Below are 71856 nucleotides of genomic sequence, written 5' to 3' on the forward strand. Positions count from 1 at the left end.
TATTTACCTGTTATAGCATATTTCCATTAGGGAACGCCTACTCTGTGAAGTTCACGCTTGCACTCCTAAACAATGCGATTTAAAAAAATAAAAATAATAATAACTTTCAAAACAGATTCTAGTTTTGGCAACAGAAAATTGTAATGAGATCAAATGTTTAATTGACGAGGAAATGTGCAGAATGTCGACCCAAAATCCATCTCCTTCCATATTCTCCCCACTGCCGGGCCACTGGGCTTCCTACTCACTACCATATTTGTTCATGAGTGGAAACGCCAAGCGGATGCTTCACATGTATAACATCCGGGGAAATATCTGTCTCGTTGTTCTATCTGTTATGTTCTTCCAATGTCCCATGATTCCGTGTTGCGGCTGTCCACGTCAAGCTCTGTCTGTGACAACACAGCACCGAGCTGAGATGGCAGACCTAGTACGTTATCTGAACCGGTATATACATACACGATAAAGACAACTGATATAATAGACCGGATAATCTTCTCATTAATGTTACGCGGATGATCTATTATCGAAGTTTGTTTAGATTCGTAAATCCACGGGATCAATTTGACTGCAAGTGAGTGACACATTCAGCTAGCAAGTCTACGTTAGCATACCAGCTAACTAGCTATCCGGCCAACTACTGTAGCTAGCTTGACAACCAGTTTCACTCTACCAAATTGACAACTTCACAAAGGTGACAAAGCTAGTTTTAAGAAGTGCAAGAATTCAAGAAAAAACAACATTTCTATGAGTTTTGACAGAGAGCTGAATTGTATGAAGGTAGGGTCGAAGTTGATCGCCACCTTACCAGCTAACTAGCTAGCCTAGCCAGTGTTGGGCCTTTTTGTTATTGTTTAGCTAGCTTACTAGCTAACGTTAGTTATTCTCAAAGATGTCATCGTGGCTGGGTGGACTGGGCTCCGGCCTGGGCCAGTCTCTCGGCCAGGTCGGGGGAAGCCTCTCCTCATTCACCGGACAAATATCAACCTTCACCAAAGATATGCTTCTGGAAGGAGTTGAAGAAGTTGGAGGTGAGTAAAACCAGAAGCTATCAACTGTGATATCAACTGTACAGGAGGTACCTCACAGCCAGCAGGGCACTCAGGTCAGCAGGAAACTAATAGCTAGAAGCTATTTAACTGAGCTGTTTCAGTTCTTAGGTGAGCAAGTTCAGGGCTACTACACAATTGTGAAACGTCTGGGAGAGGTTTGAGAACCACTGCGCTACAGGACATGTTGCTGGTTGGTTATTCTATAACCGGACTACAGTAAACCGGATCAGGGTAGCTTTCTATTTGAGCGATGATCAGATTCCAAGATTGCAATATGACCATAACATATCAGCATCAATGTAAAAGTTTAATGGAGAAAATGCATCCTGTTAGAGTTCTACATTATACCATGCGAATAGCATTTGATTTCTTATGTATGTGTGTATGTATGCATGTATGTATTTATGTATGTATACACTTACGGTCAAAAGTTTTAGAACACCTACATATTCAAGGGTTTTTCTTTATTTTTACTATTTTCTACATTGTAGAATAATAGTTAAGGCATCACCACTATGAAGTAACACATATGGAATCATGTAGTAACCAAAAAAGTGTTAAACAAATCCAAATATATTTTATGTTTTAGATTCTTCAAAGTAGCCAGCCTTTGCCTTGATGACAGCTTTGCACACTCTTGGCATTCTCTCAACCAGCTTCACCTGGAATGCTTTCCAACAGTCTTGAAGGAGTTCCCACATATGCTGAGCACTTGTTGGCTGCTTTTCCTTCACTCTGTGGTCCAACTCATCCCAAACCATCTTATTTGGGTTGAGGTCTGGTGATTGTGTTGGCCAGGTCATCTGATGCAGCACTCCACCGCTCTCCTTCTTCAAATAGCCCTTGCACATCCTGGAGGTGTGTTGGGTCATTGTCCTGTTGAAAAACAAATGATTGTCCCACTAAGGCCAAACCAGATGGGATGCCCAGAATAGATGGGATGCTGCAGAATACTGTGGTAGCCATGCTTGTTAAGTGTGCCATGAATTCTAAATAAATCACAGACAGTATTACCAGCAAAGCACCATCACACCATTTTTATTTATTTTATTTAACCTTTATTGAACTAGGCAAGTCAGTTAAGAACAAATTATTATTTACAGTGACGACCGAACCATAACACCTCCTCCTCCATGCTTCACGGTGGGAAATACAAATGCGAAGATCATCCGTTCACCCACACGGCGTCTCACAAAGACACAGCGGTTGGAACCAAAAATCGTAAATTTGGACTCCATCAGACCAAAAGACAAATTTCCACCGGTCTAATGTCCATTGCTCGTGTTTCTTCACCCAAGCAAGTCTCTTCTTCTTATTGGTGGCATTTAGTAGTGGTTTCTTTGCAGCAATTCGACCATGAAGGCCTGATTCACACAGTCTCCTCTGAACAGTTGATGTTGAGATGTGTCTGTTACATGAACTCTGTGAAGCATTCATTTGGGTTGCAATTTCTGAGGCTGGTGACTCTAATGAACTTATCCTCTGCAGCAGAGGTAACTCTGGGTCTTCCATTTCTGGGGCGGTCCTCATGAGAGACAGTTTCATCGTAGCGCTCAATGGTTTTTGCGACCGCACTTGAAGAAACTTTTTAAAAGTTCTTGAAATTTCCTGTATTGACTGTCCTTCATGTCTTAAAGTAATGATGGACTGTCGTTTCTCTTTGCTTATTTGAGCTGTTCTTGTCATAATATGGACTTGGTCTTTAACCAAATAGGGCTGTCTTCTGTATACCACCCCTACCTTGTCATAACACAACTGATTGGCTCAAACGCATTGAGAAGGAAAGAAATTCCATAAATTAACTTTTAACAAGGCACACCTGTTAATTGAAATGCATTCCAGGTGACTACCTCATGATGCTGGTTGAGAGAATGCCAAAATTGTGCAAAGCTGTCATCAAGGCAAAGGGTGGCTATTTGAAGAATCTCAAATATAAAATATATTTTGATTTGTTTTTACACTTTTTTTTGGTTACTACATGATTCCATATGTGTTATTTCATAGTTTTGATGTCTTCACTATTATTCTACAATGTAGAAAATAGTAAAAAATAAAGACAAACTCTTGAATGAGTAGGTGTGTCCCTAATTTTGACTCGTACTGTATATATAATTATTTTGTAATACATTTCCGTCTCCATACTTTAGTGTGTGGGGGCTTTCACTAATCCACTTACTTTGACCAGAAGGACTACTGTTGTCATAAGTAAACAATGTTTGACTGATGAACTTGTGACAGACAGACAGACGGACAGGAACCACAGAGAACTTTGATCACTACGTTCCAACCGACACATACTGTACGCAAAGCAAGATTACGCATGACTCATATCAGTAACTCTTGGAGGGCTGTTTCAGTTCTGAAATTAACACACAGCCTACAGTACTTTTTTGTTGTTGTTGTATTAAATAAACATATTAACTATTGAGAACTAGGCTAACTGGACTGAAAATATGTTTGAATTGTAGGATTTAGTTAGAAAATCTATTTTGTTTGTGGGATCGTGTAGAAGGTGAAGGCATGTTTGCCTTTAGAATGTTGTTTTGTCGTGTTTTCTATTTATTTTACCTTTATTTAACCAGGCAAGTCAGTTAAGAACAAATTCTTATTTTCAATGCCGGCCTAGGAACAGTGGGTTCAGGGTCCGATTTGAACTTGCAACCTTCCGATTACTAGTCCAACGCTCTAACCACTAGGCTACCCTGCCGCCCCATGCGAAACACTTTAAGCAGATCTCTTCATATGTGTCACATGTAGTTGCCAACCCTGGTAGTGCCTCATAGCTGCCGGATAGATAAAATACCTCATCACCAGATTCCCTCAGAATGACAGTAGCCTATTTTTTTTAAAAGCACAGAAATCAATATTATATCAGGATTTCCCGCCCATAACGTCCGTAAATGAAGATAGTTGCTCAGTGAAAATCCATATTTGTTGAGTAATTAACATATTTTCACATTTTATAACCCTTGCAGAGCTGTCTAATGGGAGTTTAATCTAGGTGCAGGACTGTTGCTGCTACCATGGACTCTAATCTAGGTTCAGGACTGTTGCAACAGGATGAGGTTAGGAGTTCTGGCTTGTAGTAAGGCCTCTAGGTAGCCAGGAAGGATGTGTTAAGATGAGGGGGTCTAGAAGAGAGAGATAGATATAGATATAGATGGAAAACAATAGGAACATGTCACATAAAGGTGTAGACTTGACAGGGTAGAGACAGGTGACTATGGGGATCAGATGGGTCTATGATCAATATTTACAGTAATATACACATACAATATTGCTGTGTTTTCCTACATCTCCAGCACCTGAGGGAATGACCTGGACGTGCGTGTGTTTTTTTTTTTCTTCAGCTTTTGTAGTTGATAACGTACCGTAACTACAAACATAGAAGACTGCCAGGAGAAACTCATTTCTGAGTTTTATCATCATTACCAACCGAAGGCATGGATATACAACGTAGAGCAACAACTGAATATTATTTAGGACTTACATTTGTCCAAACAATATCATAACAAAAGGGCACTTGTATCATCATATCACGCACAGTGGAAGGAGGAAGGATAGGGCCGCCCATCACACAGAGGAAGGAGGAAGGATAGGGCCGCCCATCACACAGAGGAAGGAGGAAGGATAGGGCCGCCCATCACACAGAGGAAGGAGGAAGGATAGGGCCGCCCATCACACAGAGGAAGGAGGAAGGATAGGGCCGCCCATCACACAGAGGAAGGAGGAAGGATAGGGCCGCCCATCACACAGAGGAAGGAGGAAGGATAGGGCCGCCCATCACACAGAGGAAGGATAGGGCCGCCCATCACACAGAGGAAGGATAGGGCCGCCCATCACACAGAGGAAGGATAGGGCCGCCCATCACACAGAGGAAGGAGGAAGGATAGGGCCGCCCATCACACAGTGGAAGGAGGAAGGATAGGGCCGCCCATCACACAGAGGAAGGAGGAAGGATAGGGCCGCCCATCACACAGAGGAAGGAGGAAGGATAGGGCCGCCCATCACACAGAGGAAGGAGGAAGGATAGGGCCGCCCATCACACAGAGGAAGGAGGAAGGATAGGGCCGCCCATCACACAGAGGAAGGAGGAAGGATAGGGCCGCCCATCACACAGAGGAAGGATAGGGCCGCCCATCACACAGAGGAAGGATAGGGCCGCCCATCACACAGAGGAAGGATAGGGCCGCCCATCACACAGAGGAAGGAGGAAGGATAGGGCCGCCCATCACACAGAGGAAGGAGGAAGGATAGGGCCGCCCATCACACAGAGGAAGGAGGAAGGATAGGGCCGCCCATCACACAGAGGAAGGATAGGGCCGCCCATCACACAGAGGAAGGATAGGGCCGCCCATCACACAGAGGAAGGATAGGGCCGCCCATCACACAGAGGAAGGAGGAAGGATAGGGCCGCCCATCACACAGTGGAAGGAGGAAGGATAGGGCCGCCCATCACACAGTGGAAGGAGGAAGGATAGGGCCGCCCATCACACAGTGGAAGGATAGGGCCGCCCATCACACAGTGGAAGGATAGGGCCGCCCATCACACAGTGGAAGGAGGAAGGATAGGGCCGCCCATCACACAGAGGAAGGAGGAAGGATAGGGCCGCCCATCACACAGTGGAAGGAGGAAGGATAGGGCCGCCCATCACACAGAGGAAGGAGGAAGGATAGGGCCGCCCATCACACAGTGGAAGGATAGGGCCGCCCATCACACAGAGGAAGGAGGAAGGATAGGGCCGCCCATCACACAGTGGAAGGAGGAAGGATAGGGCCGCCCATCACACAGAGGAAGGATAGGGCCGCCCATCACACAGTGGAAGGAGGAAGGATAGGGCCGCCCATCACACAGTGGAAGGAGGAAGGATAGGGCCGCCCATCACACAGTGGAAGGAGGAAGGATAGGGCCGCCCATCACACAGTGGAAGGAGGAAGGATAGGGCCGCCCATCACACAGTGGAAGGAGGAAGGATAGGGCCGCCCGTCACACAGTGGAAGGAGGAAGGATAGGGCCGCCCGTCACACAGTGGAAGGAGGAAGGATAGGGCCGCCCATCACACAGAGGAAGGATAGGGCCGCCCATCACACAGTGGAAGGAGGAAGGATAGGGCCGCCCATCACACAGTGGAAGGAGGAAGGATAGGGCCGCCCATCACACAGTGGAAGGAGGAAGGATAGGGCCGCCCGTCACACAGTGGAAGGAGGAAGGATAGGGCCGCCCATCACACAGTGGAAGGAGGAAGGATAGGGCCGCCCATCACACAGAGGAAGGATAGGGCCGCCCATCACACAGTGGAAGGAGGAAGGATAGGGCCGCCCGTCACACAGTGGAAGGAGGAAGGATAGGGCCGCCCATCACACAGTGGAAGGAGGAAGGATAGGGCCGCCCATCACACAGAGGAAGGAGGAAGGATAGGGCCGCCCATCACACAGTGGAAGGAGGAAGGATAGGGCCGCCCATCACACAGAGGAAGGAGGAAGGATAGGGCCGCCCGTCACACAGTGGAAGGAGGAAGGATAGGGCCGCCCATCACACAGAGGAAGGATAGGGCCGCCCATCACACAGTGGAAGGAGGAAGGATAGGGCCGCCCATCACACAGTGGAAGGATAGGGCCGCCCATCACACAGTGGAAGGAGGAAGGATAGGGCCGCCCATCACACAGAGGAAGGATAGGGCCGCCCATCACACAGAGGAAGGAGGAAGGATAGGGCCGCCCATCACACAGTGGAAGGAGGAAGGATAGGGCCGCCCATCACACAGAGGAAGGAGGAAGGATAGGGCCGCCCATCACACAGTGGAAGGAGGAAGGATAGGGCCGCCCATTACACAGTGGAAGGAGGAAGGATAGGGCCGCCCATCACACAGAGGAAGGAGGAAGGATAGGGCCGCCCATCACACAGTGGAAGGAGGAAGGATAGGGCCGCCCATCACACAGTGGAAGGATAGGGCCGCCCATCACACAGAGGAAGGAGGAAGGATAGGGCCGCCCATCACACAGTGGAAGGAGGAAGGATAGGGCCGCCCATCACACAGTGGAAGGAGGAAGGATAGGGCCGCCCATCACACAGTGGAAGGAGGAAGGATAGGGCCGCCCATCACACAGTGGAAGGAGGAAGGATAGGGCCGCCCATCACACAGTGGAAGGAGGAAGGATAGGGCCGCCCATCACACAGAGGAAGGAGGAAGGATAGGGCCGCCCATCACACAGTGGAAGGATAGGGCCGCCCATCACACAGTGGAAGGAGGAAGGATAGGGCCGCCCATCACACAGAGGAAGGAGGAAGGATAGGGCCGCCCATCACACAGAGGAAGGAGGAAGGATAGGGCCGCCCATCACACAGTGGAAGGAGGAAGGATAGGGCCGCCCGTCACAACGAATAAACTGAACCGGGCCCCGTTTTCCCTAAAGCATTTTAAGACCATGGTTAATCGTTAGAACCTTTTTGTAGGAGCAATTGTTAAATCTCCGAGCTGTTTCCCAAAACCATTGTTATTAAAGTTGCACTTGAAAAAAGCTTGTAATCTAACGCCTGCCTCAGACCACTTGTAGAACAGCGAAGTGCGTCGTTGGAGGCCCCCCCCCCCCCCCGTGTCATTTTATACACACAAGATCTCCCCTTAACACAGAATCACATGGTCTATCCATCTCTCTGTGACGCCGATAACTTCAGGACACAAAGTTGACTACAAAATACAAAGTTGCCAAATGTCTTTTTTTGCAATTGTTACAAACAAGCGACCATGTAAAAATGATGCTTCAAATGAAAACCCGAAATGACTGAATTAAAATAAACAGTAGTCTATAGGCTTATTTCAATCCATATTCAAATACATTTCTTGTTTGGGTTCTGTTTTTGCTGCTTGTCGGCTACTGTCTGTCTGTAGGCTACTGTCTGTCTGTCGGCTACTGTCTGTCTGTAATTTGTCTCAATACATTTCCTGTTCAATCATTTGGGGTTAGAGTGTAGGGGCGGCAGGGTGGCCTAGTGGTTAGAGTGTAGGGGCGGCAGGGTGGCCTAGTGGTTAGAGTGGAGGGGCGGCAGGGTGGCCTAGTGGTTAGAGTGTAGGGGCGGCAGGGTGGCCTAGTGGTTAGAGTGGAGGGGCGGCAGGGTAGCCTAGTGGTTAGAGTGTAGAGGCGGCAGGGTAGCCTAGTGGTTAGAGTGGAGGGGCGGCAGGGTAGCCTAGTGGTTAGAGTGTAGGGGCGGCAGGGTGGCCTAGTGGTTAGAGTGGAGGGGCGGCAGGGTGGCCTAGTGGTTAGAGTGGAGGGGCGGCAGGGTGGCCTAGTGGTTAGAGTGGAGGGGCGGCAGGGTAGCCTAGTGGTTAGAGTGGAGGGCCGGCAGGGTAGCCTAGTGGTTAGAGTGTAGGGCCGGCAGGGTAGCCTAGTGGTTAGAGTGTAGAGGCGGCAGGGTGGCCTAGTGGTTAGAGTGGAGGGGCGGCAGGGTGGCCTAGTGGTTAGAGTGGAGGGGCGGCAGGGTAGCCTAGTGGTTAGAGTGTAGAGGCGGCAGGGTAGCCTAGTGGTTAGAGTGTAGAGGCGGCAGGGTAGCCTAGTGGTTAGAGTGTAGAGGCGGCAGGGTAGCCTAGTGGTTAGAGTGTAGAGGCGGCAGGGTGGCCTAGTGGTTAGAGTGTAGAGGCGGCAGGGTGGCCTAGTGGTTAGAGTGTAGAGGCGGCAGGGTGGCCTAGTGGTTAGAGTGTAGGGGTGGCAGGGTAGCCTAGTGGTTAGAGTGTAGAGGAGGCAGGGTGGCCTAGTGGTTAGAGTGTAGAGGCGGCAGGGTGGCCTAGTGGTTAGAGTGTAGAGGCGGCAGGGTGGCCTAGTGGTTAGAGTGTAGGGGTGGCAGGGTAGCCTAGTGGTTCGAGAGTAGAGGCGGCAGGGTAGCCTAGTGGTTAGAGAGTAGAGGCGGCAGGGTAGCCTAGTGGTTAGAGAGTAGAGGCGGCAGGGTGGCCTAGTGGTTAGAGTGTAGGGGCGGCAGGGTAGCCTAGTGGTTAGAGAGTAGAGGCGGCAGGGTAGCCTAGTGGTTAGAGTGTAGGGGTGGCAGGGTAGCCTAGTGGTTAGAGTGTAGGGGCGGCAGGGTAGCCTAGTGGTTAGAGAGTAGAGGCGGCAGGGTAGCCTAGTGGTTAGAGAGTAGAGGCGGCAGGGTGGCCTAGTGGTTAGAGAGTAGAGGCGGCAGGGTGGCCTAGTGGTTAGAGAGTAGAGGCGGCAGGGTAGCCTAGTGGTTAGAGAGTAGAGGCGGCAGGGTGGCCTAGTGGTTAGAGTGGAGGGGCGGCAGGGTGGCCTAGTGGTTAGAGTGGAGGGGCGGCAGGGTAGCCTAGTGGTTAGAGTGGAGGGGCGGCAGGGTAGCCTAGTGGTTAGAGTGTAGAGGCGGCAGGGTGGCCTAGTGGTTAGAGTGTAGGGGAGGCAGGTAGACTAGTGGTTAGAGTGGAGGGGCGGCAGGGTAGCCTAGTGGTTAGAGTGGAGGGGCGGCAGGGTAGCCTAGTGGTTAGAGTGTAGAGGCGGCAGGGTGGCCTAGTGGTTAGAGTGTAGGGGAGGCAGGTAGACTAGTGGTTAGAGTGGAGTGGCGGCAGGGTAGCCTAGTGGTTAGAGTGGAGGGGCGGCAGGGTAGCCTAGTGGTTAGAGTGTAGAGGCGGCAGGGTGGCCTAGTGGTTAGAGTGTAGAGGCGGCAGGGTAGCCTAGTGGTTAGAGTGGAGGGGCGGCAGGGTAGCCTAGTGGTTAGAGTGTAGAGGCGGCAGGGTGGCCTAGTGGTTAGAGTGGAGGGGCGGCAGGGTAGCCTAGTGGTTAGAGTGGAGTGGCGGCAGGGTAGCCTAGTGGTTAGAGTGTAGGGGCGGCAGGGTGGCCTAGTGGTTAGAGTGGAGGGGCGGCAGGGTGGCCTAGTGGTTAGAGTGGAGGGGCGGCAGGGTAGCCTAGTGGTTAGAGTGGAGGGGCGGCAGGGTGGCCTAGTGGTTAGAGTGGAGGGGCGGCAGCGTAGCCTAGTGGTTAGAGTGGAGGGGCGGCAGGGTGGCCTAGTGGTTAGAGTGGAGGGCCGGCAGCGTAGCCTAGTGGTTAGAGTGGAGGGGCGGCAGGGTGGCCTAGTGGTTAGAGTGGAGGGGCGGCAGGGTAGCCTAGTGGTTAGAGTGGAGGGCCGGCAGCGTAGCCTAGTGGTTAGAGTGGAGGGGCGGCAGGGTAGCCTAGTGGTTAGAGTGTAGAGGCGGCAGGGTGGCCTAGTGGTTAGAGTGTAGAGGCGGCAGGGTAGCCTAGTGGTTAGAGTGTAGAGGCGGCAGGGTAGCCTAGTGGTTAGAGTGGAGGGGCGGCAGGGTAGCCTAGTGGTTAGAGTGTAGAGGCGGCAGGGTAGCCTAGTGGTTAGAGTGTAGAGGCGGCAGGGTAGCCTAGTGGTTAGAGTGGAGGGGCGGCAGGGTAGCCTAGTGGTTAGAGTGTAGGGGCGGCAGGGTAGCCTAGTGGTTAGAGTGTAGAGGCGGCAGGGTGGCCTAGTGGTTAGAGTGTAGAGGTGGCAGGTAGCCTAGTGGTTAGAGTGTAGAGGCGGCAGGTAGCCTAGTGGTTAGAGTGTAGAGGCGGCAGGTAGCCTAGTGGTTAGAGTGTAGAGGCGGCAGGGTAGCCTAGTGGTTAGAGTGTAGGGGCGGCAGGGTAGCCTAGTGGTTAGAGTGTAGAGGCGGCAGGGTGGCCTAGTGGTTAGAGTGTAGGGGCGGCAGGGTGGCCTAGTGGTTAGAGTGTAGGGGCGGCAGGGTAGCCTAGTGGTTAGAGTGTAGAGGCGGCAGGGTGGCCTAGTGGTTAGAGTGGAGGGGCGGCAGGGTAGCCTAGTGGTTAGAGTGTAGGGGCGGCAGGGTAGCCTAGTGGTTAGAGTGTAGAGGCGGCAGGGTGGCCTAGTGGTTAGAGTGTAGGGGCGGCAGGGTGGCCTAGTGGTTAGAGTGTAGGGGCGGCAGGGTAGCCTAGTGGTTAGAGTGTAGAGGCGGCAGGGTGGCCTAGTGGTTAGAGTGGAGGGGCGGCAGGGTAGCCTAGTGGTTAGAGTGTAGGGGCGGCAGGGTGGCCTAGTGGTTAGAGTGGAGGGGTGGCAGGGTAGCCTAGTGGTTAGAGTGTAGGGGCGGCAGGGTGGCCTAGTGGTTAGAGTGGAGGGGCGGCAGGGTGGCCTAGTGGTTAGAGTGGAGGGGCGGCAGGGTAGCCTAGTGGTTAGAGTGTAGGGGCGGCAGGGTGGCCTAGTGGTTAGAGTGGAGGGGTGGCAGGGTGGCCTAGTGGTTAGAGTGTTGGACTAGTAACCAGCAGGTAGCCTAGTGGTTAGAGCGTTGGACTAGTAACCAGCAGGTAGCCTAGTGGTTAGAGCGTTGGACTAGTAACCAGCAGGTAGCCTAGTGGTTAGAGCGTTGGACTAGTAACCAGCAGGTAGCCTAGTGGTTAGAGCGTTGGACTAGTAACCAGCAGGTAGCCTAGTGGTTAGAGCGTTGGACTAGTAACCAGCAGGTAGCCTAGTGGTTATAGCGTTGGACTAGTAACCAGCAGGTAGCCTAGTGGTTATAGCGTTGGACTAGTAACCAGCAGGTAGCCTAGTGGTTATAGCGTTGGACTAGTAACCAGCAGGTAGCCTAGTGGTTATAGCGTTGGACTAGTAACCAGCAGGTAGCCTAGTGGTTATAGCGTTGGACTAGTAACCAGCAGGTAGCCTAGTGGTTATAGCGTTGGACTAGTAACCAGCAGGTAGCCTAGTGGTTATAGCGTTGGACTAGTAACCAGCAGGTAGCCTAGTGGTTATAGCGTTGGACTAGTAACCAGCAGGTAGCCTAGTGGTTAGAGCGTTGGACTAGTAACCAGCAGGTAGCCTAGTGGTTAGAGCGTTGGACTAGTAACCAGCAGGTAGCCTAGTGGTTATAGCGTTGGACTAGTAACCAGCAGGTAGCCTAGTGGTTAGAGCGTTGGACTAGTAACCAGCAGGTAGCCTAGTGGTTATAGCGTTGGACTAGTAACCAGCAGGTAGCCTAGTGGTTAGAGCGTTGGACTAGTAACCAGCAGGTAGCCTAGTGGTTATAGCGTTGGACTAGTAACCAGCAGGTAGCCTAGTGGTTATAGCGTTGGACTAGTAACCAGCAGGTAGCCTAGTGGTTATAGCGTTGGACTAGTAACCAGCAGGTAGCCTAGTGGTTATAGCGTTGGACTAGTAACCAGCAGGTAGCCTAGTGGTTATAGCGTTGGACTAGTAACCAGCAGGTAGCCTAGTGGTTAGAGCGTTGGACTAGTAACCAGCAGGTAGCCTAGTGGTTATAGCGTTGGACTAGTAACCAGCAGGTAGCCTAGTGGTTATAGCGTTGGACTAGTAACCAGCAGGTAGCCTAGTGGTTATAGCGTTGGACTAGTAACCAGCAGGTAGCCTAGTGGTTATAGCGTTGGACTAGTAACCAGCAGGTAGCCTAGTGGTTAGAGCGTTGGACTAGTAACCGGAAGGTTGCAAGTTCAAACCCCCGAGCCGACAAGGTACAAATCTGTAGTTCTGCCCCTGTTCCTAGACTGTCATTGAAAATAAGAATTTGTTCTTAACTGCCTGGTTAAATAAATGTAAAATAAAAAAATAAAAAAAGCGTTCCCTTTTTTTCCATCGAGCCTATCAGGATCGACACACGTGCTCCAACAACGCACTTAGCGACCGTTCAGGAACGGGAGTGGGGGGAAGGGGTGGGGCCTAGGGTAGAGGAACGGGAGTGGGGGGAAGGGGCGGGGCCTCGGGTAGATGAACGGGAGTGGGGGGAAGGGGCGGGGCGAGGCCTAGGGTAGAGGAAAGGGAGTGAGGGAAGGGGCGGGGCCTAGGGTAGAGGAACGGGAGTGGGGGGAAGGGGCGGGGCCTCGGGTAGAGGAACGGGAGTGGGGGGAAGGGGCGGGGCGAGGCCTAGGGTAGAGGAACGGGAGTGGGGGAAGGGGCGGGGCCTAGGGTAGAGGAACGGGAGTGGGGGGAAGGGGCGGGGCCTCGGGTAGAGGAACGGGAGTGAGGGGAAGGGGCGGGGCCTAGGGTAGAGGACGGGAGTGGGGGGAAGGGGCGGGGCCTAGGGTAGAGGACGGGAGTGGGGGGAAGGGGCGGGGCCTAGGGTAGAGGAACAGGTGTGGGGGGGGAAGGGGCGGGGCTCCAAGACACTGGAGTCCCATGGCCCTAAAGAACAGTCGGCGTCTCTAAAGTACAGATACTGGGGCACATGCCGACTAACGGAAATACACGCCACAATTGAATTCCAAACTGTTTTGCTAATTAACCTATAGACCGATAACCATGACTGTGTTTACATCGACTGATATTTCTGTCATTGAAAAAAAAAATGTTATTTTGCAATGGGATTGTTTTTTTCTCCCGGACAATTTTGCTGGCAACTACTTTATTTATCGGCTATTCATTTTTTTTAATCGGCCAAAAACCGACAATTACTGGTTAACAGCAACCCTGTATATTAGGACAGAAGGTACAATTACTGGCTAACAGCAACCCTGTATATTAGGACAGAAGGTACAATTACGGGCTAACAGTAACTCTGTATATTAAGAAAGTAGGTACAATTACTGGCTAACAGCAACCCTATATATTAGGACAGAAGGTACAATTACCGGCTAACAGGCACACTGTATATTAGGACAGAAGATACAATTACCGGCTAACAGCAACCCTGTATATTAGGACAGAAGGTACAATTACTGGCTAACAGTAACTCTGTATATTAAGAAAGTAGGTACAATTACTGGCTAACAGCAACCCTGTATATTAGGACAGTAGGTACAATTACTGGCTAACAGCAACCCTGTATATTAGGACAGTAGGTACAATTACTGGCTAACAGCAACCCTGTATATTAGAACAGTAGGTACAATTACTGGCTAACAGCAACCCTGTATATTAGAACAGTAGGTACAATTACTGGCTAACAGCAACCCTCTATATTAGAACAGTAGGTACAATTACTGGCTAACAGCAACCCTGTATATTAGAACAGTAGGTACAATTACTGGCTAACAGCAACCCTGTATATTAGGACAGTAGGTACAATTACTGGCTAACAGCAACCCTGTATATTAGGACAGAAGGTACAATTACTGGCTAACAGTAACTCTGTATATTAAGAAAGTAGGTACAATTACTGGCTAACAGCAACCCTGTATATTAGGACAGTAGGTACAATTACTGGCTAACAGCAACCCTGTATATTAGGACAGTAGGTACAATTACTGGCTAACAGCAACCCTGTATATTAGGACAGTAGGTACAATTACTGGCTAACAGCAACCCTGTATATTAGGACAGTAGGTACAATTACTGGCTAACAGCAACCCTGTATATTAGGACAAGACACACCCAGTACAAATAAAGTGTTGAACTAAAACTTGATTGGTTTAGCAAATCTTATTTTTGGAGGATGCATGGCTGTGATTGGTAGTCCAATTGTTATTCCACAGTATCTCATTTCTTTCAGATGCTTCCACTGAGCTGCTGGTGTCCAGTTCTAAGCTGGAGCAAGTGGAGGCTGAGGTACGAGGATTCTTACCATGATAGGAGACGCGTTTCCAACACACAACATTTTAAAGCCTAATCCTGGACTAAAATGTTATTTTAATTAAGATTCTCCGTTGAGTTATGCTTTGAAATCCACCATTTAATAGTGTTTGTGACAGCAGTCCCAAAAGTATATATTTGTAACAGATTCCATGTGTGTTCATTGTTTATCGGCGTCTGATAGTTGTTTATGTACTCTCTCCTGTTTCTCTGTGTTGCAGTATGAGGGTTTTTAAGGATAAAAAATTTAAAAAAAATTAAAAAAAAATTGGGCAAAAGTTTTTAGTTTGTTTTTTGTTGACAACTTCAAAGAGTAGGTCTGATGGTAATTTGTGATGTCATCAGCCTCCCCCCTCGCTTGGGGAACAAAATAGGACCCCCCCCACTATGTCATGTTATACCCGGACCACCTATTTATTAGATAATTAAATCAATATTTAAATGAGGTGAAAAGGGAGACTTGGAGGAGGACTTAGATTATTTTTCTTTTCATCTTGTTTCAGTACGTGCGTTTAAAGAGGATCCATGCCGAGCTGGAGGAGAAGCTGGAGGCCTCAGAGATCCAGAATAAACAGCAGTCAGCTGAGTACAGGACCCTGATGCAACAGAAAGATGTACGGTCTGATACATAGAAACTATATTATTTGTATTTATTTATTTATTTCACCTTTATTTAACCAGGTAGGCAAGTTGAGAACAAGTTCTCATTTACAACTGCGACCTGGCCAAGATAAAGCAAAGCAGTTCGACACATACAACGACACAGAGTTACACATGGAGTAAAACAAACATACAGTCAATAATACAGTATAGTATTATACACTCAATGAAATGTGAAAATGTCATCCTCTTGGAATATGGATGGATAGCTACAGTTTTTCAGAGGGATCGTTTCACAACGTGCTGGTATCTATCTGACATGACTATTTTTTTTGTACCTTTAAACCTGCAAGTTACTGCATGTGTCCGCACTACTTCTAAACTGTGTCGTCGTGTCACCTGTCCAGGTGGAGATCAGTCACCTGAAAGCCCGTCAGAGTGGACTACAGGAAGAGGTTCAGAAACTACAGCACTCTGCTCAATCAGCTACTTCTGACCCTGCCGTACTTCCTGTCACCACCGCCTCCTCCTCCACCACCACCACCTCTTCCTCTTACATGTCCCGCCCCCTGGGGGCCCCCCACCACCAGGGTTTCCATGGCAGCGACGAGATGGACTTCGGTGACGTGATCTGGTCCCAGCAGGAGATTAACCGTCTGTCTACGGAGGTGATGAGGCTGGAGGCTGAGGTGTCCCATTGGAGACGCGTGTCTCAGGTAGGGTGTTTTATTTATTTGCAACATCGTTCATTACGTCGACTATAACACATTTGGGGCCTCCCGGGTGGCGCAGTGGTTAAGGGCGCTGTACTGCAGCACCAGCTGTGCCGTCAGAGTCCCTGGGTTCGCGCCCAGGCTCTGTCGTAACCGGCCGCGACCGGGAGGTCCGTGGGGCGACGCACAATTGGCCTAGCGTCGTCCGGGTTAGGGAGGGCTTGGTCGGTAGGGATGTCCTTGTCTCATCGCGCACCAGCGACTCCTGTGGCGGGCTGGGCGCAGTGTACGCTAGCCAAGGTGGCCAGGTGCACGGTGTTTCCTCCGACACATTGGTGCCAGGCTGGCTTCCGGGTTGGAGGCGCGCTGTGTTAAGAAGCAGTACGGCTGGCTGGGTTGTGTATCGGAGAACGCATGACTTTCAACCTTCGTCTCTCCCGAGCCCGTACGGGAGTTGTAGCGATGAGACAAGATAGTAGCTACTACAACAATTGGATACCACGAAATTGGGGAGAGAAAGGGCTATTTAAAAAAAAAATACAATTAAATAAATTAAATTAAATTAAAAAAAGACTAACACATTTGATATATTACTGTTTTACTGTACGGATTCTTAAGGTTTGTGTAAAATTCCTATTAAAAAAAATCCTTGGTATGAAATTGAGGTTTCTTCTCTAGTAATACATACACGTAAAAACCCACATTTTTTAATTGAGGGATGGAATCATATCTTAATTCTGATATTTCTATTTTTTTTTCAGGCATCCGTAGCCCCAGGGGCAGGAAACGGTGACCAGGGAGAGGTCCTGAAGCTTCAGAGGATCATCAAGGTGGGAGTTTGCATGTGCTTTCTCCTTGGGAGTCTAGGCTGGGTTACTGTAAAACAGGGCTCTCCAACCCTGTTCCTGGAGTGAAACCATCCTGTAGGTTTTCACTCCAACCTTGTTCCCGGAGAGATACCCTCCTGTAGATTTTCACTCCAACCCTGTTCCTGGAGAGAAACCCTCGGATCAGGTACCGCTAGATTAGGGTTTGAGTGAAAATGAACAAGATGGGTTTCTCTCCAGGAACAGGGTTGGAGTTAAAACCAACTGGGGGGTTTCTCTCCAGGAACAGGGTTGGAGTTAAAACCTACAGGAGGGTATCTCGCCAGGAACAGGGTTGGAGAGCCTTGCTGTAGACCTATTTTGCCAACTGTTTATGTAAAAAGGGCTTTATGAATCAAACGTCAAAAAATATTGTTTTAAATCCTGCTTGGACTAAGAGAGACTGATCGTCTCTATTCCTCTTTCTGTGGAACATTCTATATGATTCTATTCTACTGGAACAGGAGCTGCGTGAGGAGATGGGTCGTGAGGTAGATGAGCACCAGCATGAGTTAGCAGCGCTGCAGGACGCTCAGAGACAGAAGATGGCCGACGTCATCCGGCGCCACCGGGACGAGCTGGCAGAGTACGAGGAGAGGATAGAGGAGCTGGAGGAACAGAAACAGACTGGAGGAGAGGAGGAGGAACAGACTGGAGGTGAGGAGGAGGAACAGACTGGGAGGGAGGAACAGGGACAGACTGGGAGGGAGGAACAGGGACAGACTGGGAGGGAGGAACAGGGACAGACTGGGAGGGAGGAACAGGGACAGACTGGGAGGGAGGAACAGGAACAGACTGGGAGGGAGGAACAGGGACAGACTGGGAGGGAGGAACAGACTGGGAGGGAGGAACAGACTGGGAGGGAGGAACAACAGGAACAGACTGGAGGTGAGGAGGAACAGGAGCAGACTGGAGGAGAGGAGGAACAGGAACAGACTGGGAGGGAGGAACAGGAACAGACTGGGAGGGAGGAACAGGAACAGACTGGAGGTGAGGAACAGGAACAGACTGGGAGGGAGGAACAGGAACAGACTGGGAGGGAGGGACAGGGACAGACTGGGAGGGAGGAACAGGGACAGACTGGGAGGGAGGAACAGGGACAGACTGGGAGGGAGGAACAGGGACAGACTGGGAGGGAGGAACAGGGACAGACTGGGAGGGAGGAACAGGGACAAACTGGGAGGGAGGAACAGGGACAGACTGGGAGGGAGGAACAGGGACAGACTGGGAGGGAGGGACAGACTGGGAGGGAGGAACAGGGACAGACTGGGAGGGAGGAACAGGAAACAGGGACAGACTGGGAGGGAGGAACAGGAAACAGGGACAGACTGGGAGGGAGGAACAGGGACAGACTGGGAGGGAGGAACAGGGACAGACGGAGGGAGGAACAGACTGAAATATCACATAAGTATTCAGACCCTTTACTCAGTACTTTGTTGAAGCACCTTTGACAGCGATTACAGTCTCAAGTCTTCTTGGGTATGATGCTACAAGCTTGGCTCACCTGTATTTGGGGAGTTTCCCCCATTCTTCTCTGCAGATCCTCTCAAGCTCTGTCAGGTTGGATGGGGCACGTCGCTGCACAGCTATTTTCAGGTCTTTAGAGATGTTCGATCTGGCTCTGCCACTCAAGGACATTCAGAGACTGACATTCAGAGACTTGTCCCGAAGCAACTCTTGCGTTATCTTGGCTGTGTGCTTAGGGTCGTTGTCCTATTTGAAGGTGAACCTTCCCCCCAGTCTGAGGTCCTGAGTGCTCTGGAGCAGGTTTTCATCAAGGATCTCTCTGTAGTTTTCTCCGTTCATCTTTCCCTTGATCCTGACTAGTCTCCCAGTCCCTGCCTCTGAAAAACATCCCCACAGCATGATGCTACCACCACCAGGCTTCACCGTAGGGATGGTGCCAGGTTTCCTCCAGACTTGACGCTTGGCATTCAGGCCAAAGAGTTCAATTTTTGTTTCATCAGGCCAGAGAATCTTGTTTCTCATGGTCTGAGAGTCCTTTAGGTGCCTTTTGACAAACTCCAAGTGGGCCGTCATGTGCCTTTTTACTTAGAAGTGGCTTCCATCTGGCCACTCTACCATAAAGACCTGATTGGTGGAGTGCTGCAGAGATGGTTGTCCTTCTGGAAGGTTCTCCCATCGCCACAGATGAACTCTGGAGCTCTGTCAGAGTGACCATCGCCACCTCCCTGACCAAGGCCCTTCTCCTCAGATTGCTCAGTTTGGCCGGGCATCCAGCTCTAGGAAGAATCAGTGGTTCCAAACTTCTTCCATTTAAGAACGATGGAGGCCAGTGTGTTCTTGGTGACCTTCTATGCTACAGAAATGTTTTGGTGCCCTTCCCCAGATCTGTGCCTCGACACAATCCTGTCTCGGAGCTCTACGGACAATTACTTTTACAATTACAATTAAACCTCATGGCTCGGTTTTTGCTCTGACATGTACTGTCAATTGTGGGACCTTATATAGACAGGTGTGTGCCTTTCCAAATCATGTCCAATCAATTGAATTTACCACAGCTGGCCTCCAATCAAGTTGTAGAAACATCTCAAGGATGATCAATGGAATCAGGATGGACCTTTGCTATGCTCTCATAGCAAAGGATCTGAATACATTTATGTAAATAATATTTCTAAAAACCTGTTTTTACTTTGTCATTATGGGGTATTGTGATGTCGCTATGGGGTATTGTGATGTCACTATGGGGTATTGTGATGTCACTATGGGGTATTGTGATGTCACTATGGGGTATTGTGATGTCACTATGGGGTATTGTGATGTCACTATGGGGTATTGTGATGTCACTATGGGGTATTGTGATGTCATTATGGGGTATTGTGATGTCATTATGGGGTATTGTGATGTCATTATGGGGTATTGTGATGTCACTATGGGGTATTGTGATGTCATTATGGGGTATTGTGTGTAGATTGATAAAAACATGTATTTAATACATTTTAGAATAAGGCTGTAACGTAACAAAATGTTGACAAAGGGAAGAGTCTCAATACTCTCCCAATGCACTGTACCTGTGACTGATTTCTCCACCCTGACCTAAGACTCTCACACATTTCCCTTACGTGTTACCCTCTGTATCCAAACCCTTCCAGCTACTAGTTCAGCCACAGCCAACGCTCTTCAGGAGTCCTCCATGCTCTCAGACCTCCAGAACACTATCCAGTCCCTACAGGAGGCAGCGGAGGAGCGGCTGAAGGAGGAGCAGGATGAGCAGCTGAAGGAGCTGACGGCTAATCTGGAGGAGGCAGGGAAGAGACAGGCCACGCTGCAGCAGGAGAAAGAGGAGGCGCAGGCAGAGAACGCTGAGCTGCTGCAGAACTACACTCGGCTGCAGACGTCTGTCACAGAGCTCCAGTCACGTGTCCAGGAACAGGAGGGGAAAGCCCGGAACAAGGCTCAGCTAGACCAGGAGATACAGGGGCTGAGGAATGCTCTCGCAGGTACAGTCTCAGTATTTATTCCCCCCAAAAATGATTGAACATTTATTTACAACAGGTAAGATATATTGTGAGACTTAGGTCTCATTTACAAATGTATAATACAATATAAATATACACAAGGTAGAGTGAGGGTAAACTGAAATTCAGATTTTCCGTTCAGGTTACTGATTGAATTGAAAGGAAAGGGAATTGATTCTATCCCTTGAGTGGGTTTTAGTTATTTGTCAAAAGCTCAAGTTAACTCCAACTTCTTTTTTTTGGTCCTCTTTTTCAAGGTGCAGAGAAGGAGATCTCAAGGCTGAAGAGTCTTCAGGTATCTATCACATAATGTATTTACAATGTGGTTGAAATCTGTAGTTTATTCTGTGATCGTTCCTGCTTTAAATGTATGTGTTGATTGTTTGGATCAGAGTGAAACAAAGATGGAGGTGGAACACGCTGACATTCTAGAACTCAACACTGTCATCGGGACGTTGAGGAAGGAGAAGGTGGGCGTTTGTTTACTCTCTAGTTATCTAATACTGAGTAATGATAACTAGGCTCTATACACAGAGTACCAGTACTGAGTAATGATAACTAGGCTCTATACACAGAGTACCAGTACTGAGTAATGATAACTAGGCTATATACACAGAGTACCAGTACTGAGTAATGATAACTAGGCTCTATACACAGAGTACCAGTACTGAGTAATGATAACTAGGCTCTATACACAGAGTACCAGTACTGAGTAATGATAACTAGGCTCTATACACAGAGTACCAGTACTGAGTAATGATAACTAGGCTCTATACACAGAGTACCAGTACTGAGTAATGATAACTAGGTTATATACACAGGGTACCAGTACTGAGTAATGATAACTAGGCTCTATACACAGAGTATCAGTACTGAGTAATGATAACTAGGTTATATACACAGGGTACCAGTACTGAGTAATGATAACTAGGCTATATACACAGGGTACCAGTACTGAGTCAATGATAACTAGGCTATATACACAGGGTACCAGTACTGAGTAATGATAACTAGGCTCTATACACAGAGTACCAGTACTGAGTAATGATAACTAGGCTATATCCACAGAGTACCAGTACTGAGTAATGATAACTAGGCTCTATACACAGAGTACCAGTACTGAGTAATGATAACTAGGTTATATACACAGAGTACCAGTACTGAGTAATGATAACTAGGCTATATACACAGAGTACCAGTACTGAGTAATGATAACTAGGTTATATACACAGAGTACCAGTACTGAGTAATGATAACTAGGCTATATACACAGGGTACCAGTACTGAGTAATGATAACTAGGTTATATACACAGAGTACCAGTACTGAGTAATGATAACTAGGCTATATACACAGAGTACCAGTACTGAGTAATGATAACTAGGCTCTATACACAGAGTACCAGTACTGAGTAATGATAACTAGGCTCTATACACAGAGTACCAGTACTGAGTAATGATAACTAGGCTCTATACACAGAGTACCAGTACTGAGTAATGATAACTAGGCTCTATACACAGAGTACCAGTACTGAGTAATGATAACTAGGTTATATACACAGGGTACCAGTACTGAGTAATGATAACTAGGCTCTATACACAGAGTATCAGTACTGAGTAATGATAACTAGGTTATATACACAGGGTACCAGTACTGAGTAATGATAACTAGGCTATATACACAGGGTACCAGTACTGAGTCAATGATAACTAGGCTATATACACAGGGTACCAGTACTGAGTAATGATAACTAGGCTCTATACACAGAGTACCAGTACTGAGTAATGATAACTAGGCTATATCCACAGAGTACCAGTACTGAGTAATGATAACTAGGCTCTATACACAGAGTACCAGTACTGAGTAATGATAACTAGGTTATATACACAGGGTACCAGTACTGAGTAATGATAACTAGGCTATATACACAGGGTACCAGTACTGAGTAATGATAACTAGGCTCTATACACAGGGTACCAGTACTGAGTAATGATAACTAGGCTCTATACACAGAGTACCAGTACTGAGTAATGATAACTAGGCTATATACACAGGGTACCAGTACTGAGTAATGATAACTAGGCTCTATACACAGAGTACCAGTACTGAGTCAATGAGTAATGATAACTAGGCTATATACACAGGGTACCAGTACTGAGTAATGATAACTAGGCTCTATACACAGAGTACCAGTACTGAGTCAATGAGTAATGATAACTAGGCTCTATACACAGAGTACCAGTACTGAGTAATGATAACTAGGCTATATACACAGGGTACCAGTACTGAGTAATGATAACTAGGCTATATACACAGGGTACCAGTACTGAGTAATGATAACTAGGCTCTATACACAGAGTACCAGTACTGAGTAATGATAACTAGGCTATATACACAGGGTACCAGTACTGAGTAATGATAACTAGGCTATATACACAGAGTACCAGTACTGAGTAATGATAACTAGGCTATATACACAGAGTACCAGTACTGAGTCAATGAGTAATGATAACTAGGCTATATACACAGGGTACCAGTACTGAGTAATGATAACTAGGCTCTATACACAGGGTACCAGTACTGAGTAATGATAACTAGGCTATATACACAGGGTACCAGTACTGAGTAATGATAACTAGGCTATATACACAGGGTACCAGTAATGATAACTAGGCTATATACACAGGGTACCAGTACTGAGTAATGATAACTAGGCTATATACACAGGGTACCAGTACTGAGTCAATGATAACTAGGCTCTATACACAGAGTACCAGTACTGAGTAATGATAACTAGGCTATATACACAGAGTACCAGTACTGAGTAATGATAACTAGGTTATATACACAGGATACCAGTACTGAGTAATGATAACTAGGCTATATACACAGGGTACCAGTACTGAGTAATGAAAACTAGGCTATATACACAGGGTACCAGTAATGATAACTAGGCTATATACACAGGATACCAGTACTGAGTCAATGTACAGGAGTATGCAATAATTGAGGTAGATAGGTACATATAACTAGGAATAAAGTGTTAGATTGTAATCAGTTGCCTCAGAGAGGGTGAGGGCCCTGAGAAGGGTTTTCTACATTGCCGTTTGCTGTTCGATGAGAGTTATTTTCAGTTGAAATATTTAATTATTGTTGACAATTTTTATTTTATTTTTATATATTTATTTTTTCTTCCTCAGCGGAATCTACAGGAGAGGCTTGCCAGGGCCGAGGAGAGAGTGGAGTCAGACAGCCTTGATGGAGGGGAGTCCTCCCCATCCGCCACAGAGCAGCTATCAGGGCTGAGGGCAGAGCTAGAGAAGAGCGAGCAGTCGTTGATCGAGATCCAGGAGGAACGAGATACCCTCCTCAACGAGCTGGAAGAACTGGACCGACAGAACCAACAGGCTACACAGGTCTGGTTGGCATTTGTGCAGACTACACTGTGGGGTTTGCTTGTTTGTTTTTTTAACAGGGAAATGGGTCATTTCATTGTGAATTTATTTAAAGACGAGGTTTACGTGATCAGATTATGGTTTGTCACTCACATTTGTGTTATGCCGTACAAACAAGTCTCCAAAGTTTATATTAGTCAGACGCGCGGCAAAGTAACACGACTGAGACAAGGTTATGCTGTTTCATTGTGTTGCGTCTCCACGTTACAGCATGTCATCTCGGTGAAGGAGCAGCTCTCCGTTCAGCTGAAGGAATCTGAAGCTGTTGTGGCTCGGCTCCAATCAGAGCTCAGTACCACCGCCGACCAGAGGGCGGCGCTGCAGCAAGAGCTAAAGGCCCAGCAGGAGAAACTGAGCCACAGTGCCTTCACTCTCAACGACCTACACATGGGCAAGCAGCAGCTGGAGGACACCGTTAAGGAGCTGAGAGACAAACTTGGACGGGCAACAGAGATGGGCAAAGAGGCACGCAGGGAGACCCAGGAGTTCCAGAGAACCATACAGGAGAGGGAGGAGCAGCTGTCGGCTGCCCGGGCAGAGCTGTGTGAGGCTGGGGAGAGAGGGAGAGAATCCGGGGCGTCCATAGAGCAGCTGGAAGTGCTCAGGAGAGAACTGGCAGAGATGAGGAGCTCCCAGGAGAAGATGATGTCAGAAGACTACGAGATGAAGATGGAGAAGCAGAGGCTGAAGACTGAGGCTGAGCAGGCCCAGGGGAGGATAGAGGAGCTGGCCAGGCAGGTCAGGGAGGTCCAGGCTGCTCTCACCAGGACCGTCCTGGAGAAGGACACTCGTATCAAGGCTCTGAAGCTGGAGAAGAGCCAGCTGGAAGGGGAACTGGGCCAGGCAGAGAAGGGGCTACAGGAACAGACCAGGCAGTACCAGCAGACCATCGAGGAGCTGACCGCTGCCCGCTCCATGGACGCCTCGGCACTACAGGTCCACTGTTGTTTTAATACATTTATCTATCTTCATTTAATTTTTCTAGATATATTCAAACTATTTTCTGATGTTATTGAACAGAGAGAGATGGATGTTAGTGGGCAGGTACAGAGAGAGGTTATGTCAAAGTCCCGTAGGCTGGATTTGAACATATGCAGACTTTCTATGCCAGGGGTGTCGAACTCATTTCGTAGAGGGACTAGTGTCCGCAGGTTTTTTTTTTTTGGGGGGGGGGGGGGGTCCTTTCAATTAGGACCTAGACAACCAAGTGAGTGGAGTTCCTAACTCATTTGTGACCTTATTTCATCAATCAAGAACAAGGGCGGGGCAATAATCCGCTGACGCTCGGCCGTCCGTGGAAGGAGTTTGACCCATGTGTGCCGGAGACTGCTGCATTAGGATGCTGTTAGACCAGCCAGGACACTTAGTATCTTCATTTATCATTAGGATGCTGTTAGACCAGCCAGGACACTTAGTATCTTCATTTATCATTAGGATGCTGTTAGACCAGCCAGGACACTTAGTATCTTCATTTATCATTAGGATGCTGTTAGACCAGCCAGGACACTTAGTATCTTCATTTATCATTAGGATACTGTTACCCCAGCCAGGACACTTAGTATCTTCATTTATCATTAGGATGCTGTTAGACCAGCCAGGACACTTAGTATCTTCATTTATCATTAGGATGCTGTTAGACCAGCCAGGACACTTAGTATCTTCATTTATCATTAGGATACTGTTAGACCAGCCAGGACACTTAGTATCTTCATTTATCATTAGGATACTGTTACCCTAGCCAGGACACTTAGTATCTTCATTTATCATTAGGATGCTGTTAGACCAGCCAGGACACTTAGTATCTTCATTTATCATTAGGATACTATTACCCCAGCCAGGACACTTAGTATCTTCATTCATCATTTGGGGTGGCAAGGTAGCTAGCTAGTGGTTAGAGCGTTGGGACAGTAACCGAAAGGTTGCTGAATCGAATCCCCGAACTGACAAGGTAAAAATCTGTCGTTCTGACCCTGAACAAGAAAGTTAACCCTCTGTTCCCCGGTAGGCCGTCATTGTAAATACGAATTTGTTCTTAACTGACTTGCGATGTTAAATAACATTTTTTTTAAATTATTATAATTTTAAAAAATCATTAGGATACTGTTAGACCAGCCAGGACACTTAATATCTTGTATCTATCTTCATAGTCATATTTATGTCTTCATAGTCATATCTGTCTTCATTTCATATGAATCTGTCTTCATTTCATATTAATCTGTCTTCATTTCATATTAATCTGTCTTCATTTCATATTAATCTGTCTTCATTTCATATTTATCTGTCTTCATTTCATATTTATCTCTCTTAATTATCATATTTATCTGTCTACATTATCATATTTATCTCTTCATTATCATATTTATCTCTCTTAATTATCATATTTATCTGTCTACATTATCATATTTCTCTCTTAATTATCATATTTATCTGTCTACATTATCGTATTTATCTCTCTTAATTATCATATTTATCTGTCTACATTATCATATTTATCTGTCTACATTATCATATTTATCTCCATTATCATATTTATCTCCATTATCATATTTATCTCTCTTAATTATCATATTTATCTGTCTACATTATCGTATTTATCTGTCTACATTATCATATTTATCTCTCCATTATCATATTTATCTCTCTTCATTATCATATTTATCTCTCTTCATTATCATATTTATCTCTCTTCATTATCATATTTATCGCTCCATTATCATATTTATCTGTCTACATTATCATATTTATCTGTCTACATTATCATATATATCTCTTAATTATCATATTTATCCGTCTTCATTATAATATTTATCTGTCTTCATTATCATATTTATCTGTCTAAATTATCATATTTATCTCTCTTCATTATCATATTTATCTCTCTTCATTATCATATTTATCTCTCTTAATTATCATATTTATCTGTCTTCATTATCATATTTATGTCTACATTATCATATTTATCTGTCTTCATAATCATATTTATCTGTCTTCATTATCATATTTATCTGTCTTCATAATCATATTTTTCTAGAAAGTTGTTTTTATCTTTCTCACTTTGTTTATTATTTTAATTTAATTTGTTAAGCGTTGACTTTGAACCAAATGTTTTGTTTTAAAGTGCTATATAAATAAAGTTTGATTTAATTGCTTGCAGACGGAGCATGAGCGGACAGTGAGGCTGAACCAGGAGAAGGATCTGGAGATATCCCAGCTTAAAAGAGACGTGGAGCAGATGTCCTCCGACCACAGAGACACCAACGAGATGCTGTCCATCACCGTGGCCGGACAGAAACAGCTGTCCGACCTCCTCCAGGTCAGCTGACATACCATAGAGTTTGATAGAGGACTCATCTTTTGTCTTATAACGGGTATATATATCCATGAGTCCTTTTATCTAACTCTGTGACAGACCTTTCTGACATTTTAAAGGGGCAATCTGCAGTTAAAAACAACAACTACAAAGCGGTCACGCCCGCCACCTTTCGGGGTATTAAGGATAGATATGGCTGCCGAAATGTAATGACTCTCATAATTCGTAGACAAAGCTATGGATACGAGGACTTTGTTGACAAGATCAACATGATAACTGTAACCATGTGTTGGAGCTATACAGCGTTTGTTTACAATTACCTTGTTTACAAACAATGGAGTGAAACGTTTGCCGTTCCGATGGGGTTAGACAGTTGAACGAAGCTCATGAGACATTTATAAGTTATATATATATATATATATATATATATATATATATATATATATATATATATATATATATATATATATATATATATATATATAGTTTTTTATAATCAATGCCTATGTATCATTAAATTATAAGTCCAAAAAATGCATGTAGGAATTGCAGATTGCACCTTTTAATTTTTTTTTATTTTTATGATTCTAAATGTGAATCTCCAGGAGAAGGACTCCTTCACGGAGAGTCTGAGAGCCAACATGGCCGCCACCCAGAGGGAGCTGGAGGCCGGGGTCCAGGCAGCCACCCAGGAGGCTGAGACCCTGAGAGGAGCTCTGGAGGAGAAGGACAAGCAGCTGGGAGGCATGAAGGAAGACAACAGCCACCTGAAGGTAGGTCTACAATATGTATGCCATGGGTAACGTGCAATATATCTGTTATGCTATTCATTATGGTTTATTTGGATAGTGACAAGTACACGTTGAGACACATGTTGAGTGTGTAATGTACAGTGTCTATTTTGTATACAGCAGTACTGTGTGCCTAAGTTACTTTTCCCCCTTGGGGAAATTAAAGTTCATCCTCACCTCCGCTCTTACCCTTCTCACTGAACTACCCGGCCTGTCGTGACTGAACTACCCGGCCTGTCGTGACTGAACTACCCGGCCTGTTGTGACTGATCCACCTACCCGGCCTGTCGTGACTGATCCACCTACCCGGCCTGTCATGACTGATCCACCTACCCGGCCTGTCATGACTGATCCACCTACCCGGCCTGTCATGACTGATCTACCCGGCCTGTCGTGACTGATCCACCTACCCGGCCTGTCGTGACTGATCCACCTACCCGGCCTGTCGTGACTGATCCACCTACCCGGCCTGTCGTGACTGATCCACCTACCCGGCCTGTCGTGACTGATCCACCTACCCGGCCTGTCGTGACTGATCCACCTACCCGGCCTGTCGTGACTGATCCACCTACCCGGCCTGTCGTGACTGATCCACCTACCCGGCCTGTCGTGACTGATCCACCTACCCGGCCTGTCGTGACTGATCCACCTACCCGGCCTGTCGTGACTGATCCACCTACCCGGCCTGTCGTGACTGATCTACCCGGCCTGTCGTGACTGATCCACCTACCCGGCCTGTCCTGACTGATCTACCCGGCCTGTCGTGACTGATCCACCTACCCGGCCTGTCGTGACTGATCCACCTACCCGGCCTGTCCTGACTGATCTACCCGGCCTGTCGTGACTGATCCACCTACCCGGCCTGTCCTGACTGATCTACCCGGCCTGTCGTGACTGATCCACCTACCCGGCCTGTCCTGACTGATCTACCCGGCCTGTCGTGACTGATCCACCTACCCGGCCTGTCCTGACTGATCTACCCGGCCTGTCGTGACTGATCCACCTACCCGGCCTGTCATGACTGATCTACCCGGCCTGTCCTGACTGATCCACCTACCCGGCCTGTCGTGACTGATCCACCTACCCGGCCTGTCGTGACTGATCCACCTACCCGGCCTGTCATGACTGATCCACCTAACCGGCCTGTCCTGACTGATCTACCCGGCCTGTCGTGACTGATCCACCTACCCGGCCTGTCATGACTGATCTACCCGGCCTGTCCTGACTGATCCACCTACCCGGCCTGTCGTGACTGATCCACCTACCCGGCCTGTCATGACTGATCCACCTACCCGGCCTGTCATGACTGATCCACCTACCCGGCCTGTCATGACTGATCTACCCGGCCTGTCCTGACTGATCTACCCGGCCTGTCCTGACTGATCTACCCGGCCTGTCCTGACTGATCTACCCGGCCTGTCCTGACTGATCTACCCGGCCTGTCATGACTGATCTACCCGGCCTGTCATGACTGATCTACCCGGCCTGTCATGACTGATCTACCCGGCCTGTCATGACTGATCTACCTACCCGGCCTGTCATGACTGATCTACCTACCCGGCCTGCCATGACTGATCTACCCGGCCTGTCCTGACTGATCTACCTACCCGGCCTGCCATGACTGATCTACCCGGCCTGTCATGACTGATCTACCTACCCGGCCTGCCATGACTGATCTACCCGGCCTGTCCTGACTGATCTACCTACCCGGCCTGCCATGACTGATCTACCCGGCCTGCCATGACTGATCTACCTACCCGGCCTGCCATGACTGATCTACCCGGCCTTCCATGACTGATCTACCTACCCGGCCTGTCATGACTGATCTACCTACCCGGCCTGTCGTGACTGATCTACCCGGCCTGCCGTGACTGATCTACCTACCCGGCCTGCCATGACTGATCTACCCGGCCTTCCATGACTGATCTACCTACCCGGCCTGTCATGACTGATCTACCTACCCGGCCTGTCGTGACTGATCTACCCGGCCTGCCGTGACTGATCTACCTACCCGGCCTGTCATGACTGATCTACCTACCCGGCCTGTCATGACTGATCTACTTACCCGGCCTGCCATGACTGATCTACCCGGCCTGCCATGACTGATCTACCTACCCGGCCTGTCATGACTGATCTACCTACCCGGCCTGTCATGACTGATCTACCTACCCGGCCTGTCATGACTGATCTACCTACCCGGCCTGCCATGACTGATCTACCCGGCCTGCCATGACTGATCTACCCGGCCTGCCATGACTGATCTACCTACCCAGCCTGCCATGACTGAACTACCTACCCGGCCTGCCATGACTGAACTACCCGGCCTGTCCTGACTGATCTACCCGGCCTGTCCTGACTGATCTACCCGGCCTGTCCTGACTGATCTACCCGGCCTGTCCTGACTGATCTACCCGGCCTGTCCTGACTTATCTACCCGGCCTGTCCTGACTGATCTACCCGGCCTGTCCTGACTGATCTACCCGGCCTGTCCTGACTGATCTACCCGGTCTGTCCTGACTGATCTACCCAGCCTGTCCTGACTGATCTACCCGGCCTGTCATGACTGATCTACCCGGCCTGTCATGACTGATCTACCCGGCCTGCCATGACTGATCTACCTACCCGGCCTGCCATGACTGATCTACCCGGCCTGTCCTGACTGATCTACCTACCCGGCCTGCCATGACTGATCTACCCGGCCTGTCATGACTGAACTACCTACCCGGCCTGCCATGACTGATCTACCCGGCCTGTCATGACTGAACTACCTACCCGGCCTGCCATGACTGATCTACCCGGCCTGCCATGACTGATCTACCCGGCCTGTCATGACTGAACTACCTACCCGGCCTGTCGTGACTGATCTACCTACCCGGCCTGTCGTGACTGATCTACCCGGCCATCTAATCATCACCCCCCCTCCCACCACACCGCTTTAAAATCACTTTTAGATGATTAATTAATGTAATGAAAAGTGCAATAAAAGAGTAATAACTGATGATCACCCTATCAGGAGGAGATCGATCGCCTCAGGGACCAGCAGAACAGACCCCAGCCCTCCGGCCTGTCCGAGCCACGCACCCTGGACATCATCACAGGTAAATAGAATGACCTGTTCTGCTGTTGTTTAGAATGTGATGTGATTTCGTCTGTGTGTATTGTTATGGCTCCAGGCTTTCCCTTGGTGGCACCAGCCCATGATTTGGGGTCACCCCACAAATGTTTTGCAGCCGGCACATAATAAATACATTTCGAATCAAACTTTATTCGTCACGTGCGCCGAATACAACATGTGAAATGCAGTGAAATGCTTACAGGCCCTAACCAACAGTGTAGACCTTACAGTGAAATGCTTACAGGCCCTAACCAACAGTGTAGACCTTACAGTGAAATGCTGACTTACAAGCCCTAACCAACAGTTTAGACCTTACAGTGAAATGCTTACAGGCCCTAACCAACAGTGTAGACCTTACAGTGAAATGCTTACTTACAGGCCCTAACCAACAGTGTAGACCTTACAGTGAAATGCTTACAGGCCCTAATCAACAGTGTAGACCTTACAGTGAAATGCTTACAGGCCCTAACCAACAGTGTAGACCTTACAGTGAAATGCTTACAGGCCCTAATCAACAGTGTAGACCTTACAGTGAAATGCTTACAGGCCCTAACCAACAGTGTAGACCTTACAGTGAAATGCTTACAGGCCCTAACCAACAGTGTAGACCTGACAGTGAAATGCTTACAGGCCCTAACCAACAGTGCAATTTGTAAGTAAAAAATAGGTATTAGGTGAAAAATAGATAAGTAAAGAAATAAAAAAAAACTACAATAAATGACAGTGAAAAATAACAGTAGAGAGGCTATATACAGTAGAGGGGCTATATACAGTAGAGGGGCTATATACAGTAGAGGGGCTATATACAGTAGAGGGGCTATATACAGTAGAGGGGCTATATACAGTAGAGGGGCTATATACAGTAGAGGGGCTATATACAGTAGAGGGGCTATATACAGTAGAGGGGCTATATACAGTAGAGGGGCTATATACAGTAGAGGGGCTATATACAGTAGAGGGGCTATATACAGTAGAGGGGCTATATACAGTAGAGGGGCTATATACAGTAGAGGGGCTATATACAGTAGAGGGGCTATATACAGTAGAGGGGCTATATACAGTAGAGGGGCTATATACAGTAGAGGGGCTATATACAGTAGAGGGGCTATATACAGTAGAGGGGCTATATACAGTAGAGGGGCTATATACAGTAGAGGGGCTATATACAGTAGAGGGGCTATATACAGTAGAGAGGCTGTATACAGTAGAGGCTGTATACAGTAGAGGCTGTATACAGTAGAGGCTGTATACAGTAGAGGCTGTGTACAGTAGAGGCTGTGTACAGTAGAGGCTGTATACAGTAGAGGGGCTATATACAGTAGAGGCTGTATACAGTAGAGGCTGTATACAGTAGAGGCTGTATACAGTAGAGGCTATATACAGTAGAGGCTATATACGGTAGAGGGGCTATATACGGTAGAGGGGCTATATACGGTAGAGGGGCTATATACGGTAGAGGGGCTATATACGGTAGAGGGGCTATATACGGTAGAGGGGCTCTATACGGTAGAGGGGCTCTATACGGTAGAGGGGCTGTATACGGTAGAGGGGCTGTATACGGTAGAGGGGCTGTATACGGTAGAGGGGCTGTATACGGTAGAGGGGCTGTATACGGTAGAGGGGCTGTATACGGTAGAGGGGCTGTATACAGTAGAGGGGCTATATACAGTAGAGGGGCTATACACAGACACCGGTTGGTCGGGCTAATTGAGGTAGTATGTACATGAATGTATAGTTAAAGTGACTATGCATATATGATAAACAGAGTAGCAGCAGCGTGAAAGAGGGGTTGGTTGGGGGGGGGGGCATACAATGTAAATAGTCCGGGTAGCCATTTTGATGACCTGTTCAGGAGTCTTATGGCTTTGGGGTTAAAAACTGTTGAGAAGCCTTTTGGCCCTAGACTTGGCACTGACTTTATATGAGTCATCTTATAAAATAATGATGAAGTCGTTCACAATACTATATTAGGAAGGGTAATAGACTAGTGAAATCGTATTCAATAAATACGTTGTTACTTCTAACAGGCCAAACAGGAATGCACGATTAAAAAATATATAATCCAATGATTGTTATGAGTTTTGGGTTGAACATTATGCAAATGTTTTGTTATATCTTACTGTCAAAATAGCGCTCCAGAATTTAGTTTTTTTGGGGGGGGGGGGTTCAATTGAGATTCATTTTCCTTCATCTTTTATGTACGATGCACTAACATTTTTTATATAGGCCTAATTCGATCGGTTCTAATTTACCACCTGAGGAAGTAGAAAGCCAAAACACATTAGCTAGATCGCTAACGTTTAAATATAACACCATGTATTAATCTAACGGTAAATGTAAATCCTAATTTTTTAAAAAACACGTTGCAATGTGGCCGAGTTCACTTGTGATGGCCGGCGTGCTACGTATTTCAAAGCCCTATCAGATCAGATGTCTTGATTTGTTTAATTAGGTGTGCTTTGCGCTCGGTAAAGAGCGTTAAAGAAATAAACATTACACCTACAAGAAAGCGTTGACCGTCCTTCTCTTTTTCATTTGGACAACTTATCGCTTCCAAAGTAGAAGTTTTCACGCAATTCTAAGAGGTGTAAAAAAAGGCTCACTCACTACAGCTGCCGGTCCCAGCGCACCAGGCACAGCAGTGGGGGCAGACACTTTCATTACAGCAATCATGAGAATAATGCCTTTTTTACTGCTTAATCAAATTCATGGTTTTATCCGCCCTCAGAAAATAGGAAGTTTTGATTCAGGTGACCAGGTAGAATGTTTAGTGCGAACAATTAAAAATGTAACTCACGCAAAGGGTTGCAAAAATACCTTTTTTTTTTTATTAATTTTTTAAGTCGCCGTCTCATAGTCCTGCAGAAAGGAATCGCCTTGACGACAGTCACATTCAGATTTACAAAAAATGTTAATCACAGAACTGGAGAATGAGATCAGCCAGCTGAAGAGCACCAGAGACGGACTGGAGGAGGAGGGCCACTCCCTGAAGAGGAGAGTGGAGGAGCAGCGGGGTCACCTCCTCTCCTCCCAGCAGTCTCTCCTGGCGCAGCAGAATGAGTTGGAGCAGGCCCACCAACGCCACGAGCAGAGCAGAGAGAACTACGATAGGCTGATCCACGCCAAGGACGAGGAGATTGGGCGCCTGCAGCAGGAAGTAGATCACCTCGGCCACACCCACTCCTCCCAGGAACAGGAAGTGGTCATACTCCAACAGGAAGACAAGACCCAGTCGTCCCTGAATAACGGAGAGAACGACAACGAGAAACATGACCTGTCAAAGGTGGAGATAAACCGTCTGGTGAAGGTAATTCCTGCATTTTATTATTTAATATTATAACAATAATCTAATAAATAATCTGATTTCTGTTAAATGACAACATAAAATTAAAATAAATGTAATGACATCATTCATCTCACTTGACTTGAGCAACTGTGGCCTTCTTGCTAATACATCGGATCTAACCCTGAAGGGCATCAAGGAGAAAGAGACTGAAATCAGCCAGCTGAATGAGAAGAACCTGAACCTGACCAGACAGCTGGCCCAACTGGTGGTCTCCAGAGAGGAGATTGGGAAACTCTCCCAGATGCTCTTGCAGAAGGTATGTCATTTTTAAAAGGGCAATATGCAGTTGAAACAACTGTTTTAGTAAAAAAGCCGAGGGATGGGGCTGGAGAAATGTAACGTCTGGACCCTACTATGGATACAAGGACTTGACCATCCATGATATCAAATGTATAATTTAACCATGTTTTGAGACGATGTAACAGTTTTTCAATATACCGATTTTTATTTCTCTCAAGGACCTGGAGATCCAGGCACTGCATGCTAGAGTCTCCCTGGGGGGTCACAGCCAGGACGTGATGTTCCTCCAGCAGCAACTGCAGGCTTACGCCGTGGAGAGAGAGCAGGTCAGAATCACAATCGGAATAAACTTTATTTGCCAAGTAGACTGTATTATTGTTACACTACCGTGCAAAAGTTTGGGGTCGTTTAGAAATGTCCTTGCTTTTGAAAGAAAAACACTTTTTTTTTTTTGTCCATTTTTAAAATAACATCAAATTGATCAGAAATACAGTGTAGACATTGTTAATGTTGTAATTGACTATTGTAGCTGGAAACGGGCAGATTATTTTTAATGGAATATCTACATAGGCGTACAGAGGCCCATTATGAGCAACCATCACTACTGCGTTCCAATGGCACGCTGTGTTAGCTAATCCAAGTTTATTATTTTAAAAGGCTAATTGATCATTAATTAGAAAACCCTTTTGCAATTATGTTAGCACAGCTGAAAACTGTTGTTCTGATTAAAGAAGGAATAAAACTGTCCTTCAGACTAGTTCAGTATGACTCCGGGATGCTGGTCTTCTAGGCAGAGTTCCTCTGTCCAGTGCCTGTGTTCTTTTGCCCATCTTAATCTTTTATTTTTATTGGCCAGTCTGAGAGATGGCTTTTTCTTTGCAACTCTGCCTAGAAGGCCAGCATCCCGGAGTCGCCTCTTCACTGTTGACGTTGAGACTGGTGCTTTGCGGGTGTTCTGCGTTTATCTAATGACAAATTAGCCTTTTAAAATGATAAATCTTGGATTAGCTAACACAACGCGCCTCTGGAACACAGGAGTGATGGCTGCTGATAATGGGCCTCTGTACACCTATGTAGATATTCCATTAAAAATCATCCAATTCCAGCTACAATAGTCATTTACAACATTAACAATGTCTACACTGTATTTCTGATCAATTTGATGTTATTTTAATGAACCAAAAATGTGCTTTTCTTTCAAAAACAAGGACATTTCTAAGTGACCCCAAACCTTTAAACGGTAGAAGTAGTCTACATATAGTAGTACAGATGTAGTAAAAACAGAACAATAAGAGGATATAATAAACAAATTGACATTTTTTTTTTAATTGTGTAAAGTGACTGTGTAAAATGTGTGACTGTGTAGAATTTGGGATTGTTGAAGTAAAATGTGTTTTTGTTAATTTAGGTGCTGGCGGTGCTGAATGAGAAGACGAGGGAGAACAGTCAGCTGAGGGGGGACTACCAGCGCATCATGGACATTGTAGCAGGGAAGGAAGCTGTGCTCCTCAAGGTCCAGCAGGAGAACCAGAGGCTGTCCACCATGTCTGACCCCTCAGGCAGCCAGGAGATGTTCAGAGAGACCATCCAGAACCTGTCCCGGATCATCAGGTGTAGTTGTGTTGTACATTCGGTGCAGAAATACAGTAACTCAGTTGGTAGAACAAGGCCCTTGCAACTCCAGGATTGTGGATTCCTTTCCCGGGAATGCAAGTCCATTTGAATTAAAGTGTCTGCTAAATGATATACACTACCGTTCAAGAGTTTGGGGTCCATAAAAATAAAAAAAGAAATGGTATCTCAGAATGGCCGATAAAAATAAAAGATTAAGATGGGCAAAAGAACACAGACACTGGACAGAGGAACTCTGCCTAGAAGGCCAGCATCCCGGAGTCGCCTCTTCACTGTTGACGTTGAGACTGGTGTTTTGCAGGGTTCTATTTAATGAAGCTGCCAGTTGAGGACTTGTGAGGCGTCTGTTTCTCAAATTAGACACTCTAAAATACTTGTCCTCTTGCTCAGTTGTGCACCGGGGCCTCCCACTACTCGTTCTCTTCTGGTTAGAGCCAGTTTGCTCTGTTCTGTGAATGGAGTAGTACACAGCGTTGTACTAGATCTTCAGTTTCTTGGCAATTTCTCACATGAAATAGCCTTCATTTCTCAGAACAAGAATAGACTGACGAGTGTCAGAAGAAAGTCCTTTGTTTCTGGCCATTTTGAGCCTGTAATCGAACCCACAATTGCTGATTCTCCAGACACTCAACTAGTCTAAAGAAGGCCAGTTTTATTCCGTCTTTAATCAGTTTTCAGCTGTGCTAACATAATTGCAAAAGGACTTTCTAATGATCAATTAGCCTTTTGATTGTTGCTGATAATGGGCCTCTCTACTCCTATGTAGATATTCCAGAAAAAATCAGCAGTTTCCAGCTACAACAGTCATTTACAACATCAACAATGTCTACACTGTATTTCTGATCAATTTGATGTTGTTTTAATGGACAAAAAATTTGCTTTTCTTTCAATCACAAGTACATTTCTAAGTGACCACAAACTTTTGAACGGTGGTGTATATATATGTATGTGTAATAAATTGTTTTATATATATATATATATATATATAAAATGTGTTTTGGTGCCATCTTGCCCCTTCTAGTGTACTGTGCCCTACTTGGTAATGTCATGTATCCATGTGCTGTTTAATTATATTCTCCTGTCCTTGAGCATGCAAATACAATTTAATTTTCTTATTATTATTGTCATCATCGTTGTTGTTATTATCAGAGAGAAGGACATTGAGATCGACGCGCTGACCCAGAAGTGCCAGACCCTGGTGTCGGTGCTGCAGGCAGGAGACTCTGGAGGCGTCAGCTCCAACCAGTTTGAAGAACTGCTGCAGGACAGGGACACACTGAAACAACAGGCAAGACCAGATAGTTAGCATTTTGGTCTGTTTTTACAGAACTGTGCCTGCCTTTGTGTCATAAAACCTTCTCGCGGGAGGTAAAAACATGATTCACATCACAGATGAGGAATCGCTGTTTTTTAAAGTGCGATAGTGCAATTCCATGTATAAAGGTGTCTCTAATGTATATATTGGAAGATGCATAATGTAGCTGAGGCTAATGTAGCTGAGGCTAATGTAGCTGAGGCTAATGTATATATTGGAAGGTGCCTAATGTAGCTGAGGCTAATGTAGCTGAGGCTAATGTAGCTGAGGCTAATGTAGCTGTGTCTAATGTAGCTGTGGCTAATGTAGCTGTGGCTAATGTAGCTGAGGCTAATGTAGCTGAGGCTAATGTAGCTGAGGCTAATGTAGCTGTGTCTAATGTAGCTGTGTCTAATGTAGCTGTGGCTAATGTAGCTGAGGCTAATGTAGCTGAGGCTAATGTAGCTGAGGCTAATGTAGCTGTGTCTAATGTAGCTGTGGCTAATGTATATATTGGAAGGTGGCTAATGTAGCTGAGGCTAATGTAGCTGTGGCTAATGTAGCTGTGTCTAATGTAGCTGTGTCTAATGTAGCTGAGGCTAATGTAGCTGTGGCTAATGTAGCTGTGTCTAATGTAGCTGTGTCTAATGTAGCTGTGGCTAATGTAGCTGAGGCTAATGTAGCTGAGGCTAATGTAGCTGTGTCTAATGTAGCTGTGGCTAATGTATATATTGGAAGGTGGCTAATGTAGCTGAGGCTAATGTAGCTGAGGCTAATGTAGCTGTGGCCAATGTAGCTGTGGCTAATGTAGCTGTGGCTAATGTAGCTGTGGCCAATGTAGCTGTGGCTAATGTATGTATTGGAAGGTGGCTAATGTAGCTGAGGCTAATGTAGCTGTGGCTAATGTAGCTGTGGCCAATGTAGCTGTGGCTAATGTATGTATTGGAAGGTGGCTAATGTAGCTGAGGCTAATGTAGCTGAGGCTAATGTAGCTGTGTCTAATGTAGCTGAGGCTAATGTAGCTGAGGCTAATGTGGCTGAGGCTAATGTAGCTGTGTCTAATGTAGCTGAGGCTAATGTAGCTGAGGCTAATGTAGCTGAGGCTAATGTAGCTGTGTCTAATGTATGTATTGTAATGTATCCAGGTGAAGAAGATGGAGGAGTGGAAGATGCAGGTGATCACCACGGTAAAGAACATGCAGCATGAATCTGGCCAGCTGGTAGAGGAGCTCCACAAGCTACAGGGACAGGTAACCTTCATCATATATTAAAGTCATGAATCATGAATCATATGTAATATAGGGAATCATATGTAATATAATGAATCTGGACAGCTGGTAGAGGAGCTCCACAAGCTACAGGGACAGGTAACCTTCATCATATATTAAAGTCATGAATCATGAATCATATGTAATATAGGGAATCATATGTAATATAATGAATCTGGACAGCTGGTAGAGGAGCTCCACAAGCTACAGGGACAGGTAACCATCATCATATATTAAAGTAATGAATCATGAATCATATGTAATATAGGGAATCATATGTAATATAATGAATCTGGACAGCTGGTAGAGGAGCTCCACAAGCTACAGGGACAGGTAACCATCATCATATATTATAGTAATGAATCATGTATCATATGTAATGATAATGAGCCTGCCCAGCAGTAATAATGTTAAGATAAAGTACTAACTCAATTGGCGATTGGCAAAGTCACCCCAAAGTCACCCCAAACGATTGGCGAAGTCACCCTAAACGGAAACCCAAATTAGAAAGATGTGAGAACTTGTGAAATCCTGATTTTGTCCAAATAATCATTATTGAAATATCTGCTTACCTGAACATTAGTCGTCCCATCCCACTGTCTGTTGACAGATGCTACGATGACTATAGACATCACCATAGACCCTGTAGACAGCCTGTCCATCATGACAGATCTCTTCCTCCACTTGAAAGGAAAGTCTTTCAACAACATAATCTTTTGTCATGTGTTTTTTTTTAGCTGAGTTTTCTGTTTATTTTTTTTTGGGGGGGGGGGCGGGGTGGTTCCCAATTGGGGTGTTTTATGGGTACATGATCACGATAGGACAAAGGTTGACATCGCCCAACCCCTTCTGTCAACTACAACGTGACGAGTCGGCCAGCCCGCTGAACCTACTAGTGATCCGTCATTCAGCAGCCTTATTGGGATGAATAAAGGACTGTTTTGTCTCTGATCCTGTAGGTGGATGCAGACAACGACTGCACCTCGACTCTCTCCGTGGACTACAGCCGTCTGATCCACAGCTATGAGCAGAAGGAGAGGAAGCTCGGCAGTCTCAGTCACGAACTAGCCCACGTCCAACAGACCATCAGCCAGCTGAGCAGTACTAAAGATGTCCTCCTGGGGAAACTGGACAGTGTGGCGCAGAGTCCCCAAGTCACCCCACTGTCTGCTGCCCTGACGTCTACTGCCCAGCATCCTGCTGCAGTGGAACCTCCCAGACACCAGGTGGCAGCACCTGCAACACCAGGGAACCAGGAAGGACTGAGACAGGAGTTGGAGTCTCTGAGAGCCCTCCTGTCTGAGAGGGAGACTATGATCAGGACCTTGCAGGAGAATAACCACCGCCTGTGTAACTCAGCCCAGGTGTCAGACAGCGAGCAGCGAGGCCACGCCGAGGAGGCCAGACAGGTCAGAGAGAGACTGGACGTTCTGCAGCGCTCTGTCAGGGAGAAAGACCTGCTCATCAAGACTAAAGGAGATCAACTCACCCAGGTGTGTGTGTGTGTGTGTGTGTGTGTGTGTGTGTGTGTGTGTGTGTGTGTGTGTGTGTGTGTGTGTGTGTGTGTGTGTGTGTGTGTGTGTGTGTGTGATATATGAGGAAGGCACAGCGTGTGCGCTATTAAGACTTAAATGTAACCGTAAATAAAATCTATATTCAGTTGCAACTGAATCAAGTGACTAATGACCCCTTCATTAGAATGAGTACAACGGTCAATTCAAGTGAATTATGTCATAAATGGTGGACTGGCAGCCATTTTGAGTGTCCACATAGGTGCAAAGGTAGGATGTTCTAGCAGCCATTTTGAGTGTCCACATAGGTGCAAAGTAGGACGTTCTAGCAGCCATTTTGAGTGTCCACATAGGTGCAAAGGTAGGATGTTCTAGCAGCCATTTTGAGTGTCCACATAGGTGCAAAGGAGGATGTTCTAGCAGCCATTTTGAGTGTCCACATAGGTGCAAAGGTAGGACGTTTTAGCAGCCATTTTGAGTGTTCACATAGGTGCAAAGGTAGGACGTTCTAGCAGCCATTTTGAGTGTCCACATAGGTGCAAAGGTAGGATGTTCTAGCAGCCATTTTGAGTGTCCACATAGGTGCAAAGGTAGGATGTTCTAGCAGCCATTTTGAGTGTCCACATAGGTGCAAAGGTAGGATGTTCTAGCAGCCATTCAATCTGTGCATTTGTTTATTTATCCAGGTGAGTGAGAGCCTGAGGAACCGTGAGAGCGACAACGAGGTGTTAAAACAAGCCGTGACCAACCTGAAGGAGCGAGCTCTTATCCTGGAGATGGATACCAGGAAGCTGAAGGTAGGTAGCCCAGCGGCTCAGGAGTTCAAACTTTTAACCGGAAGATAGCCAGTTCGAATCCTGGGCTGGATTGACCTGAAATCTGGAGGGCTGCTAAGATGTGGAGGTCATCCTAAAGATGTTGGGTTCTTGAGCAAGGCCCTTAAACCCACAACATGCTCTCTATCCAGTGGCACTAGACTGCAGCTTGACCCTTGTGTGTGAGGGTCAAGTGTGCTGTCTGGAGGGGATTGAGAGATATAAGATATATTAAGATATATTTCCGTTGTTGGCTGAAACCTGGTAAAATAAAGTTGTGTTGTATTGAAGGATGAGAACGAGGCTGTGGCCCAGCGGAGCAGGGAGAAGGAGTCAGAGTTCAGAGCCCTGCAGGAGACCAACATGCAGGTGTCCCTCCTCATGAGGGAGAAGGAGTTTGAGAGGAGCGCCATGTCGGAGAAGGCTGCCGCCATGGAGAAGATGCTCAAGGACAGAGAACAGGTTAGGATGTTTGTACTGTACAAAATCAGTTACTATAAACTACTAACTACACATTTTTGGGAGAATGATCATTGGGGGACTTAAAATGCCATAACTCAAATCCTTTATTGAAGCGATAAGGCCAGAGGGAGGTGTGATATATGACCAATATACCACGGCTAAGGGCTGTTCTTAGACACGACACAACGCGGAGTGCCTGGATACAGCCCTTAGCCATGGTATATTGGCCATATACCACAAACCCCTGAGGTGCCTTATTGCTATTATAAACTGGTTACCAACGTAAATTAGAGCAGTGTAAGTAAACGTTTTGTCATACCCGTGGTATACGGTCTGATATACCACGGCTGTCAGCCAATCAGCATTCCGGGCTGGAACCACCCAGTTTATAATTAGTAATAGATTACAGATCTAGTGAAGGACAGAGAAATTCAATCAAATAAGTAAAATAGGCTATTTAAATAGTTTAAATACATTTTCAAACACTTGGTTAAATCTTTTCTCAAACTGATCAATAATGTATTTTTTCCTGACCCTGTAAAACAACACTTTCACTGCACCTATCAGGTGTGTGTGTGTGTTTTCATAACCTGACCGTTCCATTGCGGTGTCCCATGGCAACAGTCAGAAGAGCGGGAAGCAGAACCAGCTGTTTGATCAACATTTTTTTTAAATACATTTTTATTGATACGTTTCCCAGGGCAACAGCCAGAAGTCTGGAGAGCTCAACCAGCTCCTGAACGAGCTGAGGTCCATGCAGGAGAAAGCTGTGGCATTCCAGCAGGAGAGAGACCAGGTCATGCTGGCTCTGAAACAGAAACAGATGGAGACGACAGCCATACAGACAGAGGTAGGATTGATGGACACACACACCAGGGTTTATGTTAGGGAAATGGTGGCCCGTCCAGGGTTTCTGGTAGGAAAATGGTGGCCCGTCCAGGGTTTCTGGTAGGGAAATGGTGGCCCGTCCAGGGTTTCTGGTAGGGAAATGGTGGCCCGTCCAGGGTTTCTGTTAGGGAAATGGTGGCCCGTCCAGGGTTTCTGTTAGGAAAATGGTGGCCCGTCCAGGGTTTCTGTTAAGGAAATGGTGGCCCGTCCAGGGTTTCTGGTAGGGAAATGGTGGCCCGTCCAGGGTTTCTGGTAGGGAAATGGTGGCCCGTCCAGGGTTTCTGGTAGGGAAATGGTGGCCCGTCCAGGGTTTCTGGTAGGGAAATGGTGGTCTTTTATTATTCAAAAACATCTCTCGCTCTCGCTCTCTCTCTGTGTATGTTTTTCTCGCTCCGCCTGTCTCCTCTCTCTCTCCCTGTCTCTCTCTCGAACTGTCTGTCTCCTCTCTTTCGAACCGCCTGTCTCGCTCTCTCAGCTGCAGCATGTGAAGGACAGAGAGCAGCGGTTGAAGTTGGAGCTGGACCGACTACGTAACCACCTGCTGGAGATAGAGGAGTCCTACACACGGGAGGTCCTCGCCGCGGAGGACAGGGAGGCGGAACTACGCAAGAGAGTCACGCTATTGGACGACAGACTGGCCACTTCCTCCAGTCAGGTGGAGAGCACCAGGTAAACATGTTCAGTAGGCACGAAGATGAAACAGGGAAGTACTATCTGAACGTTTTTGAAACGTCTTGAAACATTTTTTTGACTCTGGGGGCCCTAATGAACAAGACCCCTTGAAAACAGATGGTCTGTTTATCACTGGTGTTGGTTGAGTTACAGAAGGATAAAAACGTTATTGTCCCGTGTCCACGAACACACAGAAATGTACGTCCAATTGAAAGTTTGTGTTCTGCACTATCAAATCAAATGTATTTGTCACATACACATGGTTAGCAGATGTTAATGCGAGTGTAGCGAAATGCTTGTGCTTCTAGTTCCGACAATGTAGTAATAACCAACGAGTAATCTAACCTAAACAATTCCAAAACTACTACCTTATACACACAAGTGTAAAGGGATAAAGAATATGTACATAAAGATATATCAATGAGTGATGGTACAGAACGGCATAGGCAGGATGCAGTAGATGGTATTGAGTACAGTATATACATATGAGATGAGTAATGTAGGGTATGTAAACATTATATTAAGTAGCATTGTTTAAAGTGACTAGTGATACATTTTACATCCATTTCCATTATTAAAGTGGCCAGAGTTGAGTCGGTGTGTTGGCAGCAGCCACTCGATGTTAGACGCAGCGAGGTTTGGGTAGCAGAAAAACGAGAGACATCCTTCTTCTTTGTTTGTCTCGTAGCCACCAGGCGTCTCTCCAGGTGGAGTCTCTCCAGGAGCAGCTGAGTGGAACGGTGAGGCAGAGAGACGAGGCCTTGACTCAGCTCAGAGCAGCACGGGACCAGGTCAACCAGTACGCCGTGTCCCTGTCCAACCTCCAGATGGTGCTAGAGCAGTTCCAGCAAGGCAAGACTACTGGCCTCCACTGGTCTGGTCCCAGATCAGTTTGTGCTGTGTAGATGGCGTCTATGATCGATGTAATGCCATGATAAGGACCGTAGGAGTTGGTAAGAGCACTAACAGGTCTGGGACCAGGCTAGCCTCTCTGCTGTAATGCATGTTGTTTATTTTTGGTATCCAGATCTGTTGGTGTTGTATAGCCAACTCTATGGTCACTGAGGCTGTAGTGATTATATAGCCTGGTATCCAGATCTATTAGTGTTGTATAGCCAACTCTATGGTCACTGAGGCGGTAGGGAGAATATAGCCTGGTATCCAGATCTGTTAGTGCTCTATAGCCAACTCTATGGTCACTGAGGCGGTAGGGAGAATATAGCCTGGTATCCAGATCTGTTAGTGTTGTATAGCCAACTCTATGGTCACTGAGGCTGTAGTGATTATATAGCCTGGTATCCAGATCTATTAGTGTTGTATAGCCAACTCTATGGTCACTGAGGCGGTAGGGAGAATATAGCCTGGTATCCAGATCTGTTAGTGCTCTATAGCCAACTCTATGGTCACTGAGGCGGTAGGGAGAATATAGCCTGGTATCCAGATCTGTTAGTGCTCTATAGCCAACTCTATGGTCACTGAGGCGGTAGGGAGAATATAGCCTGGTATCCAGATCTGTTAGTGCTCTATAGCCAACTCTATGGTCACTGAGGCGGTAGGGAGAATATAGCCTGGTATCCAGATCTGTTAGTGCTCTATAGCCAATTCTATGGTCACTGAGGCTGTAGTGATTATATAGCCTGGTATCCAGATCTATTAGTGTTGTATAGCCAACTCTATGGTCTCTGAGGTTGTAGTGATTATATAGCCTGGTATCCAGATCTGTTAGTGCTGTAGAGCCAACTCTATAGTCACTGAGGTTGTAGTGATTATATAGCCTGGTGTCCAGATCTGTTTGTGCTCTATAGCCAACTTGATGCTATACCACACACAGATCTGGGACCAGTCTCATCTAAAAGCAACATCAACTCCGACAGAGAAAATAGAGCTCTTCTGGTCTTTATAAAGATATGAACCTCTTCTCTCTGTGTTCTCCTCCCAACAGAAGAGAAAGCCATGTATTCGTCAGAGCTCGATAAATACAAGAGGGAGAAGGACGAGTGGAGAAGAAAAGCACTTAAACTGGAGGACGTGGCCTCAGCACTTCAGGTAGGACACTTCAGAACAACTCTCATCAAGTACACATCCACTCCTCAATCATATAGTCCTCAGGTTAGTCCAAACAACTACCTCTCCCCCTACTGTATGTATTTATTTTGCTCCTTTGCACCCCATTATTTTTATTTCTACTTTGCACATTCTTCCACTGCAAATCTACCATTCCAGTGTTTTACTTGCTATATTGTATTTACTTCGCCACCATGGCCTTTTTTTTGCCTTTACCTCCCTTCTCACCTCATTTGCTCACATTGTATATAAACTTGTTTCTACTGTATTATTGACTGTATGTTTGTTTTACTCCATGTGTAACTCTGTGTCGTTGTATCTGTCGAACTGCTTTGCTTTATCTTGGCCAGGTCACAGTTGTAAATGAGAACTTGTTCTCAACTGGCCTACCTGGTTAAATAAAGGTGAAATAAATAAAAATAAATGTTACATTCTGACTTATTGGTCTACTTATCATATCTCTCTCTCTCTCTCTCTCTCTGTCTCTCTCTCTCTCTCTCTCTCTCTCTCTCTGTCTTTCTCGCTCTGTGTCTCTCGCTCTCTGTCTCTCTCGCTCTGTGTCTCTCTCGCTCTGTGTCTCTCTCGCTCTGTGTCTCTCTCGCTCTCGCTCTGTCTCTCTCGCCCTCTCTGTCTCTCGCTGTGTCACTCTCTCAGATCAACCTAGATGAGGCTAATGCTGCTCTGGACTCAGCCTCCAGACTCACTGACCAGCTGGACCTAAAGGAGGAACAGCTAGAAGAGCTCAAAAAACAAGGTGGGAGAGAGCATGAAGGAACTTCTGACCGGGGCCTTATGGGAAATAAAGTGTTTTATCTTCCACCAGGGCCTTATGGGAAATAAAGTGTTTTATCTTCCACCAGGGCCTTATGGGAAATAAAGTGTTTTATCTTACACCAGGGCCTTATGGGAAATAAAGTGTTCTACTTCCACCAGGGCCTTATGGGAAATAAAGTGTTCTACTTCTGACCAGGGCCTTATGGGAAATAAAGTGTTCTACTTCTGACCAGGGCCTTATGGGAAATAAAGTGTTCTACTTCTGACCAGGGCCTTATGGGAAATAAAGTGTTCTACTTCCACCAGGGCCTTATGGGAAATAAAGTGTTCTACTTCTGACCAGGGCCTTATGGGAAATAAAGTGTTCTACTTCTGACCAGGGCCTTATGGGAAATAAAGTGTTCTACTTCTGACCAGGGCCTTATGGGAAATAAAGTGTTCTACTTCTGACCAGGGCCTTATGGGAAATAAAGTGTTCTACTTCTGACCAGGGCCTTATGGGAAATAAAGTGTTCTACTTCTGACCAGGGCCTTATGGGAAATAAAGTGTTCTACTTCTGACCAGGGCCTTATGGGAAATAAAGTGTTCTACTTCCACCAGGGCCTTATGGGAAATAAAGTGTTCTACTTCTGACCAGGGCCTTATGGGAAATAAAGTGTTCTACTTCTGACCAGGGCCTTATGGGAAATAAAGTGTTCTACTTCTGACCAGGGCCTTATGGGAAATAAAGTGTTCTACTTCTGACCAGGGCCTTATGGGAAATAAAGTGTTCTACTTCCACCAGGGCCTTATGGGAAATAAAGTGTTCTACTTCTGACCAGGGCCTTATGGGAAATAAAGTGTTCTACTTCTGACCAGGGCCTTATGGGAAATAAAGTGTTCTACTTCTGACCAGGGCCTTATGGGAAATAAAGTGTTCTACTTCCACCAGGGCCTTATGGGAAATAAAGTGTTCTACTTCTGACCAGGGCCTTATGGGAAATAAAGTGTTCTACTTCTGACCAGGGCCTTATGGGAAATAAAGTGTTCTACTTCTGACCAGGGCCTTATGGGAAATAAAGTGTTCTACTTCCACCAGGGCCTTATGGGAAATAAAGTGTTCTACTTCTGACCAGGGCCTTATGGGAAATAAAGTGTTCTACTTCTGACCAGGGCCTTATGGGAAATAAAGTGTTCTACTTCTGACCAGGGCCTTATGGGAAATAAAGTGTTCTACTTCCACCAGGGCCTTATGGGAAATAAAGTGTTCTACTTCTGACCAGGGCCTTATGGGAAATAAAGTGTTCTACTTCTGACCAGGGCCTTATGGGAAATAAAGTGTTCTACTTCTGACCAGGGCCTTATGGGAAATAAAGTGTTCTACTTCTGACCAGGGCCTTATGGGAAATAAAGTGTGTACCAGGCTGAATGTTGTCCTGATGGCCAACATGCCCTGATCTGCCTCCCTGATGACTGAAGCTTTCTGTGACACGGCTGTCTCTGTGACACGGCTATCTCTGTGACACGGCTGTCTCTGTGACACGGCTGTCTCTGTGACACGGCTGTCTCTGTGACACGGCTGTCTCTGTGGCACGGCTGTCTCTGTGGCACGGCTGTCTCTGTGGCACGGCTGTCTCTGTGGCACGGTTGTCTCTGTGACACGGCTGTCTCTGGGACACGGCTGTCTCTGTGACACGGCTGTCTCTGTGACACGGCTATCTCTGTGGCACGGCTGTCTCTGTGACACGGCTGTCTCTGTGACACGGCTGTCTCTGGGACACGGCTGTCTCTGGGACACGGCTGTCTCTGTGACACGGCTGTCTCTGTGACACGGCTATCTCTGTGGCACGGCTGTCTCTGGGACACGGCTGTCTCTGGGACACGGCTGTCTCTGGGACACGGCTGTCTCTGGGACACGGCTGTCTCTGGGACACGGCTGTTGAGGTATAGCCAAACTAACCACGCTTCAGACTTCTGAGGAGCTGCAGCGTATAAAACTGTGTGTGTGTGTGTGTGTGTGTGTGTTACAGTTGATGTGAGGCAGGAGATGTTGGAAGAGTCTCAGGACAAGTTGATGAACCTGCTGAATAGCACAGAGGGACAAGTAGACCAGTAAGTTCAACACTACACTGACTAAATATGATGCATTTAACACTACACTGACTAAATATGGTGCATTTAAACACTACACTGACTAAATATGATGCATTTAACACACTACACTGACTAAATATGGTGTATTTAACACACTACACTGACTAAATATGATGTATTTAAACACTACACTGATTAAATATGATGCATTTAACACTACACTGACTAAATATGATGCATTTAACACACTACACTGACTAAATATGGTGTATTTAACACTACACTGACTAAATATGGTGTATTTAAACACTACACTGACTAAATATGGTGTATTTAACACTACACTGACTAAATATGATGTATTTCAACACTACACTGACTAAATATGATTTATTTAAACACTACACTGACTAAATATGGTGTATTCAACACTACACTGACTAAATATGGTGTATTTAACACTACACTGACTAAATATGGTGTATTTAAACACTACACTGACTAAATATGGTGTATTCAACACTACACTGACTAAATATGATGTATTTAAACACTACACTGACTAAATATGATGTATTTCAACACTACACTGACTAAATATGATGTATTTAAACACTACACTGACTAAATATGATGTATTTAAACACTACACTGACTAAATATGATGTATTTAAACACTACACTGACTAAATATGATGCATTTAACACTACACTGACTAAATGTATTTAAACACTACACTGACTAAATATGGTGTATTTAACACTACACTGACTAAATATGGTGTATTTAACAGGGCTGGAGGCAATTCAAATGAAAGTCATTCAATTCAGGAAGTGATTTGAATGTATAATTAAAAGATGGACTAACTTTTAAAAAATGAATTGTTTTTCCTTTTCGGTCTTATTGAATTGGTATTTCAGTTTCCTGAATTGTCTGACTTCATTTGGAATTGAGCCTCATCCCTGGTATTTAATTACATCTTTCATCTTTCATGTAAATTGATCAGAGGTTGTGATTATAACTGCTGAAGTTTACAGCGTTAACGACATAATGTATTTCTTCAAAAAAACGAGTGTTGAAAAAAATGCCGTTTGATATCGCCCACCACACAGAGATATATGTAGTAGATTGTAGGCTGTGTTAATAGAGATATATGTAGTAGATTGTAGACTGTGTTAATAGAGATATATATGATAGATTGTAGGCTGTGTTAGAGATATGTAATAGAGGCTGTGTTAATAGAGCTATATGCAGTAGATTGTAGGCCGTGTTAATTTCCCCATGGCTGTGTAATGACTCTTTGTGGTCCAGGGGGTTGTACTTGTACATCAAGCTGCCTCACGCTACAGTAACACGAGATAGGCTCCTCCCCTACGTGCTGTTTCTGGCTCAGACATGGCTGCTAACTCTTCTTTATATTCTGTCTGCTCAGGGCTCTGATGCGGAACCTGTTCATGGGATACTTCCACACCCCGAAACCCAAACGCTCCGAGGTGCTGAGGCTCATGGGTAGTGTCCTGGGACTGGACAAGGATGAGGTCAACCAGGTGACTGACAACACCCCTCCTCCTCTTTTCTACCACTTTCTCCCCCTCCTCTCCTTACTTCCTCTTTCTGCTCCTTGGCGTTTTCTTCATTCTACATGAGAGAAACTGCACACTTGTGTTTTACATTTATTTATTTTTTTTGTCAGTTAAGAACAAATTCTTATTTTCAATGACGGCCTAGTGGGTTAACTGCCTGTTCAGGGGCAGAACGACAGATTTGTACCTTGTCAGCTCGGGGGTTTGAACTTGTAACCTTCCGGTTACTAGTCCAACGCTCTAACCACTAGGCTACCCTGCCGCCCCATGTCTGGAGTGTTTATTTGGTACATAACCATACCTCTGAACTGCATGCACCTTTTGAAATACGTAGTGCTGAAGACGGGTTCCTCTGGATGAAGGTTCTTGTACTGGCTGTGAGTCCAAATGGTGTAAAATCCCATCTAGACTTGCCATTATTTGTTGCTGCTTTTACTGTCAGGAAATGTGCAGTCTAATCCAGGTCTAATCCAGGTCTAATCCAGATCCCGACATTTCTACCATCTGGATTAAACAGTCGGACGTTTCTGCACATAAATGGGAGTCGTCTTCTTCCCAAACTTGATTTTTGTGAATATTTGGAGAGAGGAAAAACCACAGACTCGTGTTTTGCAAGATTTCTGAAACGTGGCTCAAAAAACAATCACCGACAAAGACATTGGCATTGATGGTTACTATGATTAAAGGTGATGGTGTTGCTATATGCATAAAAGACAAGTACTCTCTGACCATTCTGTCGTCTGTTACCAAACGTCTGTTACCTTCTGACTTCTGTTAGCCAACCCATTACCAAACCCAACCCAGTCAGTCTTCTCTTACCAAACCCAACCCAGTCAGTCTTCTCTTACCAAACCCAACCCATTTGCTAAAATGTCTATAAAAAAAACATGTTTTCACTTTGTCATTGTGGGTTATTGTGATGTCATTATGGGGTATTGTGAAATGGAATGACTCCAGGATTTTTTGGAGTCGACTCCGGCTCTCGGTGGTCGAGGAATCAACTCTTTTGGAGTCGACTCCGGCTCTCGGTGGTCGAGGAATCAATTCTGTTGGAGTCGACTCCGGCTCTCGGTGGTCACCTCACTCTGTCCCTGACTAATCGTGATCTCTGACCTCTAACCTATGTCCCTGTAGCTGCTGGAGGAGGAGGGAGGCCATGGTGTCGGCGGCTGGGTGTCCGGCTGGTTGGGAGGCAGAGCTGTACAGAGTGTCCCCAACACACCACAGAGACCTGGAGTAGGACAGGGGGGCTTCAACAACGTGAGTATATGGACATTATGCACACACACAGAGATATGGACATTATGCACACACATACACACACACACACACACAGAGATATGGACACACACAGATATGGACACACAGAGATATAGACACATGGACATAGAGATATAGACACACACACACACACACAGAGATATAGACACACACACACAGAGATATAGACACACACACACAGAGATATAGACACACACACACAGAGAAACAGTGCCTTGCGAAAGTATTCGGCCCCCTTGAACTTTGCGACCTTTTGCCACATTTCAGGCTTCAAACATAAAGATATAAAACTGTATTTTTTTGTGAAGAATCAACAACACGTGGGACACAATCATGAAGTGGAACGACATTTATTGGATATTTCAAACTTTTTTAACAAATCAAAAACTGAAAAATTGGGCGTGCAAAATTATTCAGCCCCTTTACTTTCAGTGCAGCAAACTCTCTCCAGAAGTTCAGTGAGGATCTCTGAATGATCCAATGTTGACCTAAATGACTAATGATGATAAATACAATCCACCTGTGTGTAATCAAGTCTCCGTATAAATGCACCTGCACTGTGATAGTCTCAGAGGTCCGTTAAAAGCGCAGAGAGCATCATGAAGAACAAGGAACACACCAGGCAGGTCCGAGATACTGTTGTGAAGAAGTTTAAAGCCGGATTTGGATACAAAAAGATTTCCCAAGCTTTAAACATCCCAAGGAGCACTGTGCAAGCGATAATATTGAAATGGAAGGAGTATCAGACCACTGCAAATCTACCAAGACCTGGCCGTCCCTCTAAACTTTCAGCTCATACAAGGAGAAGACTGATCAGAGATGCAGCCAAGCAGCCCATGATCACTCTGGATGAACTGCAGAGATCTACAGCTGAGGTGGGAGACTCTGTCCATAGGACAACAATCAGTCGTATATTGCACAAATCTGGCCTTTATGGAAGAGTGGCAAGAAGAAAGCCATTTCTTAAAGATATCCATAAAAAGTGTTGTTTAACGTTTGCCACAAGCCACCTGGGAGACACCAAACATGTGGAAGAAGGTGCTCTGGTCAGATGAAACCAAAATTGAACTTTTTGGCAACAATGCAAAATGTTATGTTTGGCGTAAAAGCAACACAGCTGAACACACCATCCCCACTGTCAAACATGGTGGTGGCAGCATCATGGTTTGGGCCTGCTTTTCTTCAGCAGGGACAGGGAAGATGGTTAAAATTGATGGGAAGATGGATGGAGCCAAATACAGGACCATTCTGGAAGAAAACCTGATGGAGTCTGCAAAAGACCTGAGACTGGGACGGAGATTTGTCTTCCAACAAGACAATGATCCAAAACATAAAGCAAAATCTACAATGGAATGGTTCAAAAATAAACATATCCAGGTGTTAGAATGGCCAAGTCAAAGTCCAGACCTGAATCCAATCGAGAATCTGTGGAAAGAACTGAAAACTGCTGTTCACAAATGCTCTCCATCCAACCTCACTGAGCTCGAGCTGTTTTGCAAGGAGGAATGGGAAAAAATGTCAGTCTCTCAATGTGCAAAACTGATAGAGACATACCCCAAGCGACTTACAGCTGTAATCGCAGCAAAAGGTGGCGCTACAAAGTATTAACTTAAGGGGGCTGAATAATTTTGCTGTTGTTCTTCTCTGATAGTTCTCTGTTGTTCTTCTTCTCTGGTAGTTCTCTGTTGTTCTTCTTCTCCGGTAGTTCTCTGTTGTTCTTCACCGGTAGTTCTCTGCTCTTCTTCTTCTCTGGTAGTTCTCTGCTCTTCTTCTTCTCTGGTAGTTCTCTGTTGTTCTTCTCTGGTAGTTCTCTGTTCTTCTTCTCCGGTAGTTCTCTGTTGTTCTTCTTCTCCGGTAGTTCTCTGTTGTTCTTCTCCGGTAGTTCTCTGTTGTTCTTCTTCTCCGGTAGTTCTCTGTTGTTCTTCTCCGGTAGTTCTCTGTTGTTCTTCTCTGGTAGTTCTCTGTTGTTCTTCTTCTCTGGTAGTTCTCTGTTGTTCTTCTTCTCCGGTAGTTCTCTGTTGTTCGCCTTCTCCGGTAGTTCTCTGTTCTTCTTCTCCGGTAGTTCTCTGTTGTTCTTCTCTGGTAGTTCTCTTTTGTTCTTCTCTGGTGGTTCTCTGTTGTTGTTCTTCTCTGGTAGTTCTCTGTTGTTCTTCTTCTCCGGTAGTTCTCTGTTGTTCTTCTCTGGTAGTTCTCTTTTGTTCTTCTCTGGTGGTTCTCTGTTGTTGTTCTTCTCTGGTAGTTCTCTGTTGTTCTTCTTCTCCGGTAGTTCTCTGTTGTTCGCCTTCTCCGGTAGTTCTCGGTTGTTCTTCTCCGATAGTTCTCTGTTGTTCTCCGGTAGTTCTCTGTTGTTCTTCTCCGGTAGTTCTCTGTTGTTCGTCTTCTCCGGTAGTTCTCTGTTGTTGTTCTTCTCTGGTAGTTCTCTGTTGTTCTTCTTCTCCGGTAGTTCTCTGTTGTTCTTATCTGGTAGTTCTCTGTTGTTCTTCTTCTCCGGTAGTTCTCTGTTGTTCTTCTCCGGTAGTTCTCTGTTGTTCGTCTTCTCCGGTAGTTCTCGGTTGTTCTTCTCCGGTAGTTCTCGGTTGTTCTTCTCCGGTAGTTCTCGGTTGTTCTTCTCCGGTAGTTCTCTGTTGTTCTTCTCTGGTAGTTCTCGGTTGTTCTTCTTCTCCGGTAGTTCTCTGTTGTAGTTCTCTGTTGTTCTTCTTCTCCGGTAGTTCTCTATTGTTCGTCTTCTCCGGTAGTTCTCTGTTGTTCGTCTTCTCCGGTAGTTCTCTGTTGTTCTTCTCTGGTAGTTCTCTGTTCTTCTTCTCCGGTAGTTCTCTGTTCTTCTTCTTCTCCGGTAGTTCTCTGTTCTTCTTCTCCGGTAGTTCTCTGTTCTTCTTCTTCTCCGGTAGTTCTCTGTTGTTGATCTTCTCCAGTAGTTCTCTGTTCTTCTTCTCCGGTAGTTCTCTGTTGTTCGTCTTCTCCGGTAGTTCTCTGTTGTTCTTCTCCGGTAGTTCTCTGTTGTTCTTCTCTGGTAGTTCTCTGTTGTTCTTCTCCGGTAGTTCTCTGTTGTTCTTCTCCGGTGGTTCTCTGTTCTTCTTCTCCGGTAGTTCTCTGTTTTTCGTCTTCTCCGGTAGTTCTCTGTTGTTCGTCTTCTCCGGTAGTTCTCTGTTGTTCGTCTTCTCCGGTAGTTCTCTGTTGTTGTTCTTCTCTGGTAGTTCTCTGTTCTTCTTCTTCTCCGGTAGTTCTCTGTTCTTCTTCTCCGGTAGTGCTCTGTTCTTCTTCTCCGGTAGTTCTCTGTTCTTCTTCTTCTCCGGTAGTTCTCTGTTCTTCTTCTTCTCCGGTAGTTCTCTGTTCTTCTTCTTCTCCGGTAGTTGTCTGTTCTTCTTCTTCTCCGGTAGTTCTCTGTTCTTCTTCTTCTCCGGTAGTTCTCTGTTCTACTTCTTCTCCGGTAGTTCTCTGTTCTTCTTCTTCTCCGGTAGTTCTCTGTTCTACTTCTTCTCCGGTAGTTCTCTGTTGTTCTTCTTCTCCGGTAGTTCTCTGTTCTTCTTCTTCTCCGGTAGTTCTCGGTTGTTCTTCTTTATCTCCGGTAGTTCTCTGTTGTTCCTCTCCGGTAGTTCTCTGTTCTTCTTCTCCGGTAGTTCTCTGTTCTTCTTCTCCGGTAGTTCTCTGTTGTTCTTCTCTGGTAGTTCTCTGCTCTTCTTCTTCTCCGGTAGTTCTCTGTTGTTCTTCTCTGGTAGTTCTCTGTTCTTCTTCTCCGGTAGTTCTCTGTTGTTCTTCTTCTCCGGTAGTTCTCTGTTGTTCTTCTCCGGTAGTTCTCTGTTGTTCTCCGGTAGTTCTCTGTTGTTCTTCTCCGGTAGTTCTCTGTTGTTCTTCTCTGGTAGTTCTCTGTTGTTCTTCTTCTCTGGTAGTTCTCTGTTGTTCTTCTTCTCCGGTAGTTCTCTGTTGTTCTTCTCTGGTGGTTCTCTGTTGTTGTTCTTCTCTGGTAGTTCTCTATTGTTCTTCTTCTCCGGTAGTTCTCTGTTGTTCGTCTTCTCCGGTAGTTCTCTGTTGTTCGTCTTCTCCGGTAGTTCTCGGTTGTTCTTCTCCGGTAGTTCTCTGTTGTTCTTCTCCGGTAGTTCTCTGTTGTTCTTCTCCGGTAGTTCTCTGTTGTTCGTCTTCTCCGGTAGTTCTCTGTTGTTCGTCTTTTCCGGTAGTTCTCTGTTGTTTGTCTTCTCCGGTAGTTCTCTGTTGTTTGTCTTCTCCGGTAGTTCTCTGTTCTTATTCTTCTCCGGTAGTTCTCTGTTCTTATTCTTCTCCGGTAGTTCTCTGTTCTTCTTCTTCTCCGGTAGTTCTCTGTTCTTCTTCTTCTCCGGTAGTTCTCTGTTCTTCTTCTTCTCCGGTAGTCCTCTGTTCTTCTTCTTCTCCGGTAGTCCTCTGTTCTTCTTCTTCTCCGGTAGTTCTTGGTTGTTCTTCTTCTTCTCCGGTAGTTCTTGGTTGTTCTTCTCCGGTAGTTCTCTGTTCTTCTTCTTCTCCGGTAGTTCTCTGTTCTTCTTCTTCTCCGGTAGTTCTCTGTTCTTGTTCTTCTCCGGTAGTTCTCTGTTCTTCTTCTTCTCCGGTAGTTCTCTGTTCTTCTTTTCCGGTAGTTCTCTGTTCTTCTTCTTCTCCGGTAGTTCTCTGTTCTTCTTCTTCTCCGGTAGTTCTCTGTTCTTCTTCTTCTCCGGTAGTTCTCTGTTCTTCTTCTTCTCCGGTAGTTCTCTGTTCTTCTTCTTCTCCGGTAGTTCTCTGTTCTTCTTCTTCTCCGGTAGTTCTCGGTTGTTCTTCTTCTTCTCCGGTAGTTCTTGGTTGTTTTTCTTCTCCGGTAGTTCTTGGTTGTTCTTCTCCGGTAGTTCTCTGTTGTTCTTCTCCGGTAGTTCTCTTTTGTTCTTCTCTGGTAATACTTCTCTGATCTCTTCTGTTATTTTCCAGTCGTTCTCTGAGATGTTTGTAAAGTTCCTGGAGGTGGAGTCTAGGCCGGCGCTCCCTGCCCCCAGACTTCCTGTCTATGACATCAAACCTCTCAGTGCCCCGCCTCCTGGGAGGACCACCAGCTCAGCCTGGGCTCAACAACCTGAAGGTAATGCTGTCATGGTAATATTGTTCCAGGGTGAAATAATGTTGTCATGGTAATATTGTTCCAGGGTGAGGTAATGCTGTCATGGTAATATTGTTCCAGGGTGAGGTAATGCTGTCATGGTAATATTGTTCCAGGTAATGTTGTCATGGTGATATTGTTCCAGGGTGACATAATGCTGTCATGGTAATATTGTTTCAGGGTGAGGTAATGCTGTCATGGTAATATTGTTCCAGGGTGAGGTAATGCTGACATGGTAATATTGTTCCAGGGTGAGGTAATGCTGTCATGGTAATATTGTTCCAGGGTGAGGTAATGCTGTCATGGTAATATTGTTCCAGGGTGAGGTAATGTTGTCATGGTAATATTGTTCCAGGTAATGTTGTCATGGTAATATTGTTCCAGGTAATGTTGTCATGGTAATATTGTTCCAGGTAATGTTGTCATGGTAATATTGTTCCAGGGTGAGGTAATGCTGTCATGGTAATATTGTTCCAGGGTGAAGTAATGCTGTCATGGTAATATTGTTCCAGGGTGAGGTAATGCTGTCATGGTAATATTGTTCCAGGTAATGTTGTCATGGTAATATTGTTCCAGGGTGAAATAATGTTGTCATGGTAATATTGTTCCAGGTAATGTTGTCATGGTAATATTGTTCCAGGGTGAGGTAATGCTGTCATGGTAATATTGTTCCAGGGTGAAGTAATGCTGTCATGGTAATATTGTTCCAAGGTGAGGTAATGCTGGCATGGTAATATTGTTCCAGGTAATGCTGTCATGGTCATATTGTTCCAGGGTGAGGTAATGCTGTCGTGGTAATGTTGTTCCAGGGTGAGGTAATGCTGTCATGGTAATATTTCCCCAGGGTGAGGTAATGCTGTCATGGTAATATTGTTCCAGGGTGTGCTAATGCTGTCATGGTAATATTGTTCCAGGGTGAGGTAATGCTGTCATAGTAATATTGTTCCAGGGAATGCTGTCACGGTAATATTGTTCCAGGGTGAAATAATGCTGTCATGGTAATGTTGTTCCAGGGTGAGGTAATGCTGTCATGGTAATGTTGTGCCAGGGTGAGGTAATGTTGTCATGGTAATATTGTTCCAGGGTGAAGTTTAGCGGGCAGTGTAGCAATGGTTCTGACTAGGGTTGAGACTGAGGGCAGAAGAACCCATGCAACTCATTGCATGAAATATGAATAACCTGGCCAGGGTTGAGTGAGAGCATGGGATGATTTACAGTGGGAGACAGCACGGCAGCAGTTTCTCCCAGTAGGATGGTTCAGAATATCAACCATACCTGGACCCTTCTACCCAGACTCCTCTGCCCTCAGTCTCACCCCTAGCCAGAACCTCTGTAGAGACTTGTTTGTTTACATCTTAAGTTAACAAACAAATCTCAAGGTTCCGGGCCATCTCAACCCCTGCCGCCTCCAGCTTATTCCGACCTCTGACCTCTAACTTCTGTTTCCTCCTCAGGAGGGGCGGCAGCCGGCAGGGGACAGAGAGCAGCCGGGGAGTCCAACCCTTTCCTGGCTCCCCGCTCTGCGGCCGTACCGCTGATGCATCATGGGAGCGGTAGTTCCAGCGCGTCGGGAGGACACCACCACCTCCTAATGAAACCCATCTCAGACAACCTGCCTACCTTCACCCCCGTGCCCGTCTCCGCTGAGAGTGGCGGGCAGGTGCTCAAAGACTTACTCAAGCAGTGATTGGAGCCACGGCCTGTCACGCAAAGCTCCTCATCCAATCAGGAGGAGCGTATACACAGACTGAGATGGAGGAGGACCGTTATTACTGTGTAGTGCTTTCTTCCAACAGTCCCTCAGTGATGGTTCTACTAACTTCTGCACAGGATGAGGGTTCTACGAAATTCTGCACAGGATGAGGGTTCTACTAACCTCTGCACAGGATGAGGGTTCTACTAACTTCTGCACAGGATGAGGGTTCTACGAACTTCTGCACAGGATGAGGGTTCTACGAACTTCTGCACAGGATGAGGGTTCTACAAACTTCTGCACAGGATGAGGGTTCTACGAACTTCTGCACAGAATGAGGGTTCTACTAAATTCTGCACAGGATGAGGGTTCTACTAAATTCTGCACAGGACGAGAGTTCTACTAAATTCTGCACAGGATAATGGTTCTACTAACATCTACACAGGATGATGGTTCTTCTAACCTCCAAACAGCAGGACATGTCAGGCAGACCCTCTCTGATTTAACTGTCAGTTTGTTGTCGGGTTGATATTTCGTTGACACTATTAAAGTTAAAGGGGAAAATCTGCGTTGGTACACACGTTTTTGGTTGTTTGAGCAACAGAAAGAAATCTCCTTTTAAGGAGATGAGGTAGAATCAGGACTTGCTGTTCAATGCCCGCGGTGTCCCTCCCACTCACTCGGTCTTTGTAACTTTGTCTGCCACGGTATATTGCTAACGGGGAAAACGGTTTATGCATTGAACAAAGAGGGAACTGTGTGTGTGTGAATGACTCCTGGGTATAGCTGTGTCATGTGACGCGTATGTGATTGAAGGAGAACATCTCTTCTAAATATGACTGGTTGGACTATTGGGGGGGATGTAGGACTTTCTAAATGTTATGTTTTGTATTCTTTCATTTTAGCCATAGGCCTTCACGATAATCTGTCTGATCCGGCAAAATGGCACCCTAATCCCTATGATCCCTACCAGAGCCTTGGTCAAATATAGTACACTGTAGGGAATAGGGTGCTATTTGGACACATATAACACTGTTGTATGTATTAAACATGCAGTGCTATACATATATATATATATATATATATATATATATATATATATATATATATATATAAATACACACACACAGTATCAGTCAAAAGTTTGGACACACCTTCTCATTCAAGGGGTTTTCTTTATTTTTACTATTTTCTACATTGTAGAATATTAGTGAAGACATCAAAACTATGAAATAACACACGTGGAATCATGTAGTAACCAGAAAAGTGTTAAACAAATCAAAATATATTTTAGATTCTTTAAAGTAGCCACCCTTTTGCCTTGATGACAGCTTTGCACACTCTTGGCATTCTCTCAACTAGCTTCACCTGGATTGCTTTTCCAACAATCTTGATTGACTTCCCACATATGCTGAGCACTTGTTGGCTGCTTTCCTTCGCTCTACAGTCCAACTCATTCCAAACCATCTCAATTGGGTTGAGGTCGGGTGATTGTGGAGGCCAGGTCATCTGATGCAGCAATCCATCACTCTCCTTCTTGGTCAAATAGCCCTTACACAGCCTTGAGGTGTGTTGGTTCATTGTCCTTTTGAAAAACAAATGATACGCCCACTAAGCGCAAAACAGATGGGATGGCGTATCGCTGCAGAATGCTGTGGTAGCCATGCTGGTTAAGTGTGCCTTGAATTCTAAATAAATCAGACAGTAAAGTAAAGCACCATCACACCTCCTCCTCCATGCTTCACGGTGGGAACCACACATGCGGAGATCATCCGTTCACCTTCTCTGCGTCTCACAAAGAAAGACACGGCTGTTGGAACCAAAAAATCTCAAATTTGGACTCATCGGGGCAACGGACGGATTTCTCTAATGTCCGTTGCTCGTGTTTCTTGGCCCAAACAAGTCTTCTTATTAGTGTCCTTTAGTAGTGGTTTCTTTGCAGCAGTTCGACTGAATGCCTGATTCACCCAGTCTCCTCTGAACAGTTGTTATGTCTTACGTGAACTCTGTGAAGCATTTATTTGGGCTGCAATTTCTGAGGCTGGTGACTCTAATGAACTTATCCTCTGCAGCAGAGGTAACTCTGGGTCTTCCTTTCCTGGGGCGGTCCTCATGGGAGCCAGTTTCATCATAGCGCTTGATCATTTTTGCCACTGCACTTGAAGAAAAATGTAAGTTCTTGAAATGTTCCGTATTGATGGACCTTCATGTCTTAAAGTAATGCTGGACTGTCGTTTCTCTTTGCTTATTTGAGCTGTTCTTGACGTAATATGGACTTGGTCTTTTACCAAATAGGGCTATCTTCTGTATACCACACATGCCTTGTCACAACACAACTGATTGGCTCAAACACATTAAGAAGGAAAGAAATTCCACAAATTCACTTTTATTCACTGAAATGCATTCCAGGTGACTACCTCATGAAGCTGGTTGAGAGAATGCCGAGAGTGTGCAAAGTTGTTATCAAGGCAAAAGGGTGACTACTTTGAAGAATCTCAAATATAAAATATATTTACATTTTTTGGCAACTACATGATTCATTATTTGTTATTTTATAGTTTTTAATGTCTTTACTATTATTCTACAATGTAGAAAATAGTTTTAAAAAAATAAAGAAAACCCTTTGAATGAGTCTGTGTGTTCAGACTTCAGACTGGTAGTGTGTGTGTAAATGGGTGATATTTTAATAATAATTAAGGCAGTTCTGGAAGTACTGTCCAAAGTGTCTACCAATTTTGCTATTATGATATAAAGGTATATGATTTGGTTTGTAAATTATTAAATACAAATATATATTTACAAAGTTGTAAAAACAACTGCACATTAAAAAGCTTTACCTCTCGCCAACTCTGTCAAATTAGCTCTACATTTTTCTAGGATTATCCTCCACAGTCAACTGCTGGAAAATTATTTCCACCCATACTTCTGAGATAAAATAGTCAAATAATATTAAATGATATATCCTCATACTCCCCAAAACATGTTAAAGATGCAGTCTCAATGAATCATTAGGTAACCCCTCAGAGAAGTGGTAATTAATTTTTTTTTTTTTGGGGGGGGGGAACAATAAAATGGAAGAACACTCAGATAACTAGTGACTTTCTATGTTGGTTGTTTTGATAAAATAAAGGTATTACAACCCCTCAAAAGTATGTAGGTCTGTCTTCTCTTGAGTTGACGCTATTGGCTGCGTCTCAATTGCACCCTATTCCCTGTTCACATTGCACTACTTTTGACCGGGACCCATAGGGTTCCATGAGGTTCCCATAGGGTTCCATGAGGTTCCCATAGCATTCCATGAGGTTCCCATAGGGTTCCATAAGATTCCCATAGGGTTCCATGAGGTTCCCATAGGGTTCCATAAGGTTCCCATAGGGCCCATAGCGTTCCATAAGATTCCCATAGGGCCCATAAGGTTCCCATAGGGCCCATAGGGTTCCGGTCAAAAGTAGTGCACGTTACGGGGAATCGGTGCCATTTGAGACGCTGCCTTTGAGTTTGAGCCAAAAACCACTGATTTATCAGCTTAATATGTTTCATGATCTCCACAAGCATCTCTGGGTATTTTGAATTTCCACCATTTTCCACCTTGACCTCCTCAGCAAAGAACAGCTAGCCTCTGTACGCTGCAACTCAGAACAGCTAGCCTCTATACGCTGCAACTCAGAACAGCTAGCCTCTGTGTACGCTTCAACTCAGAACAGCTAGCCTCTGTATACGCTGCAACTCAGAACAACTAGCCTCTGTATACGCTGCAACTCAGAACAACTAGCCTTCTGTATACGCTGCAACTCAGATCTACGAGCCTCTATACTCAGAACAACTAGCCTTTACAGCTGCACCATCGAGAGCATCCTGATGGTTTGCATCACTGCCTGGTATGGCAACTGCTCGGCCTCCGACCGCAAGGCACTACAGAGGGTAGAGCGTACGGCCCAGTACATCCTGGGGGCCAAGTTTCCTGCCATCCAGGACCTTTATACCAGGTGGTGTCAGAGGAAGGCCCTAAAACTTGTCAAAGACTCCAGCCACCCTAGTCATAGACAGTTCTCTCTGCTACTGCACGGCAAGCGTTACCGGAGCACCACGTCTAGGTCCAAGAGGCTCCTAAATAGCTTCTACCCCCAAGCCATACTGTAAGACTCCTGATCAGCAAATCAAATGGCTACCCAGACTATTTCCCCATAATGACAAAGCAAAAACAGGTTTTAAGGAAATTTTGCAAATGTGCTCAATATAAAAAAACAACTCATAATTTACATAATTATTCAGACCCTTTACTTAGTACTTTGTTGAAGCACCTTTGGCAGAGATTACAGCCTTGAGTCTTCTTGGGTATGACGCTACAAGCTTGGCACACCTGTATTTGGGGAGTTTCTCCCATTCTTCTCTGCAGATCCTCTCAAGCTCTGTCAGGTTGGCTGGGGAGTGTCGCTGCACAGCTATTTTCAGGTCTTTCCAGAGAAGTTCGATCGGGTTCAAGTCCGGCTTCTGGCTGGGTCACTCAAGGACATTCAGAGTCCCAAAACATTATCCTGCCAGTGTGCTTAGGGTCGTTGTACTATTGTAAGGTGAACCTTCGCCCCAGTTGGAGCACTCTCTAGCAGGTTTTCATCAAGGATCTCTCTGTACTTTGCTCCGTTCATATTTCCCTCGACCCTGACTAATCTCCCAGTCCCTGCCGCTGTAAAAGATCCACACAGCATGATGCTGCCTCCACCAATCTTGTTTCTCATGGTCTGAGTCATTTAGATGCATTTTGGCAAACTCCAAGTGGGCTGTCATGTGCTTTTTACTGGCTTCCGTCTGGCCACTCTACCACATCCTCTATGCACTTCCTGATGAACCCAGTCACTGAGGGGATTTGATTATTCTGGCCTGGGCGCGCGGGTAGGTTTTGTTTTTTGAAAGTTGATTGCATTAGTTTTGGAACCGGCTGCCTCCCGGGTACTCGGGCCGGAAGCACATGACCAGCCCACTTGGAGTTTGCCAAAAGGCACCTAAATGACTCTCAGACCATGAAAAACAAGATCCTCTGGTCCGATGATATCAACATTGAACTCTTTGGACTGAATGTCAAGCTTCACGTCTGGAGGAAACCTGTCACCATCCCTATGGTGAAGCATGGTGGTGGCAGCATCATGCTGTGGGGATAGTCAGGATTGAGGCAAAGATTAACGGAGCAAAGTACAGAGAGAATTTTAACTGTGCTTAGCTCTATTCTGTTTATTTTTATCCTAAAAAGACTCCCCAGTCCTTGCCAATGATAAGCATACCCATAACATGATGCAGCCACCACCATGCTTGAAAATATGTAGTGGTACTGACTGATTTGCCCCAAACATAACGCTCAAATGTAATTTCTTTGCCACATTTTTGCAGTTTTATTTTAGTGCATTATTACAAAGAGGATGCCTGTTTTTACTTTTTATGCTGTACAGGCTTCCTTTTCTTCACTCTGTCAAGTAGGTTAGTATTGTGGAGTAACTAACTATTTTGCTTTTCTATTGTGTTATTGACTGTAGTTCGTTTATGTGTAACTCTGTGTTGTTGTTTGTGCCGCACTGCTTTGCTTTATCTTGGCCAGGTCGCAGTTGTAAATGAGAACTTGTTCTCAACTGGCCTACCTGGTTAAATAAAGGTTAAATAAATAATAAAAATATCCCTTCCTCTGTCCCCCATACATACAACATCTGTAAGGTCTCTGTCAAGTGTTGAATATCAAGCACAGATTCGACTACAAAAGACCAGGGAGCTTTTCGAAAGCCTCATAAAAAGAAGGGCAGTGATTGGTGGAAGGGTAACAATGACACATCAGACATTGATTATCTTTAAGCGATGGTCAAATTAATAGTTATGCCGTGGATGATGTATTAACCCACCCAGACACATCAAAGATAATCGTCCTTCTGTACTGAGCTGCAGCCGATGGTGATTTTAAAGCCTCTACAGAGTTCAATGGCTGGGATGGTAGAAAACTGAGGATGGATCAACAACATTGTAGTGACTCAACAATAATGTCCTAAATGGCAAGAGTGAAAAAGAAGAATAAAAATATACAGAATACAAAACATTCATCCTGTTTGCAACAAGACACTAAAGTAATACTGTGGGGAAAACAAGGCAAAGGAAAACATGTTAAGGCCTAAATGCAAAGCCTTGTGTTTGGGGTAAATCCAACACAGCACATCACTGAGTAACTGCCTCCTTATTTTCAAGCATGGTGATGGCTGCATCATGTTATGGGTATGCTTGACATAGGCAAAGACTAGGGAGTTTTTCAGGATAAAAATAAATGGGATGGAGCTAAGCACGTGCAAAATCCTAGAGGAAAACCTAAGGAATTCACCTTTCAGCAGGATAATGACCTACAACACAAGGCTAATTATACACTGGAGTTGCCTACCAAGAAGTCGGTTAATGTTCCTTAGTGGCCAATGTAACGGATGTGAAACGGCTAGCTTAGTTAGCGGTGCGACATCCGTTACACCAAGTTACAGTTTTGACTTAAAGGGAAACTTTTGGATTTCGGCAGAGCCCTTTATCTACTTCCCCAGAGTCAGATGAACTTGAGGATACCTTCTATGTATTAGCCTGTAGTTTTTAGGACGTTGCTAACTAGCGTTAGCACAATTGCTAACTAGCAACTAGCGTTAGTGCAATTGCTAACTAGCGTTAGCGCAATTGCTAACTAGCGTTAGCGCAATTGCTAACTAGCGTTAGCGCGATGACTTCCAGTCAGAAAAGTAATGCGCCGTCTTAGGAATTGGATACCATTTCTGATGGACGTTACTTTGTGGGCGAATCTCAAAAGTATTTTCCTTGATTCCTCAAGTCCTCTTTCCTTGCCTCCTTCTCAAATGGTGAAAAGGAGGACTCATTTGAGATTCATTCCCTGACCAACCAGACATACTGTTGTCAACATGGTTTACAATAAATTGTAAATGTCATTGCTAACCCCTTTGTTGTGTGATAATAATTGGACCATTGCTGTCTAACTGACGTGAATTGTTGTGTGTTTTTGATTCCGAAGATATCAATGAGTGTGAGACTGGTAACAACACGTGTACAACAGCACAAGTATGTTTGAATTTTTGAAGGGAGGCTTGGATCTGCTAAAATGTGATCCACTGTACGTTGAACTCCGTGACAAATGAGTACCAATACTGTCTGTCTGTGTTTTAGACTATGGTTATGTTCACACTGACATTGTGAACGCATGCTCTTTCCATGACGTAGGTGAATCAGGCTGAAAGATATGATCCCTTATTGATGTCACCTATTAAACCCACTTCAAATCAGTGTAGATGAAGGTGAGCAGACGGGTTAAAGAAGGATTTTTAAGCCTTGAGACAATTGAGACATGGATTGTGTATGTGTGCCATTCAGAGGGTGAACGGGCAAGACAACATATTTAAATGCCTTTGAACGGGGGTATGGTAGTAGGTGCCAGACACACCAGATTGTGTGTGTCAAGAACTGCAAAGCTGCTGTGCGTTTTTTTTTTACACAACTGTTGGAAGCCTTGGAGTCAACATGGACCAGCATCTCTGTGGAACGCTCGCGACTCCTTGTGGAGTCCATGCCCCGATGGGGGGGGGGGGGGGGGGGGTGCAACTCAATATTAGGAAGGTGTGCTTAATGTTTTGTACACTCGGTGTATATCTGTCTTGGACTAAGAACATACACATAGCCAGTCTGTCTGTCTTGGACTGTGGTTGTGTAATTCTACTCACTACTTCTTATCTACTCACTCTCATTGGAATGGTCCTATGTACATAAATGCATCTCAGATTAGGAGTGCTGATCTCTGATCAGTTTAGTATTTTCGATAATAATTAATTTTGTGACATGGACAAGAGGGGGGGATCCGATCCAAGATCAGTACTCCTACTCTGACGCTTTATGAACACAGGAGTTCAAGTGATACATCCCCCCCCCCCCCCAATCCCATTCCTCCCTCTCTAAGTGATACATCCCCCCCCCCAATCCCATTCCTCCCTCTCTAAGTGATGCATCTCCCCCATCCCATTCCTCCCTCTCTAAGTGATACATCTCCCCCCCAATCCCATTCCTTCCTCTCTAAGTGATACATCCCCCCCCCCATTCCTCCCTCTCTAAGTGATACATCTCCCCCCAATCCCATTCCTCCCGCCTGGTAGTGCAGGCCACTACCAGATACCCTGGAGCTTTCTGTATCTTCCAGATGCAGGCCACTACCAGATACCCTGGAGCTTTCTATATCTTCCAGATGCAGGCCACTACCAGATACCCTGGAGCTTTCTATATCTTCCAGATGCAGGCCACTACCAGATACCCTGGATCTTTCTACATCTTCCAGATCAAAGGACCGGGCAACGAGGGACGAGAATTCTACATGAGGGTGAGGGAGGGAGGAGCATTCTACAAGAGGGAGAGGGAGGGAGGGAGGGAGGAGCATTCTACAAGAGGGAGAGGGAGGGAGGGAGGAGCGCTCTACAGGAGGGAGAGGGAGGGAGGAGCATTCTACAAGAGGGAGAGGGAGGGAGGGAGGGGAGTTTTAGATGAGGGAGGGAGGAGCGTTCTACATGAGGGAGGGAGGGAGGAGCATTCTACAAGAGGGAGGGAGGGAGGGAGGAGAGTTTTAGATGAGGGAGGGAGGGAGGGAGGGAGGAGAGTTTTAGATGAGGGAGAGGGAGGGAGGAGCATTCTACAAGAGGGAGAGGAGGGAGGGAGGGAGGGAGGGAGGGAGGGGAGTTTTAGATGAGGGAGGGAGGAGAGTTTTGGATGAGGGAGGGAGGAGCGTTCTACATGAGGGAGAGGGAGGGAGGGAGGGAGGAGCATTCTACAAGAGGGAGAGGGAGGGAGGGAGCGAGGGAGGGAGGAGAGTTTTAGATGAGGGAGGGAGGAGCGTTCTACATGAGGGAGAGGGAGGGAGGGAGGAGCGTTCTACATGAGGGGGAGGGAGGGAGGAGCGTTCTACATGAGGGAGAGGGAGGAGCATTCTACAGGAGGTAGAGAGGAGCGTTCTACAGGAGGTAGAGGGACGGAGGGAGGAGCGTTCTACATGAGGGAGAGGGAGGGAGGGAGGAGCGTTCCAAATGAGGGAGAGGGAGGAGCGTTCTACAGGAGGGAGGAGAGTTCTACGGGAGGGAGGAGAGTTCTACGGGAGGGTGGGAGGGAGGAGAGCTCTGCTGGAGGGTGGGAGGGAAGGAGGTTAGGAGCGTTCTATGGAGGGTGGGAGGGAAGGAGGGAGGAGCGTTCTACAGTGGGGAAGGAGGATAGTTCTACGGGAGGGAGGAGAGTTTTACGGGAGGGTGGGAGGGAGGAGCGTTCTACAGGAGGGTGGGAGGAGCGTTCTACGGGAAGAAGGGAGGGAGGAGTGTTCTACGGGAGGGAGGGAGGAGAGTTCTACGGGAGGGAGGGAGGAGAGTTCTACGGGAAGTTGGGAGGGAGGAGAGTTCTGCGGGAGGGAGGGAGGGAGGGACGAGAGTTCTGCGGGAGGGAGGGAGGAGAGTTCTATGAGAAGGAGGGAGGAGAGTTCTACGGGAGGGTGGGAGGAGAGTTCTACGAGAGGGAGGGAGGAGTGTTCTACGGGAGGGAGGGAGGAGTGTTCTACGAGAGGGAGGGAGGAGAGTTCTACGGGAGGGTGGGAGGAGTGTTCTACGGGAGGGTGGGAGGAGAGTTCTACGGGAGGGAGGGAGGAGTGTTCTACGGGAGGGAGGGAGGAGAGTTCTACGGGAGGGAGGGAGGAGAGTTCTGCGGGAGGGAGGGAGGGAGGAGAGTTCTGCGGGAGGGAGGGAGGAGTGTTCTACGAGAAGGAGGGAGGAGAGTTCTGCGGGAGGGAGGGAGGGAGGCGATTTCTGCGGGAGGGAGGGAGGAGTGTTCTACGAGAAGGAGGGAGGAGAGTTCTACGGGAGGGTGGGAGGAGTGTTCTACGGGAGGGTGGGAGGAGAGTTCTACGGGAGGGAGGGAGGGAGGAGTGTTCTACGGGAGGGAGGGAGGAGTGTTCTACGGGAGGGAGGGAGGAGAGTTCTACGGGAGGGAGGGAGGAGAGTTCTGTGGGAGGGAGGGAGGGAGGAAGGTTCTGCGGGAGGGAGGGAGGAGTGTTCTACGGGAAGGAAGGAGGAGAGTTCTACGGGAGGGTGGGAGGAGAGTTCTACGAGAGGGAGGGAGGAGTGTTCTACGGGAGGGAGGGAGGAGTGTTCTACGAGAGGGAGGGAGGAGAGTTCTACGGGAGGGTGGGAGGAGTGTTCTACGGGAGGGTGGGAGGAGTGTTCTACGGGAGGGAGGGAGGAGTGTTCTACGGGAGGGAGGGAGGAGAGTTCTACGGGAGGGAGGGAGGAGAGTTCTGCGGGAGGGAGGGAGGGAGGAGAGTTCTGCGGGAGGGAGGGAGGAGTGTTCTACGGGAGGGAGGGAGGAGAGTTCTACGGGAGGGAGGGAGGAGAGTTCTGTGGGAGGGAGGGAGGGAGGAAGGTTCTGCGGGAGGGAGGGAGGAGTGTTCTACGGGAAGGAAGGAGGAGAGTTCTACGGGAGGGTGGGAGGAGAGTTCTACGAGAGGGAGGGAGGAGTGTTCTACGGGAGGGAGGGAGGAGTGTTCTACGAGAGGGAGGGAGGAGAGTTCTACGGGAGGGTGGGAGGAGTGTTCTACGGGAGGGTGGGAGGAGAGTTCTACGGGAGGGAGGGAGGAGTGTTCTACGGGAGGGAGGGAGGAGAGTTCTACGGGAGGGAGGGAGGAGAGTTCTGCGGGAGGGAGGGAGGGAGGAGAGTTCTGCGGGAGGGAGGGAGGAGTGTTCTACGAGAAGGAGGGAGGAGAGTTCTGCGGGAGGGAGGGAGGGAGGAGAGTTCTGCGGGAGGGAGGGAGGAGTGTTCTACGAGAAGGAGGGAGGAGAGTTCTACGGGAGGGTGGGAGGAGAGTTCTACGAGAGGGAGGGAGAAGTGTTCTACGGGAGGGAGGGAGGAGTGTTCTACGAGAGGGAGGGAGGAGAGTTCTACGGGAGGGTGGGAGGAGTGTTCTAAGGGAGGGTGGGAGGAGAGTTCTACGGGAGGGAGGGAGGAGTGTTCTACGGGAGGGAGGGAGGAGAGTTCTACGGGAGGGAGGGAGGAGAGTTCTACGGGAGGGTGGGAGGGAGGAGAGTTCTGCTGGAGGGTGGGAGGGAAGGAGGTTAGGAGCGTTCTATGGAGGGTGGGAGGGAAGGAGGGAGGAGCGTTCTACAGCGTGGCTGATGTATTGTTGCCTACCCTGACCACCTGAGGAGCAGCCCGTCAGGAAGTCCAGGATCCAGTATGTGCTTGGTATAGTTGGCCAGGAGATGGGGCACTAAGAGTGTGTTGCGTTAGAGATGCTCTACTCTGCTAGATTCTGATTGTGTTCTCTGAGATTAGAGGTGTCCTCAGCTGTTTGTTTTTTGGTGTGAAATAATCTACTGCAAAGACGGTGATGGAATCTTTCCAACGTACACTGTGGTGTATAATACTGTGCTGAATCCACTGTGTGCTCATGATTCGTCAGTGTTTGATCTGAAACCATAAATCATGACTTGTGTGTAGGAATGTAGGAAGTGGTTTTAACTTAACCACTGCTATGCGGAAGGGAAAGGCATGTTGCCAGTGCTGCCAGTGCTGCAAGTATTCAGACCCCTTGACTTTTTCCATATTTGTTACGTTATTCTACAATTGATTAAATTGTTTGTTTTCCTTATCAATCTACACACAATACCCCATAATGACATCACAATACCCCATAATGACATCACAATACCCCATAATGACATCACAATACCCCATAATGACATCACAATACCCCATAATGACATCACAATACCCCATAATGACAAAGCAAAAACAGTTTTTTTTGCAAGTCTATTAAAAATAAAAAAACAGATACCTCATTTACATAAGTATTCAAGACCCTTTGCTGTGAGACTCAAAATTGAGCTCAGATGTTTCCAGAAGGAGTAATGAGATGTGAGATGTGATGCTGTCTGTCTCCTCTTCTCCCTGTTCACGAGAGGACTGACCAGTGAACCTGGTCAGTCCTCTCCAGTATCAACCTGTAAGTGAACCTGGTCAGTCCTCTCCAGTAACAACCTGTAAGTGAACCTGGTCAGTCCTCTCCAGTAACAACCTGTATGTGAACCTGGTCAGTCCTCTCCAATAACAACCTGTAAGTGAACCTGGTCAGTCCTCTCCAGTAACAACCTGTAAGTGAACCTGGTCAGTCCTCTCCAATAACAACCTGTATGTGAACCTGGTCAGTCCTCTCCAGTAACAGCCTGTAAGTGAACCTGGTCAGTCCTCTCCAGTAACAACCTGTATGTGAACCTGGTCAGTCCTCTCCAGTATCAACCTGTATGTGAACCTGGTCAGTTCTCTCCAATAACAACCTGTAAGTGAACCTGGTCAGTCCTCTCCAATAACAACCTGTATGTGAACCTGGTCAGTCCTCTCCAATAACAACCTGTATGTGAACCTGGTCAGTCCTCTCCAATAACAACCTGTAAGTGAACCTGGTCAGTCCTCTCCAATAACAACCTGTATGTGAACCTGGTCAGTCCTCTCCAGTAACAACCTGTAAGTGAACCTGGTCAGTCCTCTCCAGTAACAACCTGTAAGTGAACCTGGTCAGTCCTCTCCAGTAACAACCTGTAAGTGAACCTGGTCAGTCCTCTCCAGTAACAACCTGTAAGTGAACCTGGTCAGTCCTCTCCAGTAACAACCTGTAAGTGAACCTGGTCAGTCCTCTCCAGTAACAACCTGTAAGTGAACCTGGTCAGTCCTCTCCAGTAACAACCTGTAAGTGAACCTGGTCAGTCCTCTCCAATAACAACCTGTATGTGAACCTGGTCAGTCCTCTCCAGTAACAACCTGTATGTGAACCTGGTCAGTCCTCTCCAATAACAACCTGTATGTGAACCTGGTCAGTCCTCTCCAATAACAACCTGTAAGTGAACCTGGTCAGTCCTCTCCAATAACAACCTTTATGTGAACCTGGTCAGTCCTCTCCAATAACAACCTGTAAGTGAACCTGGTCAGTCCTCTCCAGTAACAACCTGTATGTGAACCTGGTCAGTCCTCTCCAGTAACAACCTGTAAGTGAACCTGGTCAGTCCTCTCCAGTAACAACCTGTAAGTGAACCTGGTCAGTCCTCTCCAGTAACAACCTGTAAGTGAACCTGGTCAGTCAAATAAAACGTACTGGATATGCCATGTTAAAGTTATTCTCCTTATATAACAATGCCATGTCAAAGTTATTCTCCTTATGTAACAATGCCATGTCAAAGTTATTCTCCTTATGTCATGATTTTGGGGATTAGCAACAAAAGCCAATAGTGTCCAAAACTGGGAGGTCAAATGAGGATATTTCTGATCAGGGAAATTAATACATGCTCACATGGAGATCACATGAATAGACTATAACGTGGAGATCACATGAATAGACTATAACGTGGAGATCACATGAATAGACTATAACGTGGAGATCACATGAATAGACTATAACGTGGAGATCACATGAATAGACTATAACGTGGAGATCACATGAATAGACTATAACGTGGAGATCACATGAATAGACTATAACGTGGAGATCACATGAATAGACTATAACGTGGAGATCACATGAATAGACTATAACGTGGAGATCACATGAATAGACTATAACGTGGAGATCACATGAATAGACTATAACATGGAGATCACATGAATAGACTATAACGTGGAGATCACATGAATAGACTATAACGTGGAGATCACATGAATAGACTATAACATGGAGATCACATGAATAGACTATAACGTGGAGATCACATGAACAGACTATAACGTGGAGATCACATGAATAGACTATAACATGGAGATCACATGAATAGACTATAACATGGAGATCACATGAATAGACTGTAACATGGAGATCACATGAATAGACTATAACATGGAGATCACATGAATAGACTATAACATGGAGATCACATGAATAGACTATAACATGGAGATCACATGAATAGACTATAACATGGAGATCACATGAATAGACTATAACATGGAGATCACATGAATAGACTATAACATGGAGATCACATGAATAGACTATAACATGGAGATCACATGAATAGACTATAACGTGGAGATCACATGAACAGACTATACCATTCTTTATCTTTATTAAGGAAGCAATTGAGACTCCTGCACATGTTTATTATTAATTTTGTTTTTGGAGAAGGAAGCTTGTTCATCTTGAGAACGTCTCGTTGAAGGGCATTAGCGGAGGGAGAGGAACCATGTCAACAGAACCAACCAGCCTTAAA

General features: G+C 46.2%; 2 protein-coding genes across 4 annotated transcripts in view; both read left to right on the plus strand.

Moving 5' to 3' along the window:
• The first annotated feature begins 346 nt into the window (after window positions 1-346).
• On the plus strand, window positions 347-58135 carry trip11 (thyroid hormone receptor interactor 11). Its single transcript, XM_036962313.1, has 33 exons — window positions 347-1031; window positions 14477-14532; window positions 15060-15170; window positions 15564-15872; window positions 16631-16699; window positions 17200-17392; window positions 19849-20196; window positions 20472-20509; window positions 20607-20684; window positions 23414-23629; window positions 23879-24604; window positions 26823-26981; window positions 27584-27751; window positions 30783-30867; window positions 33806-34191; window positions 34358-34486; window positions 34689-34796; window positions 35879-36081; window positions 37252-37390; window positions 38542-38646; window positions 39624-40157; window positions 40862-40972; window positions 41282-41452; window positions 42153-42302; window positions 42816-43009; window positions 43701-43864; window positions 44955-45058; window positions 45731-45830; window positions 47861-47942; window positions 49358-49472; window positions 50643-50768; window positions 55713-55860; window positions 57333-58135. The coding sequence occupies exons 1-33, from the start codon at window positions 893-895 to the stop codon at window positions 57563-57565; spliced, it is 5997 nt and encodes a 1998-aa protein (XP_036818208.1). The 5' UTR covers window positions 347-892; the 3' UTR covers window positions 57566-58135.
• Window positions 58136-71846: 13711 nt separating this feature from the next.
• LOC110504345 (tandem C2 domains nuclear protein) overlaps window positions 71847-71856 on the plus strand; it is a 19164-nt gene continuing 19154 nt past the window's right edge. For 2 of the 3 annotated variants that reach the window (XM_036962985.1, XM_036962984.1), the window contains exon 1: window positions 71848-71856. This exon is cut by the window's right edge. The gene's annotated coding sequence lies outside the window, so the exon portion shown is untranslated. The other variant, XM_036962986.1, reaches the window with a different exon arrangement.

Source organism: Oncorhynchus mykiss, chromosome 25, assembly GCF_013265735.2.
Source record: "Oncorhynchus mykiss isolate Arlee chromosome 25, USDA_OmykA_1.1, whole genome shotgun sequence".
Lineage (NCBI taxonomy): Eukaryota > Metazoa > Chordata > Actinopteri > Salmoniformes > Salmonidae > Oncorhynchus > Oncorhynchus mykiss.

Coding starts and splice junctions, on each gene's coding strand:
- trip11 (XM_036962313.1), top strand. CDS start 893: ATGTCATCGTGGCTGGGTGGACTGGGCTCCGGCCTGGGCCAGTCTCTC. Junction 20,510..20,606: donor CAAGGCTGAAGAGTCTTCAG/GTATCTATCACA, acceptor TGTTTGGATCAG/AGTGAAACAAAGATGGAGGT. Junction 40,158..40,861: donor AAGGAGATCAACTCACCCAG/GTGTGTGTGTGT, acceptor TTATTTATCCAG/GTGAGTGAGAGCCTGAGGAA.